Raw genomic sequence first — 72,089 nt, forward strand, 5'->3', positions numbered from 1 at the left:
ATATATGTAACTAATTATATATGTAACGAATTTTATATGTATCTAATTTTATATACATATAATTAGATATATATATATATAATTTCAGAAAGTGAACTAAAAATATGGGAAAGGCTTTCTTGAACTCATGGTAATGGGAATGAGGTTGTTCTTTAAGAACTGCAGCAGATATGATATAGAGAGATGATACTGATACTGATTATTATATGTGGAAATACTCTGAGTGTTTATTTCTTTTTAAATTTAATTAAACTATGCTTTCTTCATGGTAATTCCATGTAATTGACTATACATATACTTGAAAATGATGCCCTGTGTTTTCTGGCACCAACAGAAAATTATCAAGGGCTGAAGACTTAGCTAGGCCTAAATGCCCTAGGTTTATTTCTGAATCTCAGTAATGGTGTCTGCTCCTTAAGTAAGCATATTACATTGCTGACTCTTGCACAAAGCACAGATGGTCAGTGCAAAACAGGCACATTAAAAAATATTTGATTTCTTAGTTTCCTTTTCTTTCTCACTCTTGATGCATTTTTTTTCTTTTTCTGCCAGCGATACTATCAAATATTTTATTTAATTAATTCAATTTCATAGCATTTTCCCAGGTTACCCAGGTCATATATTTCAATCATATCTTCGAAAATACTAAACTAGTTTTATTCAATTCAACTCGCCATTTATAGTAACAAGAAGACATTTTAATAATAGCTGTGGTTATAAAAAATAAAATGTATTTTTGTGCTCAAGAAATTTATGACTCATTGGGAGAGAATAACTGTGAAAAACTATTTTTAGTCAAATAATATTTTGTTAAGAGTATAGAAAATAAGCATCCAATCATTTACACTTCTCAGCAATTTTATGGTCTTTTATAATCTTAACATTCTTCTGAGGACCACATTTTTCCACCATTTGACAACAATAAGAAATCAACCAGATGGACAGGAAATAGCAAGTACATTTTTCAAATACATTCATGCTGAAGATAGGCTGGAAAATATGAAGATCTAGTAAAGTTATTAGTCCATGGCAAACTAGGACATCTTATGTTAGCTAAAGGACAAGTTGTTGCACCTTGCTTCCTCTACCACTAATTCACTAAGTGGAATAGCATTTGGCATGCCTCTTTGTATTTTAGAGAGAATATATACCATGCTAGGGAAAACTTCTCCAATCCATTATCAGGGGATTTGAAAGGTTGTCAATTTCAGGTAATGAACTGCTTGGCTGGTTAATCCGAGGTTGAAAAAGAGCGTATTGAAAAGATCAGAGATAAAGTCCAGGGAAGAAGCATTTGAATGAACCTATGGAAGTAGCATTAAGTGTAAAAATTTATGTGTCTGAAATTAATCCCACCAAAGAGCATCCAAACAGGACAGGCTCAACAACCAGGTAGATGGGATGACATCCTCTGATTATCAGTGAGTCTCTCCCCTCAACAATCTTATTACATACACAAGAGAAAGATTCATAAATGGAATGACCATGGTGGCAGAGATGGAGGTCACACATGGGGTAAACAACACAGTGGATTTAGTATAGATACTGCTGAATGCCACACATCCTAGTAGCAGAGACTTACACTTAGCCCTTAGATGGCAGAAATCTCTCAGGCCAGTCACTTAGTTGCAAGTCGATTATACTGAGAGTCTTCTATTTCTGTGCATTGTTGCTTTTATCAGATTTAGATGGTAATAATATCTATCTCGAATAGTTGTCATAAGAATTAAATGAATTAACAATTGAAGAAATACTTAGAACAGTGCCTGGCACATAATAAGCACTTTGTAAGTTATTAACAATTAAAGAGGGGATGGAGATAAAATGTCCAAAGATTAGGCAAGGATGGCCTCAGATACGAGGCAAAATTGCTACCCACTCCCCCCCCGCCAAAAAAAAATTTACAATCTATTTGAGATAACACAAAAGGCACAGGAAAAGTTGATTAGTGACTGCTTTGTGTAGGTTCAAATTCTAGGTCTACCACTTACTGTTTGGCCTTTGCCTAGACACTTCTCTAAATATCATCTTCCTCTCTGTAAATGTGGCAATGGCTCCCTTGCTTTTTTTGTTATAAGAATTAGAGATTATTTGCTGAGTGCGGTGGCTCACACCTGTAATCCCAGCACTTTGAGAGGCCAAGGCAGATGGATCACAAGGTCAGGAGATTGAGACAATCTTAGCCAACACGGTGAAACCCTGTCTCTACTAAAAATACAAAAATTAGCTGGGTGTGGTGGCGCATGCATGTAATCCCAGCTACTCGGTAGGCTGAGGCAGGAGAATTGCTTGAACCCAGGAGTCAGAGGTTGCAGTGAGCCGAGATCATGCCACTGCACTCCAGCCTGGCAACACCAGCCTGGTGACAAAGCAAGACTCCATCTTAAAAAAAAAAAAAAAAAAAAAAAGATTTAGAGATTATTTATATAGTCACCTACTATAAACCCAACTATTAAGCATTTCATAAATGATAATTATCAGTATTATTTCAATTGTTTGAAACAGGACATGCATACTTGAAATATCAGGAGAACTAGGTAATATGTGACACATTATATAATACAAATAAGAAATAAAATTTTTCATAGCCATATGTATTTTCTTATTTATACCAGCTTCAACTCCCAAACCTTTACCATCTGCATGCCATCAGAACTAATTTTATTTTGCCTCTGCTTACATAATGAATTTTAGATAATAATGTTACATATGAGACTGCAGATCACCCAATGTGATGAACAACTGTCTGCTAAGAATAATAATAGAATACCTTAAGTGAACAAAATGAAGATAGTGATGAAAACAAAATCTGAGCAATTTAGTAATCACAATCAAAGCAAGGATTTGAAAAACAGTTTTTATTACCATTATAAGTAAATAGATGATAGATATTAAAGAGCTAAAGAAATAGATGTAGATAGATGGATAGATAGATAGATAGATAGGTAGATACATAAAGACGGGTAGCTACATTTCTCTCTTCTCAAGCTGTGTATAAAGTGGAGAAAGGAAAGAAACAATAAACACAGAATCTTATGAATCCCAGTTCTAATGGTCCATTCCCTCAAGTCAGTAGAAAAGGAGGAAAACACTTCTGACATTTTCCATAAGCTACTGATGAGTATCCTGCATCCATCTTCCTCCTATGCAAGAGCAGTTGATTCACCTGAATATCTCCTAACGAGCCTCTAGCTTTGGGCAACAATATTCTCAATAACTATTGACTTATTCTTTTCTTATGTACCATTGCTTCAAATATTCCATTAAATTTCTCTCCAAAGTAAGACCCCCCTTTTTTCTCAGAAGTCTAAGGCAACGTATTATTTTATTGTAAAAAATATTTTTACAATAAGGTTTTTACACAAGGTTTTCTGTCCTTGTGAGAGTTTGCTGAGAATGGTTTCCAGCTTCATCCATGTCCCTGCAAAGGACATGAACTCATCCCTTTTTATGGCTGCATAGTATTCCATGGTGTATATGTGCCACATTTTCTTTATCCAGTCTATCATTGATGGACATTTGGGTTGGTTCCAAGTCTTTGCTATTGTGAATAGTGCTGCAGTAAACATATGTGTGCATGTGTCTTTATCATAGAATAATTTATAATCCTTTGGCTATATATCCAGTAATGGGATTGCTGGGTCAAATGGGATTTCCAGTTCTAGATCCTTGAGGAATCACCGCACTGTCTTCCACCATGGTTGAACTAATCTATACTCCCACCAACAGTGTAAAAGCGTTCCTATTTTTCCACAACTCTCCAGCATCTGTTGTTTCCTGACTTTTTCATGATCACCCTTCTAAATGGTGTGAGATGGTATCTCATTGTGGTTTTGATTTGCATTTCTCTCATGACCAGTGATGAGCTTTTTTTCATATGGTTGTTGGCTGCATAAATGTCTTCTTTTGAGAAGTGCCTGTTCATATCGTTTGCCCATTTTTGAAGGAGTTGTTTGCTTTTTTCTTGTAAATTTAAGTTCTTTGTAGATTCTTGATATTAGCCCTTTATCAGATGGATATATTGCAAAAATTTTCTCCCATTCTGTAGGTATTATTCACTCTGATGATAGTTTCTTTTGCCGTGCAGAAGCTCTTTAGTTTAAGTAGATCCCATTTGTCAATTTTGGCTTTTGTTGCCATTTCTTTGGGGTTTTAGACATGAAGTCTTTGCCCATCCTTATGTCCTCAATGGTATTGCCCAGGTTTTCTTCTAGGATTTTTATGGTCCTAGGTGTTACGTTTAAGTCTTTGATCCATCTTGAGTTGATTTTTGTATAACGTGTAAGGAAGGGGAAGAGTTTCAGTTTTCTGCACATGGCTAGCCAGTTTTCCCAACACCATTTATTAAATAGGGAATCTTTCCCCACGGCTTGTGTGTGTCAGGTTTGTCAAAGATCAGATGGTGGTAGATTTGTGGTGTTATTTATGAGGCCTCCATTCTGTTCCATTGTATAATATATATGTTTTATTACCAGTACCTTGTGGTTTTGATTACTGTAGCTTTGTAGTAAAGTTTGAAGTCAGATAATGTGATACCTCCAGCTTTGCTCTTGCCCAGGATTGTCTTGGCTATGTGGGTTCTTTTTTGGTTCCACATGAAGTTTAAAGTAGTTTTTGCTAATTCTGTGAAGAAAGTCAATGGTAGCTTGATGGGGATAGCATTGAATCTATAAATTACTATGGGCAGTAAGGCTATTTTCACAATATTGATTCTTCCTATCCATGAACATGGAATGTTTTTCCATTTGTTTGTGTCTTCGCTTATTTCCTTGAGCAGTGATTTGTAGTTCTTCTTGAAGAGGTCCTTCACATCCCTTGTAAGTTGTATTCCTAGGTACTTTATTCTCTTTGTAGCAATTGTGAATGGGAGTTCACTCATGATTTGCCTCTCTGTTTGTCTGTTATTGGTGTATAGGAATGTTTGTGATTTTGCACATTGATTTTGTATCCTGAGACTTTGCTGAAGTTGCTTATCAGCTTAAGGAGATTTTGGGCTGAGACGGTGGGTTTTTCTAAATATACAATCATGTCATCTGCAAACAGAGACAAATTGACTTTCTCTCTTCCTACTTGAATACCATTTATTGCTTTCTCTTGCCTGATTGCCCTTGCCAGAACTTCCAATACTATGTTGAATAGGAGTGGTGAGAGAAGGCATCCTTGTCTTGTGCTGGTTTTCAAAGGGAATGCTTCCAGTTTTTGCCCATTCAGTATGATGTTGGCTGGGATTTTTCATTTGAGGAGGCAGTCTGTCTGTTATTGGAGCTCAAATCCCATGCTGGGAGAACTACTGCTCTCTTCAGAGCTGTCAGACAGGGATGTTTAAGTCTGGAGAAGCTGTCGGCTGCCTTTTGTTCAGATATGCCCTGCCCCCAGAGGTGGAATCTACAGAGGCAGTAGACCTTGCTGAGCTGCGGTGGGCTCCACCCAGTTCGAGCTACCCTGCTGCTTTGTTCAAACTGTGAGCATAGAACCACCTACTCAAGCCTCAGCAATGGCAGACAGCCCTCCCCCAGCCAAGCTCCCACGTCCCAGGTCAATCTCAGACTGCTGCACTAGCAGCAAGCAAGTCTCTGTGGGTGTGGGAACTGCTGAGTCATGCATGGGAGGGGACCTCCAGGTCTGCTGGTTGTGAAGACCATGGGAAAAGCACAGGATTTGGGCAGGAGTGTACTACTCCTCCAAGTACAGTCACTCACAGCTTCTCTTGGCTAGGAAAGAGAAATCCCCTGACCCCTTGTGAGGGTGAGGCAACGCCCCACCCTGCTTTGGCTTGCCCTCCGTGGGCTGCAACCACTATCCAACCAGTCCCAATGAGATGAACCATGTACCTCAGTTGGAAATGCAGAAATCACCCATCTTCTGTGTTGATCTCACTGGGAGCTGTAGACAGGAGCTGCTCCTATTCAGCCATCTTGGAAGCATCCTTATAGAGCATTTTTCTCAGTATGTTTGAGACTTTTATTGCGGGTGGATTATGTGAGGTCAGGAGTTTGAGACCAGCCTGGCCAACATGGTGAAACCCTGTCTCTACGAAAAATACAAAAAAATTTAACCAGGTGTGGTGGCACATGCCTGTAATCTCAGCTACTTGGGAGGCTGAGGCAGGAGAATCACTTGAGCCCAGGAGGTGGAAGTTGCAGTGAGCCAAGATCATGCTATTGCACTCCAGCTTGGGTGACAAGAGCGAAATTCCGCCTCAAAAAAAAAAAATGTTTTTAAGTGCTGTTGGAATATATGCCTTCTATTTTCAACCTTCTTGCTGGTATAAATGTTATTTTCTACCATGGAGGCAGCTTCATGTTCAGTTGTTGCTCAGACATGAGCAGAGACTCTACATATGCATTACAATATGTTAAAAAATTAAAGTTGAAATATTTCACACAATAAAGTTAAGTTAATGAGATTTTGTCAGTAAATGCATTTGGTAAAGAGTATTAAAAGATTCACTCAAGTACAAAAAATTTACTTGAGAATCAATCTTCATGCTTAGTTGACCTTTAGGTAAAATACAACTTTTTTGCCAATCATAATTTTGGAGAGTAAAATGCTGTTCTTAACTACATGCATAGTCATTCTTCAGAGAACAATGTTAACAATGTTAAGTGCATCTGCTTTCTCTATATTATTCAGCTCCCCCTTCCATCACATCAATCTGTTATTATGTAGACAAGGAGAAAGAATGGATAATAGATGAGGTTTATTATCTTATAGCAGTTGTCAACCTGACAGGGCTTTTAAAAAAAATCACCTGCGTAAAGTTTTGTTTTGGAGAAATGACATTTTCCTCTTAGAGAATCAACACTTCTTAGCAAATTGAGAGAAGATGCAGATTGCAAAGAATACAACAAAGGCAACTAATCATGTCTAAAGGAAAACAGAAGCACCATGCCTAGACACCTTTTCGTTCTGGGATACTGATGATTTTATTCTACCATTTGCTTTAAATATTAGAGAACCTGGCTCATGTGACATTAGGTGATATTGCAAATCAAATGTAGAATGAAAACAAATTCCAGATGCCAAAAGATCTTTCTCTTAAACCTCCTGCATTGCTTATACAACTTATCTAAAAGATTTTATTTTCATATTAGTGAGAAAAAATGAGAGAAAATGGTTGATTTACTAACATGCTTAGTTCCTTCTGCTGTCTCAGATGAGATTGTAATAATTCATCTCCCCCAGATGGAAAGCAGAAGAGAGTCTTCTCTTTCATTTCCCCAAATACGCATTCAGCTTTTCATTCAGTTTAGATCTAAGGGTGCCAAAAGACATTCCTTACTAAACCTCCACCAACATCAGAGCTTCTACCTTTGTGCACTACATGAGCATATGCTTAAAAGGAGAGTATGACATGATTAAACACATCAACAAAAGAACATGCAGGCACAGTGTTACCTTTCCCTGTTTCTACAGCTTGGAAGCTCTTTGTGGGGTCAGGGGGAAGCCACAGAATTCCACTAAAGAAGTTATTAAGGAAGTATCAAATTTCATTCCTATCATCAGTGAATTCATTCAAAAAAGACTAAGAAATACACCGGTGAGTAAAAAGGATGGTGGAGGAAACTCAAATCATAGAATTTTTCCCCCAATGCCTAACAAAATGAGTATAAAGCAACAAATCATAAAAGGGGGAAATTCCTCATGGTAACTATAAATGAAAGGATACAACTTCACTTCAAAAAGGCAAATAAAGGTTCTGGTACATTAGCTCAGTCTTCACACAATGCCCAGCACACACACATACACACACACACACACAACCACCTCTAGAATTGGTAATAGGAACGAAAGATAAATGACTGAATGACACAATCATGAAAATTATCATGATTACATTTGAATTTGGAGAGAGTGTACTAAGGTAATGAGTAGGTACTCTGGAGAAAAGTAAAACATCATTTATTGAAAACAGAAGCTTTTACATATCACATAGCATTTCATCTGAAGCAAGAAACGTGTCAAATTTTGACATTTTCCAGTGTTTTCTAGAGAAATGTGGTAAGGATTAAAAGCCCAATGTTCTTCTCATAGAAATAGGTATCTTAAATCTTGGTATAGGACATTCACCAGAATCTTAAAAGAAACAACAGAAGACTCAACTGAGATTCTTCCACACTCTCACACTACAAAGATAGGGTAAAATACCCCTTTAACTGTAGCTCAGAAGACAGACAAACAACCTAGAGAAGTTGGAAATTACTTGTTATAAAGAGAACTTTACCTACAAGATAGACTAAGTGAAAGGCTGGCCATCTTTAATATGAACAAACGAAAAATACAGCCCAGCAATATGCTATCTGTCATAAAGATTATAGCTCATTAAAAGGAAAAAGGAATGAGAAATAAAGAAAAAAAGAAATACAGTAAACAAAAACAAATGAAAAGATCTCATTTTGGAAAAAAACATAACAGAATGGTCAGAAGAAAACGGAAATACAAGAAAACTAGATCACAAATTCAAAAATGTTTGACTAGAACAATGAGATTAAGCAGTATTGACTAAAAAGGGACAGCCATGGAAATAAAGAATCAAAAAAGCCCCAAGAGAAAACCACATTAAAGTCTCATAACAGACAAACACAGATGAAAATCTTATCGCTGGCCCAAAAGAAGGACTGTGCTAATCAAAGTAAATATGAGAGAGAAAGACAAAGTCCAAAGCAATCAGCACTTATAGCTTTTATCTGATTGAGCAAGTGGTTCTCTGTACTAAATAAGGTGAGGAATCCTGAGCACCTTTAAAAATCTAAAATATGCTTGGGTTTCAAAAGATGCTTGTATGTCAATTTCCAAAATAAAAAGCTCTGTTACCCCTTTTTACTTATCTCATTGCACCCTCACAATCATCACATGAGGTTGGAAGGTCTACTTTTTTTTCCTGTTTAACAGATAACTGAACTGAGGTGCAGCAAGGCTGACCTTCCCAAGAACCAGTGTTGAGGAAGTTGAGGTGAAAGATAATAAGAGATGTTCTTGACTTGGATCCTCACACTGCCTCTTTTTGTTTTGGTAAATAGACTGGAGGTGGCCAGTTAAGTATGAGATCAGCAGTATGGGAAACAGCAATTGTGAAACCTTGAAGGCAAGATTAGGATATGGTTATTTATCTATCATTTTCAAAATGACTGATATGAAACATCTTTCTCCAAGATCACAAGCAACTTCATATATTTTATTTCAAATGACATCTCCAGAGAATAACAGAAAATAACTCAAACTGGATGAAAAGCAGCAGCAGGTTCCTATAGCGACCAATTACAAATAAACAGGCTCATTAAAGCTGTAAATGCTTATAAAGTACATCAGAGCAGGAACAGCCAACAGTGAAGCACAGGTGTACACCGTTATTACCAATATTTAGCACAATTTAAATTTGGAACATAATTTAAAGTAATTTGTGGGAAAATGCAGGCATATAGGGATCTCTCAAACAAATAATGATGGAAGAAACTGCAGTGCAAAGTGGAAATGTCTACTTTGTGTGCAGTGTTTCTCCAATTTGCCTGTTTGTTTTTCTCTCTCTCCTTGTTTCTCTCTTCCCATTAGAAAATCTATCTAGTGATTTATCTGATTCGTTGATGTGCTCTACACTGGCTTTCCTCTTTTGAAATTTACTCCATATCTGTTCATATATTTTCCTTATTTACATGTAATTACATTTTTTCCTTGCTTCTGGATTTTTCGGAGTATGTTTCCTTAACATGACTAAAGATATTTACCAACTTTTGTTTTGTTTTGTTTTGTTTTGATTTTTTTTTTTTTTTTTTTTTTGAGACAAAGTCTCGCTCCATCACCCAGGCTGGAGTGCAGTGGTGTGATCTCGGCTCACTGCAAGCTCCACCTCCCAGGTTCACGCCATTCTCCTGCCTCAGCCTCCCCAGTAGCTGGGAATACAGGCACCCCACCCGCCACCGCACCCAGCTAATTTTTTGTATTTTTTAGTAGAGAGGGGGTTTCACCGTGTTAGCCAGGATGGTCCCAACACATTTTTTAAAGGGTGAATGCTTTTAATGAAATGAATTCTGTAAAGAGAGGAAAGTAAGCAGAATCATTTTTTAGAGTGGTAGGGCAAAAAAAAATTATGGTTATAAAGAAATGCCTGGAATTATAATTTCTATTTTTGCATTCTAATTCCAGAAAACTGAATTTAGTATATTTTAATTCCTACAACACCCAGAATACAAAATAAAACCTGCAATACACATTGATGCATTTTATATTGGGACTAAAATGCAATGTAACAAACAGAATTAATTCTAGTGGCTTCAAAGTCAGTAGTAAGTAACTTCATAAATAAGAATGATTTTTAGGAAGAAAAGCTAATTTATTCCCAAATTGAATTCACAAACTGAATTTACTGATTTTGATTTTAAGTTTGCATTAGAGGAAAAAAGTTATCTTAGAATAAATTATTTGAAAATAATTTCTTTTGCTTGCCCAAAACCTAGGTAAATTTAGCTTTTAAATTGTTGAAAACTGAAAATGTATGTAGTCTGCATGTGTGATCTTGGTCAGAATATTAACACATCAGGCTATAGTTTCTTCATCTTTACTGTACATACAGAATAGATCAAACAGGTGTTCTTAACTTGGGAACAGCAAATCTAGGCTTTAGCCTCAAAAGATCTTTGAATGCCGCAGAATTTTATGTAAAATTATACGTAGGTTTTGGGGTGCATTTTTCTGGGGAAATAATAAATGTCATCAGATTCTATGCAAAGCAAACTATATGCTTATTTGCCTCTCTAATATTCTACTAATGTCATGATCGTCTGTTAATGGTGTATAAATGTTACCATGGTAAGAACTACCTAAGCGGGTTGTTGAAAATATGGATAATTAGAACACATCAAAAAGGTTTCTGGTTCAGGAAATCTGGGACAGAGCCTATGTGAGAAGCACTGCTGTATGCTACAGGACCCATCATAATTGTAGATTTCAGCTGTCAATAGCTTTTGAAAATGATAAGATAGGCTATTCTATTATAGCCTGTGATTAGCATAATCAGTTTCTTCTTAGAAGAGGGACATTTTTCTGCATTGCTTTTACTTCTACAGAAGTTTATATATAGAGAAACTCCAAAAACAATGCTGTCACTATGGAATGAAAGCCATTACTTTTAAATTTCTTTTTTGTGTGTGATGGGGTTTTGCTCTTGTTGCCCAGGCTGGAGTGCAATGGCGCGATCTCGGATCACTGCAACCTCCGCCTCCCGGGTTCAAGTGATTCTCCTGCCTCAGCCTCCCGAGTAGCTGGGTTTGCAGGCACCCACCACCGCGCCCAGCTAATTTTGTATTTTTAGTCCAGATGGAGTTTCTCCATGTTGATGAGGCTGGTCTCTACTTTCAAACCTCAGGTGACCCACCCACCTCGGCCTCCCAAAGTGCTGGGATTACAGGCGTGAGCCACCGCGCCCAGCCACTTTTAAATTTCTTTATTTCATTGCTTATCACTTGTACAAACTCATCTCCTCAGTGATGGGTCATGGAGAATTTTCAGAGGGCCATGAGACAACACTGGTTATATTTCTAATGATTGCAGATAAGAAATAGAAATATCTACTATCCCGTTGAGGCCATTAGCGAAAAGCTTTTTTAAAAAAATGACTGCAAACACAATAGAAAATTCATCTAGTTTACTCTGAAACCACTGCCAGGCTGAAAAATGAGGAATTTCACAAACTATAAAGGTCCTCATAAAGTCTTTTATATTAAATTACAGAGAATTAAGACATTTTCTTAAAAAAAAAAAAATAAGTGAAATGCTGGCCCTCTAACCATGAGCCTAGAAACTAATGCTGTATCAAATAAAAACAAATCTAGACTTAGTAAGGGGAGACATTATCCAAAAGGATTATTGCAAAGCTGAAAGGGATTATTGCGATAGAAAGAAAGTTAACCATAAGACCAGCGTCTCAGGGGTTAGTCAAAAAGAGATTTGCTTGTGTAGCAAGGAGTAAATGAGGCTGGAAAGAATGGCCTGTGGAAAACTGCTAATATGATAGGATAGTAGATTACAAGATGTTCACCTTGAGGTACGACTGTTTTCGGGTGGGATTCTTATGAAAGGGCTATATGCTGGCACAGGTAGACGGTGAGCCCAAGTTCAAGGACTTGAGGGAAGAAGAAAAACTTAACCAAAGTTGACTTAACAAGCATTTTGTTGCAATTGATAATTGGGTAAGGCATTTCATCTAATTATGAGCAAATTATGGGAATTTGGAGGGTCTGTGGTTCTCCTTGTCATAGGCAAACAAGGGTCATCAATGAGTAATATCTAAGTTATATGGGGCAGAGTGATTCTTAGCAAGATAATTTCCTGGAAGAAAAAAAGGGCAGGGGGGATTCCTAACCTTCACCATTTTCCATGCTCACAGGGCTCTGATAAAATTTAACATTGTCAGCTGGGTGCAGTGGCTCACCGTGGGCAAAATGGTGAAAAACCACACCTCTACAAAACATAACAAAAATTAGCCAAGTGTGGTGATATGTGCCTGTAGTCCCAACTACTCAAGAGACTGAGGCAGGAGGATTGCTTGAGCCTGGAAGGTAGAGGTTGCAGTAAATCGAGCTAGCACCACTGCAGTCCAGCCTGGGCAACATAAGGCCTGTCAAAAAAAAAAAAAAAAAAAAATTAACATTGTCACATTTTCCAATGTCACTGTAAAATATCACATGCATCTTGTATTTCTACCTCATTGTATGTCCATAGATAGAAACTAATTTCTCCTTGATCTAGAGATCCCATTCTCTTGGGGGTGGGTTTGAAGTGGGGCCCAGATATGAGAGATAAGTGCACAGTATAAAGAGAGCTTACCTCACCTGAGAGGATTCAGAGAAGAGAGACACCACGCAAAGGAGTCATACAGAGCTGTGCATTGCCTCATCACTCAATGATGAAACGCTGTTTGGCCATAGCTACTCAATATTGAGAAGGCTTCAGCCAGAAGGCATGGTAGAAATTCTGGCAGCCAAATATATTTATTGGTTTTATTTTTTAAAGGCAAGTGAAGTGAAGTGAAGCAGTGGGAGTGGAGAAGGAACAAAGGAATCTGTAACTGGTTGTGATCAATTAGTTGCAAACATCACTGCCTCATACCAGCCTGGCAGCCAATTTTAGAATTATAGACTCTTATATATGCACTATTAGTTGAATTCAAATAAAGGATTTTTTTCTTTGTAAAATAAATGTATATTGCTGATTGTGTTCTAACCACTATACTGTTTGCTGAGTTGCCAGGCATAAAAGCATCATTCATATCTAATTTCAAATCTTCAGGAGTAATAACTCTTTTGATATGATCAAAGTTTATAAATGACCTAATGCTTTTAAACTAAATTTAGCATTCTTGGAAAACAGATTTTTAAATATTTCCATTTAATAAACCATCTAAATTCCATAACCATCTTAAGTATGTCTCTATACCTTCCCTTACTCTTTTTGCTCATTTCTTCATCATTTAAAACATAAATTACAGAAACTCGGAGTAGTTGGACCATTTTCACAAGATATAAACAATATGCCTATGTTCTCATCTAGCTGTTTCTCTTAATTTCTCCAAGGGAAATCTGATAAGCTGAAAACTAGAGATCTACATTTGCCCACTGGTGAAAATGGAGTTTCTATTAGACTACATAGAGTCATGAGATTTTATGGGATAAGCATAGGAAAGAAGAATTTGAGCAAGCTTTGGCAAGATAGGAACAGATAGAACACAGCTCTTTCTATACCAAGAATAAGTGGACCTTTGCCTCAGGCCCAGTATACTTAGAGTGTTCTGTGATTCCTAGGATTGAAGAAAAATGGATGGTAGTTCCAACAGTTGATGCTAAAAAGTATGATACATAAACAATAGTATTTACTTACATGGGTGCCATATGGGACTGATAAAATTTTAATGATCACTTTCTATTTATATAGACACATATTTTTGAAAGTATGCCCTTAGTCCTTACATTTAAGCTGTAGTTTCACGATGTTTTTTAATTCAAAGTGCTTCTGCTGCCCATGTAAACCTAATTGTACTTTAGAAAAATATTGATGAAAGGGGAGAAATACCTAGATTGTAATGTAATCTACCCAGGGCACTCAACCCTAGAGTTCAACAAAGCATCACACTATAATAAGAGGGTATTATAGATTTTACCTGTATCACAAAATGTTAGAGGTATCTTCAGCTGGGGTGATGAGACATTATAGGTAGATCTTAAATCTGATTATTCCAGCTAAGGAAGCCTTGAAATTAATGCTTATTAATAATGATCCATGGACTTTGGAAGTATTTTATCTCTACAATATACATAAAACATAGTCTGAACTATATCCCAAATGTCAAAATTAAAAAAAAATATTAATCATATCATCCTAAGAAGAATACATTAGTGGACAATCATATATACACATTCATCTCAAACAAGAAGACAGAGCAGGTCAAACGCACAGGCTTTGGCAACAGCCTGTGTAAGTTTGCTTCCAAATTTACCACTAACCTTGGGCAAGCTACCTTGGGTGAGCTACTCTCTACCTCATTTTGTCAGTTGTACTGTGGATATTAAGATAGTACTAACCTTTCATTGTTTGTTCTAACAATAAAATGAGCTAATTAAGGGTCATAAAGCTCTTAGAAAAATCCCTGACATTTTAAATATGTTAGCTATTATTAGGGAACATGACTTTAATAGACACTCACTTTTCTATGTGCTCTAAATCAATCAATTTCATTATTACATAGTCTTATTTGTAAAGATGAGTGCTAACTTACTGCAATACAGGCACTCTGCTAAGGATCACACACAAACATATAAATATCTATACATAAAAGCTCACCTTTTCTAAGGCTTTATATGTACTATTATAATACACATACTATTAAAAATCAAACAGGAAACTGAGGCTCAGATCTGCAAAGTGACTTCTCTAAGATTATAGACCTTTGAAATAATGGGGAAAAAAATCCAGATTGGAATAGGAATATTTGAGGATTCCTCCACAAGTGGTATACTATAGACCCCCATAATCAAAGGGGAATATGTCCCAAGAATTCCAGTGGATACCTGAAACCATGGATAATACCAAACCCTATATATACTATGTTTATATATATATATAGCTATATATATATATATATACGTGTTTATATATATCTATATATATAAACACGTGTATATATATAGCTATATATAATACATACATATATGTTACTTTTGCAGAGTGCTTTAGATTTCAGTTGTCTTATGACATTTGCTTAATTAGCATGGAGCCAGGTTTTCTTTTGATGGAAACGCCTATTTTTTCCTCAGGGAGTACCTAAAGGAAAAGGAGATTTTATCTGTAGCTATGTTTGAATGTGTAGGGTCTGCCTATGGTCACTAGGTTGCCCAGGGATGTAGCTGCCTATAGGTTGCTACATGCACATGTATAGATCTGGTTTGAAATATTAAACTCCAATACATTTCTCTTTCTCTGTCCTAAAGATAAATTTGTTCTGCTTCTCAAAACTATTTTGGCATTCCAAAATGGAGCTGCTGAGACTCTAATAACCCAATTAATCTTATATAATACAATCATCTTCTCAAAGTAGAGATTCTTAAGAGCATTTGGGGAATTGGAGGTTTGAGAAACAGTTTCAGGGACTAGGGCTAAATAAAATTTCATGTTCTTACAACAGAAGCCATAGAGAACTCTCAAATGTAGGCCTTGTTACTCATCTTTGCCCCATCTACCTAGAATTCTGCTTTCCTCCGAGTGTTTTTAACCTCGGGTTTCCCATTGTTTTTCTTTGATCTACTTAAAAGAGCCACAGTTTATCAAACAAGTCTGAACCCTTTCGAAAGCTTTTATTATGACAACAATATACCTTTAAATTTGGAGAAACATGTTGTATAAAATAGTCATTGCTGCCCTGATAACAAAAATGTTAAAGAAAAAATATGCATATTAATATGGCAAATAATATAAAACCACAACTATGGAATTAGATTGCTTATATGTTATAGCTTTAAAAGAGAAAACTCTAAAATAAATTTCAATCATTATCCAAGAAAATATTAAAGGCTATCTTTTAAGAATATGTCAGTAATTATTTAATAGATACCTTAGGCCTGGCGCAGTGGCTCACGCTTGTAATCCCAGCACTTTGGGAGGCCGAGGCAGCGGATCACGAGGTCAGGAGATCGAGACCACAGTGAAACCCCCTCTCTACTAAAAATACAAAAAATTAGCCGGGCGTGGTGGTGGGCGCCTGTAGTCCCAGCTACTAGGAGAGGCTGAGGCAGGAGAATGGCGTGAACCCAGGAGGCAGAGCTTGCAGTGAGCCGAGATTACGCCACTGCACTCCAGCCTGGGTGACAGAGCGAGACTCCGTCTCAAAAAAAAAAAAAAAAAAAAAAAAAATAGATACCTTAAATGTATTTAATACTCTGCTAAAAGAGTCAGTGTATTTTTTTAAAAATGAAACATAGTTTCTAATGTAAAGTACTTGAATGTTTAATTGTGAAGGATGACTTGCTCACACTTTAAACATGAGAATAAGAGCAAATATTGACAAATGTGTAACCATATCTAATAAGGGCAAGAAAAATAATCTGGGTTTTCTATTTCCATTATTTAAAAGGACAGTAATCTCAGAGAACTTACTTTTCAGCTCTGAGCCTCAGTTTCCTGTTTGATATTTAATAGTATGTGTATTATAATAGTACATATGTGTGTGTGTGTGTGTGTGTAAGAATTAGAAAAAAAATAATACTCTCACGATTCACTAATATGACTATGGTACGGTGGGAGTATAAATTAGTTCAACCATTGTAAAAGTCAGGCAAATCCTCAAGGGTCTAGAACCAGAAATATCTTTTGACCCAGTAATCTCATTACTGGGTATATGTCCAAAGGATTATAAATCATTCTACTGTAAAGACACATGCACACATATGTTTCTTGTAGCACTATTTACAACAGCAAAGACTTGGAACCAACCTAAATGCCCATCAATGATAGACTGGATGAAGAAAATGTGGCACATATACACCATGGAATACTATGCAGCCATAGAAAAAATGAGATCATGTCATTCGCAGGGACAGGGATGAAGCTGGAAGCCATCATTCTCATTAACCTAACACAGGAACAGCAAACCAAACACCACATATATATATATATTTTTTACATTCACACTTCTTTATTGATGCCATTAACAGTGTTTTGTCATCCAGCTGATGAAGCAGTGCCATGTCCCCAAAAGCATCACATCACAAGACTACCCAGAGCCTCATACAACCCCTCACCCCTGTGTTCCAGCAACTCCCTCTGCTCCCAGGTGGGGGGAGGCAAAGGATGACCAGAGGTGGACTCTGTGAGGATGTGCTAGTTTAGCGGAAGCCAAAGGATTACGTCCCTATCCATAAGAACCTCCTTGTGTGTAAAAGTCGTTTCCGTATTGGTGTCATCAGAGCCGTGGTGCGCTCCCGCTGCCCCCCTCCACCACTTTTATGGAGGTCAGAGGACCCTTCTTTGAGTCAGGATGCAGCTCAACCCAATCAGTCACACGCCTTTCATTGTATGCTGCCTGGCTGCTGAGACCTTACCAAGAATAGCCCTCACCTCCTTTCTGTCTTCTCCCCATGCTTATTTAAACAAATGTCTTCTTTCTAATATTGGGCAGACTGGGGAGGGGAGAGCACCCTCTTCCCATCTCTCACCCCTCTCCCAATTATATTTCCCAGTCTGAAACTCATTTCTCTCCCTCTCTCTTTCTCCCCCTTCTTCTCTTTCTCCTTCCTTCCTCAGTTTCTCTCCAGGATTTCATTTTGTTTCAACAATGGATAGTTGTCTAAATGGAGAATACCTTATTCCTTAGAGTATGACAAGAGATTTTTATAAAGTCCCACCTCTGTTTAGGACTCATTGTGTTCCAGATTAAAATCAAAATCTACCCAGCCTTTCAAGACTGAGCTGTGTGTCAGCCTCCAGCCTCATCTCTTTTGCTCTGTGGCTCACCACATCCCAGCCACCAGGGGCTTCTTTCATTCATAATAATAGCTGTCATCAGCCAAGCACACCTAATCCTCACAATGACCCTATGAGGCCAGAGCAGTTATCCCTGCTTCACACGTGAGGCGACTGAGGCACAGAGAGTAAGTGACACATGACTAGTAAGGGGCTGGTGTAGGATTTAAATCCAGGCTGTCCAGCTCCAGACCACTGCATGGAGCTGCCTGTCTCCAACATGTCAAGCATACCAAGCTCTTCCCTACCTCAGGGCTTTGGGACTTGCTGTACCTCTGTCTGTTAGACTCCTCTCCCAACCCCTCCACTGGATAACATCTGTTCGTCTTTTATTTTTTATTTTTTAAATTTTATTACTATTATACTTTCAGTTTTAGGGTACATGTGCACAACGTGCAGGTTTGTTACATATGTATACATGTGCCATGTTGGTGTGCTGCACCCATTAACTCGTCATTTAGCATTAGGTATATCTCCTAATGCTGTCCCTCCCCCCTCCCCCCACCCCACAACAGTCCCCGGAGTGTGATGTTCCACTTCCTGTGTCCATGTGTTCTCATTGTTCAATTCCCACCTATGAGTGAAAACATGCAACACCACATATTCTTCCTCATTAGTGGGAGTTGAACAATGAGAACACATGGACACAGGGAGGGTAACAACACACTGGGGCCTGTCAGGGGGTAGGGACCAAGGGGAGGGAGAGCATTAGGACAAATATATAATGCACGCGGGGCTTAAAACCTAGATGATGGGTTGACAGGTGCAGCAAACCGCCATGGCACATTTATACCTATGTAACAAACCTGCACATTCTGCACATGTATCCCAGAACTTAAAGTAAAAATAAATAAATACATAAATATCTAAAATGACTACAATTAATTAGTGATTTCAGCAAATTTGCTGGTTATCATCTTATAATACAAAAATTGGTTGTGATTTTATATATGAGCATATATACGCTTTTATATATGAGAATTTTAAACAGAATTTTGAAAATTAAATGTAATTTCAAAAAATTTGGCAGTGACCTCAAAAATATTAAATGCTGAAAACAAATCTCATGGATAATAGGCAAGATCTCTACATAGAAAGCAACAGGCATTATTGAGAGATATTAGGAAGAACAAAATAAGTGGATAAGTATTCTATGTTCATGACTTGGAAGATAAATTATAGATTTCAACTTTTCCTTATCTACGGTTCCATGCAACACCCATCAAAATCTTAGATTTATTTTGGATATAAATTAATAAGTAGAGTATAATATTTACAGAAAATTATTTGTAAAAAGTCAAGATTCTCTTAAGAAAATATGAATTTACTTGCTCTATTAGAAATCAAGTATTATCATAAAACTACTATAATAAATAAAGGATAGCATTGGTGCAAGGAAGAACAAATAGAACAATGGAATAGAAATTAGTCCAGAAAAAGAAATACATATTTAGGGATAACTAATTTAAGAACAAAAATAAGACTGAAGTGTATAGAATGGTGCTGGACCAAGTGAAAAATCCCTAAGGATAAACACTGAAGCTTGACATAAACCATAAACAGAGTCAATTGCAGTTATATTATTAATGCAATGTCCAAGGCAAGATTATAAAGCTACTGGAAGATATTATTTATAGAATATCCTCATGATTTTATGTAGAGAAAGATGTGTTAAAAAAAAAGACACAAAAAATATTAACCATAGAGGAAATAATGATAAATCGGACAATACTAAAATTGATCAATTCTATTTCTCAAAATACATTACGAACAGAGTGAAAAGGCAAGCCAAAGCCTGGACAAATATATTTATAATGCACAAGTGGTTGATATTTAGAAAATGTGAAGATCTCCTACACATCAATAAATAAAAAGAAACAAAACCTAAGAAAAATAAGCAAAAGCCTTAAAGAGGTAATATTTGTCTTATTATCCCTGGATATAAGCCATATTCAAATAGCCACAAAACTTATGAAAGACTCTCAAGTGCATTAGTCATTAGGGAAAGGAAAATTAAAGCCTGGGGTAGTTAAAATAAAATATGACTGTCAATATCAAGTGTAATGAGAATGTGGAGCAATGGAAAATCTCATAAGCTGCTAGAAGTAATTTAAATTAGTCTATAAAACCATTTGAGAAAATAGTTTGAAATTATCTACTGAAGTTGAAAATAAAGCTACCATATAATTTAGTATTTCCACCTAGAGATATATACAATAAAGGAAAATATGCAGTTTTACAGCAAGATACATGTATAAGAATGTTCACAGCACTATTACTGGTAATAACCAGAAACTGGGGAGAAACCACACACATGCAAAAAAACCTATCATCTCTTAGTAGTAAAAGGAATAATTGTGGAATATTTATATTTTATAAAATGCTGTATGGAATGCAAAGATACTTATAATATATAACTCATAAATGGTTGATATTCAGTTAGTAGGAAGATCTTCTACAACTACCTCAGGAATTTAACCTCAGAATTCTCATTATTTTTCTTTGGTCTCCTTAAAAGCATTCAAATACCATACACCATTGAAATACTATACAGCATTGAGAATAAATGAATTATAACAATAATATAATGAATCTTACAAACACAATACTGAGTAAAAACTGGACACGTATATTATATAAATTGGTTTATATGAATTTCAAGACAAGTGAAAATAAACTTATTGCTGTGGACTAAATTGTGTTACTCCAAAAGTCATCTGTTAAAGCCCTAATCTTCAATGTGATGGTACTTAAAGATGAGGCATTTGGAGATAATTGGGTTTAAATGCGATCATGGGATTGGGGCCCTCATTATGGGATTGGGGCTCTTATAAGAAGAGACACTAGAGTGCTCTCTGGGACCACAGACCCAGGAAAGACCATGTGAGAACATAAAAAGAAGTTGGACATCTGCACCCCAAGGACGGGGCCCTCACCAGCTACTGACTTTGTTAGCATCTTCATCTTGGACTTCAGATCTCCAGAGTTGTGAGCAAATAAATGCCAGGTGTTTCAGCCACCCAGTCTATGGTTAATTGTTATGGCAGCCTGAGTATTTAAGGATGCATGAACATGTGGTAAAGCATAATAAGGAAGCAAATATCATAAAAGTCAGGGTAGTGATTAGATTTGAGAGCAAGAGAGGCAGTAGTAACTGAGAAAGCTGTGATGAAGGCTTTTGAGATTATTTCAGAGTTCACATCTTGAACTAGGCAGAAATTACCTTGATTTTTCGTGATGATAATTCATTGCACTTTTCTTTTTGCATGCATATTTTTAAATGCTAACAAAAGGAAGAAAATAGTAATGTCAATTATTCCTGGATGTTAACAGAGACCAGGTTATGATCTGCTAAATGTGGTTTCATCTTTTATCCTTTAATATTCACATTTTTAAGGAAAATCTGTCATATAGGTCCTGCTCAGGTTTAGCCAAACTTCACTGCCATCATTGAACAAAGAATACTTAGCATGACTTAGATCTCACTGATCCAGTGAGAATTCAGACAACTGTCATTTGTCTCTGATGGAATTAGATTGATAGGCTGGAGACAGATCAATGGAACTGCTTAAATGCCTGCTTAAGTTATTTACGCATTATTCCACAAGACAGTTTTCTATTTTTCTGTGTTTCTCAGGTCCCAGATCCCCTGCATTAAATATGTCTGGGATGTTCACCAGAAATCTAAGCTCTTAATCAACTTAATTAGAATTTGTGAAGACAAGGACCCACACAAATATATATTTTTTAAATCGTCATATCTAATTCTTATCTACACAAGATTTTGGCTCAACTGCAGTTAGTAATGTGGTAACATGGAAGTTTTTTTTTAATTAAGGAGTGACATGATTGTAGTTATAAGCCACATTGAAGACCCTGATATGTAGACAATTATTTGTGTCTATATTTTATTTACAATAAAGCCAAAGGCAACAAAGTTACACAGAACATTAATCAGCAAGTTCGGTTCCACTGGGAAGCAATGCTAAATAGTTTGCCTGCAAATTATTTGCAATTCAATATTCAAAATACAGATACCTGTGCTTCAGCTACCTTCCCTCCCAAACTAAGGAGCCTTGGTTGAGAACCCTTGCTCCATTCGTGATATGCTTCACAGTTAGATGGCAGATAACCAGTTATTCTTGTTATCTGCCAATTGACTGAAAAATAGGGCCATATGAGAAAGGGTGGCACAATTATCATTTGGAAAGGGTTAAAATATAACTAGGCATATAGAAAAAAGTAAATCTAAAAAAAAATGAAATACTAAAATATTTATCAATTTTTAACTTTTATTTTGTAAACATCATTATGGACTTATGACTTTGAATATATTTTTCTGCTTGATTATTCCAGTGGCTTTGCTGTCACTGGGTTCAGCCTACTCACTCTGATGTGTACTTTAAGCCCCCAGATTTGGAACTCATTAAGAGAGAAGGGCAGGGAAATACAAAGGAGGAATAGCTCCTTGTTTCCAGAAAGTGAGTGTAATTTCAAAACATGACATGATCACACTGAAATAACAATAAGGCCAAATACAAAAACTACTATTGGCCATCTTGTGATCTATTAAGCATCAAAATAAGAAAAATATTGGTATTCAGTTGCAATGGTTCTTAAGTAGGGACCATTTTGGCACCCAGGAGACATTGGCAATGTCTGAGGACATTTTTGATTGTCACAATGAGGGGGAATGCTACTGGTACCTAATGAGTAGAGGCCAGGGACACTGTTAAACATCCAACAATGCACAGTATAGCCCTCACCAAAAAAAAAGAATTTACCATCTAAAATGTCAACAGTGCCAAGGTTGGGAGACCCAATGAACTGAAACAAATTCAGACTATAAAGATACTCCATAAGGATGAAAACTATATAAATGCAAAGAGCAGAAGGTTGCATGCAAAAGAGGAAGTTTAATGCATTTTTTAAACTGATTTTCATATGTGAGTGGACTGGTATATCTGAGTGTGCTGTTTTCAGGGTTTTGTTGATTTTTGTTAACAATATGCATGACAATCAATATTTAGTGTTTGTTAACTGTGTGATAGAGAGGAAAAATCATTAGTAAGCCAACCTGAACCAGAAAACCAAGAACTCTATTATACACTGGAGAGTGGTCAGCAGAGATAATTACAAGAACTATCAGGTAGAAACAGGGTTTAGTGGTGGATTCCAAGATAGTAGTTTAACCAAATTTCCACAAAAGAGAGTTAAGTGTACAGACTAGTCTACTTTGGGAGGGAAATCTTTGTATGACTCTACTAATTTATGATGAAATAAAAAACCATCTGAGATGTCTGTAGCCATGACTTGATGGATAAGAGAGTAAAATAGGGAAGGCACAAGAAAAAAAATGACATCCAAAAGTCTCATGAAATAGCTTATGATCTTTTATTCAAAGGAGAAAGCCAGACCAATCAGTGCAGACTTCATGGCTTGAGAGCATATTATTATTTGGGGATCTGTTCAGGTTATTTTATGCAAGGGAATGAATATAAATGCTAATTTTGTAAATCCACAAATCCAGGGTGTCAATATCTTTGTAATGGTTTAAGTGTTGGTGTAATAAGATTTGTGGTCATTTATTCTGTGTATATTTGATCTATTTTAAGGAGTGTAAGCATTTAAAAGATCTTTTATATCAGATTCCTATTTTTATTAAAATTCAGAACTTGCCTATATTCTAATTAACTTTTGGATGGTTAGTGAATTGGATTTCTAAATGTTTATTTTTATTCATTAAAAATGTAAGTTGTACCTAGAGATATAGGAAAATTTCCTAATGATTTGTAAGTTTAATAAATTGAATGTTAAAGCAAAAGTAATCAGTGTTTCTCTCCAAACACAATAACCCCTGGAACTTTATTAGCAAGAAGTGGCAATAGAGCATAGTCCAGGTGTTGGTAAACCATGGCCCACATGGCCCATAGGTCAAATTCTGTCTGCTGCCTGTATTTTCATAGCCCACAAACTAAGAATAATTATTACATTTTTAAATGGTTGAAAAAAAAACTAAAAATAGAATTTTGTGACATGAAAATTATGACAATCAAATCTCAGTGTCCATAGTATGCTATTCAGTGTGCTGTTGGAATATAGTCAGCCTCATTCATTTGTGTATTATCTCTGGCTGTTTTCATGCTATAATGGCAGAGACCGTGTGTTGACAAAGTCTACCATATTTACTATCTGGCCCTTTACAGAAAGTTTACTAGTCCCTGAGGTAGCAGTTACAAGCTTGGGCTCTGAACAAGACAGATTGCTTCAATGCCAGGTTTGCCGCTAGTAGCCATGAGATGGGCACACTTGTTAAACTCTGAGGATTCCAGTGTTTCCATTTGTAAAATGAGACAATTTTAGTGACCACCTTATAGTCTGGCTACAAAGAGCAAGTTTGTTAATATGTGCAGAGCACCTAAAAGGGTGGCTAGAAGTAGGAAGCCCTTAATGTAGGTTCTTACTAGCACTAACTAGTATGAGGCTCACTTATTGATATTTCTAGAGTGTTTCTGGAAGGAGTGCATATGCTATCAACTTGGAAATGTGTAATTTTTAAAGTTGCACAGTTATTTCAAGTTATAAATTAAAATTTGTATACCTTCTAAATGTCAGAGCCCTGATACAAAGCCAGTTGGATTTCCCTTGAATTTGTCCCAGTTCAAAAGGTTGGTAGCAGAAGAAAGAATCAGTGAATACTGGAATCACGTGGACTTTGGAATTACGCAGGCTTCAGCTGAATTATAACTCTTCCTCTAGCAATGTGTCTTTAAAAATAATCAATGCACCTTTATGGATGTAATTTTTCTCATCTACATAATTAATAAATGTATACCATTGGACTACATATCTGTTTTGGTACCAGTACCATGCTGTTTTGGTTACTGTAAGCTTGTAATATAGTTTGAAGTCAGGTAGTGTGATGCCTCTTTTTGTTTGTTCTTTGTTCTTTTTGCTTGTTCTTTGTTCTTTTTGCTTAGGGTTGTCTTGGCTATATGGGTTCTTTTTTGATTCCATATGAAATTTAAAGTAGTTTTTCCTAATTCTGTGAAGAAAGTCAATGATGGCTTGATGGGCAGAGCAATAAATCTATAAATAACTTTGGACGGTATGGCCATTTTCATGATACTGATTCTTCATATCCATGAGCATGGAATGTTTTTCCATTTCTTTGTGTCCTCTCTTATTTCCTTGAGCAGTTGTTTGTAGTTCTCCTTGAAGAGGTCCTTCACACCCCTTGTAAGTTGGATTCCCAGGTATTTTATTCTCTTTGTAGCAATTGTGAATGGAAGTTTACTCATGATTTGGCTCTCCGTTTGTCTATTATTGGTGTATAGGAATGCCTGTGATTTTTGCACATTGATTTTTTATCCTGAGACTTTCTTAAGTTGCTTATCAGTTTAAGGAGATTTTTGGGCTGATGCAAATACAGATGCTTGGACCTACTGAATCTCAAAGGATGAGACCCAGACATTTGTAATTTTAAAGAAAGCTAAACAGGTAATACTGATGTACATGCAGGCTGGGATGAAAATCACAAAATTAAAATGCTTATGTGAGATCTAAATGAAATGAGTGTCAAAATCCCAGAAGGGGACCTGCATCAACCAACCTGCCCCTATCCAATACTTTCTAATATCTCAAACATCACTCATTTAGGAAATTAGAGATAATAGAAAAGTTGAACCTGGACTGCTTATCTTTATTCTAGGACTCCTTCACAGAGGAAGGATCATTTCTGTGCCCTAACAATAGGTAGCAAACAGACCTTGTGCCCCTCAACTTCTGGGGGAAAAAGAAATGCCTCTATCCAACAGTCAGAATTTTTTGAACCCTCAAAATTGAAGAACAAGACTGCTCTTAGAATCTTACCAAATAATGCTATTAACTGATAGAATTAAAAGTTCAAATATTTAAAGCATATTTTCTTTAAAGGTCATATTTTTATCAAAAATAGACCTTTTCCCCTTGCACTCTTGCAAGCTTATTAACACTTAAAATCACTACAGCACCTGTAAGGCAGTGGTTACATATGGCCAGCTCTACTCTCTGTGGTTCAACATCAATACAAAGTCTCATTAACCTTGTCACTTTCTAGTCCTTGAGCACAATGGGATATGTCAGGCAACTGCCACTGTCTGTGTGCTGTAATGCATAAACTTAATGGGCTTGGAGAACAAGACTTCCAGCAGTGCCACGAGCTATTCAGAGGTACTTTCCAGCTAGCAAATATGTTATTCTGAACCATCCAGCTATTATTGGAAAGTATAGAGCCTTTAATTTTGGTTTAATGATGTTTTTATGGAGATTTCAATAAAACTCAGATATCATTTCAAAAGTCCAAGAAAAATTAAAAGGGATCTCCTTCACACACAGTCCTAGTGACATTAAATAATGCCATATGTTGGTTTCCTTACCTTCTTCTCAGCTGCTACCTAAACGGTTTTGAAAGATAGCTTCACCTTGTGGATTCAATTGTGCAGAGTCTAAGGAGAGTTTCCAAAAGGAACTTAATTCTCTTAAAATTATTGTAAGAAAAAGAAAACATGTGTAACTGGATGTAATTGGTAGAGATGTCTAAAAGTTTCTTCTGACAATAGAAGACGTAAACTAGGATACTGGACAAAGTACCCTTATACCTAAGAGCTATATAATTACTGGTTTGGTTTGGATCTGTGTTTGCCAAACTCTGTCAAATTGTAATCACCTGTGTTGGAGGAGGGGCCTGGTGGAAGGTGATTGGATCATAGAGGTGGATTTCCCCCTTACTATTCTCCTAATAGTGAGTGAGTTCTCATGAGATCTGGTTGTTTAAAAGTGTATAGCACCTCCCCACTCTCTTTCTTCCTCCTGCTCTGGCCATTAAGACATGCCTGCTTCCTCTTTGCCTTCCACCATGAAAGTTTCCTGAGGCCTCCCCAGAAGCCTGCTTCCTGTACAGCCTGTGGAACTGTAAGCCAATTAAACCTCTTTTCTTTATAAATTACCCAGGCTCAGGTACATTTTTTATACCAGAGTGAGAATAGACTAATACAACCACTACAACTGTCCCCATCACACCCCACAAATATAAATCTCATTGATAGAGTATGTGGCACTTAACAGACGATTGGTAGAAGAGCAAGAACAGCCTTGCAGAAATGATGCAATTAAATCATATTAGGAAACCAGTCTTGTAGTTAAAATAATTTTCATAAAAGAAAGATAAGTAGGCTAAATCTACAGTATGAGAAAAGGTGTCTATTTTATGTTATTTTTTCTCCTAATACTACCACTATCCTTTAGAAAAAGAGAGCTCATTTCTGGAAAACACCGTAACACATTTTGCTACATGGAATCAGACTGGATGTAGTCTCAAAGAGCTGGTCCAGGGAAGATCAAAGTCAGGGTCAGTCCTAGGCTGATAATCACTATTGCATATTCTATTATTGACATGTTAGTGCAGAAATTTAAAAGCTTACACAGCATCAAAAATGATTTTCTTTATTTACTAAATTATAAAATTGGAAATGATTTCAGTGGTCATCTAACTGGGATCTTGTCGCCACCACCCACAAACACACACTGGCTTTATACCTTTCTACTTTGTTTCTGTCTGTGGGTGTATTAGTCAGGGTTCTCTAGAAGGAAGAACTAATAGGATGGATGGATAGATAGATAGATAGATAGATAGATAGATAGATAGATAGATAGATGAGTTTATTAACTCAAACCATCACAAAGTCCCACAATAGGCCATCTGCAAGCTGAGGAGCAAGGAGAGCCAGTCGGAGTCCCAAAACTGAAGAACTTGGAGTCCAATGTTCGAGGGAAGGAAGAAGGAAGACAGTCTAATATTTTCATGTTTTTCTGCCTGTTTTATATTTCTAGTTGAGCTGGCAGCTGATTAGATGGTGCTCAACCAGGTTAAGGGTAGGTCTGTCTTTCCGAGCCCACTGACTCAAATGTTACGTCCTTTGGCAACATCCTTACAGACACACCCAGGATCAATATTTCGCATCCTTCAATCCAATCATGTTGACAAGCAGTATGAACCATGACAGGTACTTTGAAGGAAATAATTTACTTTAAAGAGATTTCTGGACATTTCTCTCTTTCTGAATCTTACCATATCCAATCAGCTACTAATCCAATCTCTTTTTCAATTCTTCTTTCTAACTGTGATCTCTCCTCTACAATACTTTTTAGTCAGTGTTAAAACAGTAAGTCTTCTTAAAACAGTACTTTGATCCTTGAGCTGGATGGAAAATCTCTGTCTGCTCCTTTGCAATCATCTTTATCTTTTCTGCACAATTCCCTGTGCCCTGCAAAGTTAACCTCTGCAGATACCATCCACTAGTTATGATGTTCTTTAGCTTCTTTCAGTTTGCAGTGAGAGTCAGCAACAGGAGATCAGGAATCAATAGGACAGAGAGGTGACCATATCTTTTATCCTGGCCACCACCAAGGGCTGGCTGTGGTTTTGTAGTTGTATTTCTCAAAGGACAGGAAGGATGGGGATCTCTGCTATCTTCAGCTTTAAGTTCTGGCAATGATTTTCCCTCTTTCTTCTCCAGGTCTAATGTTGCTGGCATCTGTGGGTTTTTCCCTTAATCCTGTCCACATTTTTGTAAATAATCTCTTCTTTCAATTCTTTTCAATTATGTGTCCCTTCAATTGGTTCCTAATAAACTTCTGACTGATACAATAATGTTACTTCCCAACTAGGTACTTTGAAGTGTCTTCTTATGAGTTACATTTTCCCATGCCTGGTCCTCATTAAATATAGTCCTAATCTATCTGTCTTGATTAATTTCTATTGCTCAGTTACATGAACCCTTTTCTCTAGCCAGACTACATCACTCACTCTGTCTGCCACATATCCCGTGTATTCCCATAACCAGACTTGACATGGGGGACTCAATTTGGCTGGACTGACCAGCCCCTTTTCTCTGAGATCTGCACTCTGTGTTCCTCATTAAACTATTAGCAGTTATGTTTCTGCCATATGACCTTCCTCTTGATCCATAAAATATTAGACCAGGAATGCCTACAAGATCCAAATTGGGCCAATCATATTCCTGTTCTCACAGACTTGGAATTTTAATGGAGTTGTTAGGACTAGATTCTGTTGGTAGTGGGAAAACATGAATAGCATTGGGATGAAAGAAGGCCCACAATCAAATCATCCATCCGGTGCCCCACTCTTTTTGAGGTTTGATTTAAAAACACTTCCTAGATTTTTTAGAGATGCTAGAATAGCTTCTTTAATAAGTTTGATTATGCTAATCAAGTTTTATTTATTTAACCAAAAAGCAAAAGAACCGTCCCTAACATACAAGGCAGTCAACATCTCTTTGCCTTGGAAAAACACCATGCCTCAGTCCATATATTTAAAGCAATGGTCCGCAAAGTAGGTTGTGAGCCACAGAGGATGCACAAGACGTGTGTGGAAAAAAAAATACTGAAATATTTATTTTGTATCAAAATGATTTAAAAATAAAGCTATATTCATATTTAATATTCAGTTTAACATTGGTGCCCTCACTCAGTTGGCAGGTCAGCAGGTGAAGTACCCTCTATTTACATGGGACTCTAGGAGCAGAGTGGGAGCTTTATACAATGAAGAGGTTGACAGTGGTATTCTCCTTTGTTTATTTGCTTTTAGAAAAAGTTAAAATATAATAGTCTATGTGTGCCTTGTTAGATTGGTTTAAATGCTAAGCTAAAGGCTAGAGTTTTTATAAAACATGACAAGAGAAGGGACATGACCATGCCTTATTTTGTAACATCCAGAATTTCACTTTTTATCTCAGGCAAATTACTTAAAAGAATTGTCAAGCTAAAAGATAAGGTAAGCATTTTTATTTTAAAAAGATAAGTGTTCCAAATATACTGAATGTTTGGTGATAAAAAGTTGCTGTTAGTAGTATACTATCTAGCAGATATTTTGTTAAAAATTCAACCTCTACTGTTTTTTCAAGATAAAAATGATATTTAAAAAAATTAAAAGTAACTTTATCTTGAAAGAAACTTCTTTGAAATTGTGTATTTGTTAAAGTCTGTCAGTATGAGATTGTATTGCCAAGATAAGTTATTTACACGAATGTTAAATATAAAAATAGAAATTTCTAATCAGTTTTAAATTATCCAAATAAAGAGTATTATTAGGTGTTGAGCCGTTTCCTTAAAATATAAAAATGCAACACCTTATAAATCATTCAAGAACAATCTATCAACATCGGTTAGGTTAGAAAATTAATAGCTAATTTCAATTAAACACTTCTCATAATAGGAACAGAAAAATATGCATCAAAATGATCAAATATGGCCAGTTGTGAACTTCTCCAGTTGGGTCAATATACCTTTCCAAACTATGACAGCCATCCCTTTAAAATAAAACATTAAAATATACTGAACTTGGAACCAGAACTTTAGAATGTTATTCAAAAACAAATAATTAAAATTCATTTTTCAGTACAATGAAGCATTTCTAATAATATTTAGTTAGAGCAAAGAGTTTTGAGGTATAACTAATAAAATTAAATAATTTAATGTGTTATTTATTTTCATCATATATTTAATTTATTCTTATATGTTTTATCATATAGAAATATATTATTTCAGTGGTGCATGTATCTGATATATAAATGAATTAAATAACTGTATATCTTAATTTATACATTTCATATATTATTTTATATTATTCATATACATTATTTTATATTATTCATTGTATTAATATTTTATATTACTTTACAGTGGCAATTTATATTTTGTCATTTCACATAATTTTTTAAAAAATTTATATCTTAAAAAGTCATATATTAATAATGTATGTTTGATAATAATGTGTTCATGACATATAATCATAGTGTATAAATAGACATATATTACTTATTATATAAAGGAATCATATATATACTTATTTACAATTGCAGGTGTTCACTTTTTTTTAACTATTAGGAAAATTGGAACAGAGTATTTCAGAAATGTCAGCATTAGTGATGCACAGTTAGAAATAAACAAGAGTGGCTCTGAGTTGGCAATCAGTTTATGTGCACTTGGGAATTTATTTTCTCTACTCTTATATACATTTTAAATTTCCAAAGAAAACTCCTTAAAGAAGGACATTTTTGTAATTAAAGCCATAATAAGTCAAACTTGTAAATGGAGGATAATCAAAGATTTTTCATTAAGGGAATAAATTTGAGGGATCATTAACATGATGATCCAAGTCAAGTCTGTCTTCCCCCATGAAGGCCTCTTCCGAACCCAAACCTCTGGGTTTTTTCTTTCACTGAATTCCTCTTAAAGCTCTTTGTATAATTACTTTTAAGAGTAATTCTACACTTATGTATTTTCATATTTCCTTATTTTTCGTAAGCATTTATGTTATCACTTCAACTATTTTGCCAGTTCCTGGAGACAACCATTGTGTTTCATAGTTATGTAATATACCTTAGACCTTCTGTTCTTTCTTCATTCTCACTTGGCCTACACATATCCTGCTTAAATCCAACTACCCACCCATACAGGGGAGCATGGTTGGAAAGAAAGGCTTACTCAACTGGTTGATCTCACTTTGAATTCAAGGTCACTTATCTCAAATAAACTACAGTGTATTATCCTGATCCTTTCATTCTACTTTCCCTGATGACAATTTTTTCTTGGTAGCTGGATATGATGTATTGGTTAAAAGTAACTGACATTAATTGTCCTTTAGTAACATGGTGGTTAAGGTGAGGGAGGTGGGGAAATGTTTTATCTATAGTCTTGTGAGTAAGTCTCAGTCTTTCAGTGAGCCTCTGCCTCTGGATTATGAACTTCACAAGTGCTTCTCAGTGTTTTCTCCCCTTACGTGGGACAGGAGAACTGGAGTGGGCTGAAGTTGGGTATTTCCCTTCTTCCAGGTCAGTTAGGCTTTGATAAATTCCCAGCAGGTTTTTTCAAATAATTAACTATCAAGTACTTTCTCTGAGGAAAGATCTTGTGTATCAGTCCACTTTCACACTGCTATAAAGAACTACCTGAGACTGGGTGATTTATAAAGAAAAGAGGTTTAATTGAGCCACAGTTCCACATGGCTGGGAAGGCTTCAGGAAACTTAAAATCATGGCAGAAGGTGAAGGGGAAGCAAGGCAAGTCTTACATGGTGACAGGAGAGAGAGAGAGAGATAGTGCAGGGGAAACTGTCACTTTTAAACCATCAGATTTCATGAGAACTCCCTCTATCATGAGGCAGAGAACTATCATGAGAACAGCATGGGTAAATCTCCCCCATGACTCAATCACCTCCCACCAGGTCCCTCCCTCAACACATGGGATTAACATTTGAGATGAGATTTGGGTGTGGACACAGAGCCAAACTATATCATTTCCCCAAATGCTTAACTCATTCCAGCATTATCTCAAAAGTGAAAGTCCAAAGTTTTATCTGAGACAAGGCAAGTTCCTTCTGCCTATGAGCCTGCAAAATAAAAAAAAAGACCACTTAAATACTTCCAAAATACAATAGGGGTACAAGTATTGGATAAATGTTCCCTTTCCAAATAAGAGAACTCGGCCAAAATAAAGGGACCATAAGCCCCATGAAAGTCCAAAACCTGGCAGGGCACTCATTAAATCTTAAAGCTCCAAAATAATCTCCTTTGACTCCATGTCTCACATCCAGGCCAGCTGATGCAAGGGGTAGGCTCCCAAGTCCTTGAGTAGCTCTGCCTCTGAGGCTCTGCAGGGTACAGCCCCCGCAGCTGCTTTCACAGGTTGGTATTGAGTGCCTGCCACTTTTCCAAGCACAAAGTTCAAGCTGTTGGTGGATCTACCATTCTGGGGTCTGGAGGATGGTGTCTGCCTTCTCACAGCTCCACTAGGCAGTGCCCCAGTGGGTAATCTATGTTGAGGCTCCAACCCCACATTCCCCCTCTGCTTTGCCCTAGTAGAATTTTTCCATGAGAGCTCCACCTTTGCAGCAGACTTCTACCTGGACATTCAGGTGTTTCCATACATCCTCTGAAATCTAGGCAGAGGTTCCCGACCTCATGTGATCCACCAGGCTCAGCCTCTCAAAGTGCTGGGATCACTGGCATAAGCCACCACGCCAGTCCAAATCTGCTTCTTTTACAGCCTTCCCCACTCAGTATAGGGCAACTCCATTCTTCTGCTTGATAAGACCAGAAATCTTAATATTTATCTTCCTTTCACGCTGCATTTTTAAGTTTACTCTCCACACAGCAACTAGTCATTCTGCTAAAAACTGTCAGATTATGTTACACTCATGACCAAAATCCTTCTGTGGTACTCCAACTTTTGTAATTATAAAATGGATTTTAATTGTAAATGTCTATCAGAAAACCAAATAATTTGAAGGGTTTTCTTTCTACCATTTCCATTATTACTAGACAAAACATTCTATGCTGGTTCCCTGAAAGCACCACTAACAACTGTTGATATGGCAAGGCTGAGATCATTACTTGCTGCAGTAAGGAAGAACATTGTCTTGAGAGAATTAGTGGAATCTCAGACGGACAAGACAACACTGAGAACTTTATGAGGCTTTTGGGGTTATAGTTTAAGGTATCTTTCAATGCACGGGTTTACTTATAATGGTAAGAATCATAAGGCAACAGTGTAGGATTGGTGATAGAGCTAGACTCAGATTTTGAGAAGAGGGTTTCAGGGAGAATCTTAGCACATAAATAATTGTTTAATGTTTTCTGTATATGCAACATTTATTTTGCGGGGCAATTGTTTCTGGAAATTAGTCATGAAGATGAAAATAGTAACAAGTGAAGAGATGCCATATTAAGATAGCCAATTGCAAAGTCATGCAAATGATGACAACAATCTGTGTGAGTATAGATCTTTTCAGTTCTCAGTAGACACCTTTCCCTTCCCAGCAGCTATCCATGCCCACCATCTGAAGTCAGAAAATTAGAGACTCTTCCTATGAATGCATAGAACAGATCAAATACGGAGAATCGGGTTGATTCACATATTATCAGGCCCGTTTGGTCATCAAAAGTATTTAAATATCTAAATGCAATGATTAACACTGTTTATTGACTAAATTAAATCAACTATCACTGTATTTATGTGTCAGAGAAATATATAATCAAAATAGTAATTTAATTGGGCATCAATAGCTTTAATATCAAGAATGCAACATCTGCTTATGACTTGCATTGTCACCACCCTGGCCCAAGCCACCGTGATCTCTTATAATGCTTATCACAATGGCCTCACATTGTCTACTTGCTTACACCATTGCCCACTCTTCTGTCTATCCTCCACAGAGCAGCTAATGTAATCCTTTTAAAAACTGTCAAATTATGTTACCCCATGACCAAAATCTCTCCCTGGTTTTCCTGCTTTCTCAAAGTAAAAGTCAAGTTCTCTACCATGGCCTACAAAGCCCTCTTCAATCTGACTACTCATTAGCTCTCTGATTTCATCTTCTATTGCTCTCATGCCTTCTTCTACTCCAGGCATACTGGTCTCCTTGCTGTTTCTGGTCCCTGTCAGTCCTGCTTGCTCCAGCCTCAGAGCCTTCTCATGGGCTGTGTCCTCTTCCTGGAATGCAATACCCCATGCACCCACACATACACATGCCTTAACCTCTTTCTCTATTTTATTTTTTCCCAGAGCATTTAGCACCATTTAATATAATATATACCTACGTATTTATCTGGCTTACTGTCTATCCTCCTCCATTACTAAAATATAGGATCTATGAAGACAGAAATCATTTTATTTCTGAATTGAAAATTACTTTTACATATAATTAATGACTTATAAAATCAGACCATTCAACAAATGATACTTTAAGCCTTATACATATATTGTCAAAAAATGCTACATAAATATTATAAAAAATGAATGAATCATTCCTTTTGTATGTTTTTATGGTCCTGTTCACGCCTCTCTTGTAATGCTCAGTGCGTTCATTAAAGTAGTTGTATTCATATTTATCTTTTTGTTATAAGATATCTCTGATAAGGACATACTTTATTCACATTTTTATAGTCAGATCCTATCATTGAACTTCATATTTAATAAGTAAGATGTATTGGAATTGGACCTCTCTTTCATGATTTGTTTATTTCTACATTTGAGGGAGAAAATAGGCATTAAAAAGTAAATGTTAAAGCCTCCCCCCAATCTGCAATATAGGAAAGCCAAATGAAGTCAAGCTTATGGTGCTATGCTGATTACACACTCCACTGAGTGAAGAAATTGTTTCTGTTCTTTCTCGCCATGTGTCCCTGTGGCTATTATTGACAACTCCCCCATCTCACTACTTCTCTGTGGTTGGGCCTTTCTGACTTGACTTTATTTCTCATATCAAAAGATAAATTAAAAAGATAAAGAAAATGACAGACACACAGGAACAAGAGAAGAAAGTAGAAGAGGAATGAAGTAAAGAAAGAGAGAGAAAGGGAGGGGAGTCCAGGGTAGAGCAGGGAGAAGGATAGTGTGGGTCTGGGGACATTTGCACAGACATCTACATCGTACAACCATGATGCCGCAAGGAATCCAGGGTCAGAAATAAGGGCTAGAAGGTGATTGTCTTAGCTCATTTTTGTATTGCTATTAACACAATATCATAGACTAACTTATAAAGAAAATTAAATTATTTCTCACAGTTTTGGAGGCTGGGAAGCCCATTATCAAGGTGCTGGCATCTGGGCCTTTATGTCACATTATCCCATGACAGAAGGTGGAAGGGCAAGAGAGCAAGAGAGAGCAAGAGGTCAAGCTCAGAGCCTCAAGCCCACCCTTTTATAATTGATATTAACCCATTCATGAGGATGGAGTCCTCATGATCTAACACTTCCCGTTAGGGCCCACCTCTCAACACTGTTGCATTGGGAATTCAGTTTCCAACACATGCTTCTTAGGGGACACATTCAAAACATAGCAGTGGTCAACATTTAAACTGAGGTGCCAGGAAGCCATCAGAGGAATGCCATAGGGAAGAGGTCAAGAGAGATTAAATAACACCTTCTACGTTTCACAACACCTTAAATACTGAGAGGCCTAAATTTTGGCATATGTTTCTTGAAGCTTAAGTGACTGAATGGAAATGGTTTGAATAAGATAGTCACTTTGGTGTCTTTTTTCTCTTTTCGGAATGTAAATTATCTGTGTTTTGAAAGACGCTTTTAAATTTCTGTTTTTCTAAAAGGTAAGCTAAAGTTTAATTTTGTTTCTTTGATTGTTGCTTTGTTTGGGAAGGGGTCCAAGGGATACCAAAAGCTTGTTTTAAGTAAGATTATTTTATTCACTAGTGTTATATTTGCCTTATGTTAATGTATGAAACATTTTCACATTAAACATTTAATCAGTGACCCTGAAATGAAGGAAAACTTCAATCTAAATGTCAGTAAAAAGAAATGCCAGTTTTTCGGTGAAAATTTTGCTTATAAATGTTAAATGTGAAAATGATATTCTTTGGTTGTTAAAAATATCTCATCCTCTTTCACCTTTATTATTACTAGAATCTATAACAGTTCAAAGACTTTTCAGTCATTCAAGTTAGTCAAATTCAGACAAAGAAATCTTATGAATATTGGTCATTAAAATTTCACCATTTTACCAATACTAAAGTAATTTTAGAACTAGTATTATGACATTTAACAAAACATCCAGGTGTAACCTCTGGGTTCTTTATCATGTGTTCTTTTAATTTTTTAATATTGATTTAATAACTCTCAGGATTGTTAATTTTGTACTACAAGAAATGAATTTGGAATGGTAGCAGAAAATCAGATTTTTAAGTCTCTTAAATTAGTAGGAATTGAACATTTTTTTAAAAGAATCTTAATCATAAAACGCTGAGGTGTGAAAAAACTAGCTTTTCTTATGTGACTATAAGCTACTTTTGAATTAGAATGTATTACAATTAATTAATTCAAAGTTTTTCGTTTTTCTTATAAAAAAAGACAATGTATACTATTTCTTTCCAAATCCCTTCCTCTGTGCCTGCTAAAATATGAAGGGCAAAAAGTGTTATGTGAATTGTGATTATTTGAAATTAATAGCTCCATTAGTTTCCATTAGGCATCTGGAAATATTTAGAACTACAAATTATTTTTCAAATATATTGAAGAGTTTTATTATAGTAATAAAGAATCTAAAAGCATCAAAAAACCTTTAAACAGGCCTTGATTATAATAAGAGCTAACACTAAGTGTTTGTAAGTAGCAGACAATAGCCTACATATTTTGCATGTACTATCTTTTTAAAAAATCTGCTGTGTCAGGATTTGAATTCAAGCTTGTCTGACTCCAACAGCTAAGCTTTCAACTATACTGTAGTTGAAAACAATAGTACATAGTACTATTTGTTCAAAATGTTTCCTGCTCCACCTACAGGACCCCTTGCTATGGAGAACGATACCTTCCCACCTCATTGACTTCAGTTTGTCATGAGACTGGCTTTGGCAAATGGACTATAAGAATTGACATGCATCATTTCCAAACAGTTTTTCAATCCATCACATCGTTCTCCACCTTCTTATTTCTCCTTTCCCTTGAGCCTAGCAGTGTCTCCAATGGGGCTGTTCCTGCGACCTAGGTCTCAGGTGATGGTGACACTGAGCCATACTCCTGAGAGTATGAACATGTAACATAAGTGAGAACTCATGGTTCCTCGTTATATGCCAATGAGATCTGGGGTCATTTTTGGTTACAGCACAAATGAGTCTACCCTGACTGACACCCACACTATTCTCTTTGTGCCTCTATTTGCTTATTCCTCCCTCTATGTAGATAAATTTATTTGAAATATAAATTTTTTCTTTATTGTCAATAAACTAGAACAAATCAAAATTTTCTTCACTGCAAAACATTTTGAATACATCATAAAATCCTTGATAAGCTCTGTAAATATACAACATAATTAAATTATGAAAGCATGAGAATTATAAAATGCCACTCTGGTTGGATCCTGCACAAAATGCATATCAAGTAGAAGAGCAAATACTTTTCAGAGATTATTTTCCATTATCCACTGTTAATAACACCTCTCTTGGTACTGGCTAAACCATATAAACTCTGTCTGCAAGCACATTTTAAAACAGATTCTGTTGACAGGTGCAGCTCTGAAGACTACTTCATCTTCAGTGAAATTACACTGTTCTCCCACTCACATTCCTTCTTTTAAAATGGTACTTACACCCACTGTTGCCGGATGCTTTTATTATACAGTGATTCAGCTAGTTTTTAATCTCTTGGCCTTTTCAGTAGGATGGTAGAATCACAGGAATTAGAGATGAAAATTATCAATTGCTTTTTTCATTTACATTGTTAAAAGTCAGCAACTTCCCAATAACATAGTTGAATAAGAAAGGACAGACCAAAATCCTCTGCCACAGATAATGAACTACCTACAGACCTGAGGGTGGGGGGTGTGCTTTCTTTAGAAGAATTACCTGGTAAATATCACTATATCTTTTATATTTTAAATTTACTCTCTTTTGGCTCAGCATGTATCCATTGATTTTATTTTGGTTAAATATGTTGAAAAAAAGATAAACATCCATGAATTTTTCATTTGCAACCATTTATGTGTATAAGAAGTAACTTATTGATCTCCTAACTGAACAGTCATTGCTCACTCTCTATCAGACATGTCCTGCTATTTACCACTGTCCAGGATCTGACCTCATGTCAGACTTGAGAAACTTTGCAGACAAGGGCACTGTTTCTGTGGTTAGAGAAGTCATATATCAAACGCCTGTATACAGACTAAATGGAAAGTTCAGGCACAATGTAAATAGACTTTAAATTATCACCACAGCCTCTTCTTTTGGGCCAGACCTAGCAAAAGCAGTTTATCACCTCCTTTGCTATGGCTTAGGCCCCAAAATCGATTTCTTTGGGAGATGTTTTAATAAAATTGAGACAAACAACAGTATGGCCTTGATAATACAGGTAAATTTAGAAAGTATGTACCTTCTTTATATAAGCAGATTTGGGCAATTTTCAATGGTTATTTCATGGTTAAGGGTAGTAAATGTAATTCTAGAGAATTGCAATTGAAGGAAAATTAATTAGTTATTGAAAAGTAGGTCAAGACTTACTACTGATCACATGCCTCTTATTTTAAATGGAGTAATGCAAAGTAGCTTATAGAGACTTACATGTGAATTTTCCCTTTATTGTGCTATTTATTTTACTTGGAGTTTTAAAATATCTATCTTGACCAGTACTTTTCAATAGAACTTGCTGTAATGATGGAAATGCTCCAATTCTGGGCAGTCCAATATATAGCCACTAGCCACATGTGCCTAACAAACACTTGAAATCTGGCTAGTGCAAATGTGAAAATGATTTTTAAATTTTCTGTAGATCCTGTGTAGATGTAGATGTGTAGATTATATGTAGACACATCTACATGTAGCTGGTGGTTAGCACACTGGACCATCAGGTCTAGACCACACATTACCTAAATTCTTAGAATCACAGAACTTTACTGTTGAAAGCATTTTGCAGAGTTTCCAATCTAAGCTCTCTCTTCTGTTACTCAACCATTGGAGAGGTATTTGATGTTATGTTTGGAAAGGGTCTGCTGACAACCATAGGTGCTTTCTCTACCTAATCACTGCAGGCAAGGCCAGAATCCAATACCTTCTGGGTTTCATTCTTGCTAACCACAAAACTGTATTTGTGAACCACAAAACAACTCAAGTTTTTGTCATTATCCTGTTTAAAACCTTTTGTAGGCAAATGGTACCATTTAATAGTGAATAATAAACATCTGTCAGAATGCTACAAATCATTTGACATAATGTTGATTAGCCTTAGAATTCACACAGGCATCAATACAAAAAAAAATAGGTTGGGTATGAGTGTGTATCATAGGGAAAAATGAAAGCAGAAAAACATTACTTCCACGGAAACATTAGAAATGCTTTCTTTGGCACTTGAACCCATGACTTATTTTTGTCCCTTCAGTCCTGAGCACAGCGAATTCTCATTGGTAGATGATTGATAAATGTGATACGAACTTACAGAACTTAAGTGATTGCATTAAGAAAGCTGAATGGTATCTTAATGACTGGCATCTTGCCCACAAGAGATTGGTCAGTGAGCTTATTATTTCACTGGTTTTTGTCTATTTAGGTGGGACCACCTGGCTAACTTAAAAATATCCAGGTCCAGCTATAGGAGGAGTGGGGGGCAAGTCACCCTTAGCTTTTAAAAGCTTCCCAGGTGATCCTAATAAGCAGTAGAGTTGAGAAACACTGATTTATTTAGTAAATTATGGTAAAGTTCAGATGTAATTCAGAGTCAAGATTAGGCTTGACTCTAATCAATTTAAAACCTTAGAATATATCAAACAAGAGTAGCTGAACTAATGAAAACACATTACTAAAAACAGAAAGATAAAACAGTCAAGCAAAAGGCAAAGATAAAATTAGTCAATTCTATTCTCAATGGTCTTCACATGTCTATAGACACGCATGAGAGACTAAGAAACCCCGTGTGACAGAATCCAGTTTTAATGACATGGATTATAATAAATCCTGAGAGAGAAATCACTTTTCTGAACGAAACAAGGAGTTTAGTCCAAAGAACTGGATTTCACAATGGAACTTTGGCAGAAGGGAAGGAAAGGTGTGTATATATATATATGTAGTTGATATTTGAATAATAGTGAAACTTATCAAAATTGTTGCCATTTCTATAATGTCTACAGTGAGGCACGCACTATTCCAAGTTCTGTGAAGCTATTTTCATTCTCATTCCATAGAGAACTTCTAAGTTGTTTTAGTGTCAGGATAGAAAAAGATTGATCTAGACAGGCGTGAGAATCAGCAGGAATCTGTACCATGAAGAGGCCACTCTGGAGATGGTAATGGAGTTTAGAGTCCTTTGAGATTTCTTCCCCCATTACCTGCTTATCAAAATCCTTTTTATCCATGGAGGCAAATTTTGGAAATCAAAAAATAATTCTCAAATATATTAAGAAAAATTTAGTTAAAAATCAATTTGAAAACAGAGGCCACAGTTTCCAAATAGAAGAATGAATATCTGAGTAAAAAAAGTGGTTGATAATGAGTGCAACACACTAATGTAGCCATGATCCTTTATTTGTAAAACAAAGAGAGTTTAGAAAATATCTACTTACCACTTATACAATTTAAGTAAGAACTATATGCTGTATCTATTCGTTACATAGTTGAGTTTCTCACTTGATTTCTTTTCCAAAAAGAAAGAAATTTCCAATAAATTAGAGAGATGTGTTTAAAAGCCTCCTACCCTAAACTAGGTATTTACTACTTTGAGATTATATTTGTCATAGAAAATATTTTTGGCAGAAAATTATATTTGTTCATTTAAAGTCAAACAAAGTAAGTATATTTTCAAAACCTAGTCTTGAATACATACACATATATATGCATAAAATAAATGTTTGCTGATTGATTTATATAACAAATGAGGAAGGCATTATACAGAAGTTGAAATTTGGGGTGGCTTAGTAGTGCAGGAATGTATGAGACAAATATGGGGAACTGGATGTATACGTGTTTTTGTGAGTTTGGATTGAAAAACGAGTTTTTAGCTTTGTTAGTGAGAAATCACACAGATGAGATAGTATCATTTCTCCAGATCTATTTTGAACAAAGCAAACCCAGGACAAAATCTTACAGAATAATTACACTCTCTACTGATACATTTCATGAAGACTACAGTCAGTAGAAACATTGAAGGAAATTTATTAGATATAGATGTGAGAATTCTGAAAGTAAAAACAAAGGTTAAAAGATGAGTGCTTATTATTTACAATCATTACTCTTTTCCTTTTGTATAAAATAGAACATTCCTTGTTAAATATAGTCAATCAGCTTCCTTTCTGTTGGACTGTGCACCAGTTCTAATGCTGCATAACAAATAGTAGTTTCATTCGTTTATGGAGAGAAGGAAATTTGGGGAACAATTTTGAGAATTGTGGAGTGAATTACTCCATCCCCCAGATTTAGAAAACAAATTTGATGGCACAAATTTAAGTAAATATATATAACTTTAATTTTGGAGCTTCATTATTAATGCTCTATAATGTAAGATTCTGATTTCGTGTATTTTCAGATAAAAACAAAAAAAAAGTAAATGGGAACAACAGTTGAATTCTCTATATATGCAAAAATAGATTAGAAATTGCAGGGGTTTATTTAAAGGCTTGCATGATGTTTTCATTTTTGGAGAATTAAAATAATGCAAGATAAATCTCTTTTATGTTTGATGAACAATATTATTGCTCTATTTGCATTTTGGATTATAGATGGAAAAGAAAACTATGTATTTGCCTAAGACTTTCCAAAGAGTAAATGAAGAGCCAAGAATAAAATGTCTTTTATTCATGATTCCAAATCTCTTTCTTCCTCTGCTTGACAAGATGACAAGCCTCCTTCTAGACCAATTATGTAACTCTCATCAATTCAAATAAGCAATAGTCTAAGAATGCATATACACTACAAATTTAAAATGCATTATTCCAAAACTTGTATTTTTCATTTTTTGGAAATAACTTATTGATAAAAATTCACAGAAAAGATTGCAACATATTAGACTTTTCTGAATAACCAAATGATTCCAGATGTATAAACACAGCCTTGATTAAAGAGCACACCCTGAAATTCAAACTTTCATTGCTTTTAAATAATCTTTCTGGCAATAAACATTATGCAAATATAGGCAATAAGGAAAAGCCACTTCTGAAAACTGCTGTGTGCATTTAAGTAAAGAGCTATTGAATGCAGAAATGTGCTTTCCTGATTCTACTAAATGATTTCTTTCTAGAAACTACAGTCAGGATGCTGATACACTTAAGAACATTGATTACAATTCAAAGCAAACTGAGATAGCAAGTGAAATTTTATACAGATTTTACAGATCATAATTTAATGATTCACAGACGCTTTAAAACATATTTTTGGACTTGCCTCACTTTTTCTAAAAGTTCCTAATTCTAGAGAATGAGCTCCTTCTTCCTGTTTCCTTGTGTACTAAATCGCTATTCAGGCTTTTCTTTATTCATCAAAGATAAAAAGATGGACTCCCCAACGGGGAAGCTGCTCTGAAAATTGAAGCCCATGGGAAGAATTTCCTATATGAACTTTAAAAAAATTGAATTGCCTCCACTGAAGAAATTATGATGTGTATGTGCTCCCCAGTTTTGCAATCTTGGTTCAAAGAGCTATGTTTGGCTTTTGAGTAATCATTCTAGTAAGAAAAATCTGCATCTGAAAAATACATTCCATTTCTTCTTTTCTAGGCTAGAAAAACTTCACTGCCCTCCACCCCCACAAAATGCAATGATTCATTGACTATGTCCCCACAGTGGAAGTCAGGTTCCTTTGGTGCCCAGGCAGGTAAAGAAGGTAAGAGAAGCAGAAAGGTATAATCCTTCAGAGGTGGTGGTTACTGTGGTAATCTGCCTAAAACCATTCATATTTGGAAAATAAAATAATAATGGTCAACCAGTATGTGATCTATTAAAAAGCTTAATTTAAAATTGTAGATAAAATAGATACAAATAAAGTTCCAATTTTTTTTTCAAATTCCAGTGTATCATCTCCATCTCCCCACCATGTGAGCACCCCACTTGGCAAAACTCTGCTCCAGACTTCCTCTGTAGGCTAAACACGTTTCTTATGACTTCTTCCTCTGAGGAAGATATTCTGTCTTTGGAGTCACTACAGCAAAGGGATACATGAGACTTATACAAGCAATTTTAGGTATAGTCCCCAGATAACAAAATTTGAAAATCAATGTTTTACTTTAGGCCACTGACCCAAGCAATGATTTTTCTTTTTATTGCCCTCAAATTCAAGGATTTTTGAGCACTACAGCCTCTGTTAGACACTGTGATCATATAACCCAAAACCACCTCGTTTTTTTCCACTCATTTTCTCTCACTTCCTTCTCTTTATTTCCTTTATTCCTTGCATCTTTTTTAGTAAGAAGAGAAAGTCATATTTACTAAATTTTCATTTTTCTATATGGTATTTGATGATGGAAAAGTAAACATATACTGATCCTTATGTTTAATATAATATAAACACAAATAGATTTAGGGGTTTTTTGTCTTGTTTATAAAATATAGATTTTGTATTCTTTAATTTCTTAAAGTTTTTGTCTTATTTTCCAATATATTAAAACATTTGAATACTAAGAAAATATTCCAGGAACTTGTTCTTTTTCTATTTTAAAAAAAGTTTTCTGTCAACTCTATTAAGCCATATTTTATACACAATAAAGTGCATGCATTTTAAGCATACATATTGATTGCTTTTGACACTGGATACATCACAATCAAGAAACAGAACATGTCCCTTGAGCCCTTTTGCAGTAAGTATCCCTATGTTGCAACCCTGGCTCCAGTAAACAATGATCTTCTTTCTGTCACTAAAGATTACATGTTATACAATTTCATACAATTGAATTTCATTACTGTATACTCATTTGTGTCAGGCTTCTTTCTCTCAGCAAAACATTTTTATGCATGTTGACATATATGCATGTTGCGTGTATCAGAAGTTTATTCTTTTTATTTATAAATAATATTCTATTATATGCACCACAATATATTTATCCATTGCATGTACAACAGTTTGCTTATATATTCACTTCTTGATAGATATTTGCCCTGTTTCTATTTTGGAACTAATATGAATAAAACATTTAATCCATCCACCTGTTGGTTTCCAGTTCTGGGCTGAAACACATGTGCAAACACATATTGTCATTTCTATTTGATAAATACTTAGGAGTAGAATGGATGGATCACATGGCAAGCATACATCACCAATTGTTTTCCATCCTGGCTGTACCGTGCTACCTTCCACCAGCAACATGAGAGTCACAGTTGTGCCGTATACTCTCCAATACTTGCTGTTGTCAGTCTTTTTAGTTGCAACTATTCTATTAGCTGTGTACTGGTATCCTATAATAGCTATATTTTATAGTCCCTAATAAACAATGATATTGAGTACCAATTATGTATATAACAACATATACATTATTTCACCTAGAAAGTTAGTGATATGGTTTGGCTCAGTGTCCCCACCCAAATCTCATCTCGAATTGTAATCCCCACATGTCGGGAGAGAGGCTTGGTGGGAGGTAACTGAATCATGGGGGTGTACTATCCCCTTGCTGTGCTCGTGATAGTGAGTGAGTTATCACAAGATCTGATTGTTTGAAAGTGTCTGGCACTTCTCCCTTTACTCTCTCTCTTTCCTGATCCGCCATGGTAAAGACATGCTTGCTTCTCCTTCTTCTGCCTTGATTGTAAGTTTCCTGAGGCTTCCCAGTCATGCAGAACTATGAGTCAATTAAATCTCTTTTCTTTATAAATTACCCAGTCTCAGATAGTTCTTTATAGCAGTATAAGAGTGGACTAACACAGTTAGAAAGTGTAATCTTAAACTAGTAACTTACAGATATCAGTGCCAAAAAGACTTCAACTTTTTACCATTTTTTCATGACAAAATTTAATACAGAATATATTAATCCTTTTGTATGATTTAGAAATTTATCCATTTTGATAATTTGTCTTTCCAATAATTTTTAAATTTTCTCGAATTTGCCAAAATTATTGACACAGTTACTCATAATATTTTCTTAGAGTCCTATTAATACCTGCAAGATCTGGAGTAATGCTCTTTCTTTTCTTTTTGATACTAATAATTTGTATTTTCACTCTTTTGTTTTTTACCAGTCTACCCAGAAATTTATTGATTTTAAGCTTTTAAAAAATTATTTGGCATAACTGACTTCATTATTTACTTGTTTTCTATTTCATTAATTTCTGCACTCACCTTATTGTTTCTTTTTTGTTGTTTTGTCTGTTTGTTTAATCTTGTTTCTTTATTCCAGTAACTTTGAATTTGATTTTTCTTTTCTTTGTCTCATTTCTTTAGATGTCAATATAGAAGTGACATCTAGAATATAGAATTTCTTTTTCTCTAATATAAACATTTAAAGCCTTAAATGTCCCTCTAAGCATTGTTTTAGCTACATCTTACAAATTTGACATTCTATGTTTTTCTTTTATTCAATTCAAAATACTTCATACTACCTTTGTGTATCTCCCTTGACTTGTGATTATTTAGAAGTATACAGATTAATGTTCAAGTATTTGGAAATTTTCTAGATACCTTTCTGCTGTTAATTTAAAATTAAATTTTATCACATATAGAATATAATTCTATTATGTGCAGAACATAATTTTTACAGCTTCAGTCTTTTAACTATCTTAAAACATGTTTTACAGAACAGTACAGGGTCCATCTTGGTGGGTGGACCATCTGCAATTGAGAAGAATGTATATTCTTCTGTTGCTGAATAGAAAATTCCACAAATATTAATTAACTTACATCGATCAAACCTTCTTTACTTTTATTGATTTTTAGCATTGACTTGTTCTACCAACTACTGAGGGAGAATTGTTGAATCTCCACATATAACTGTATTTTTTAATGGTGTTTTCAGTACAGTCACCTTTTGCTTCATGCATTTTGAAGTTCTATTATTAAGGGCATACACAATTAGGGATACATAGATACATGCTGAAATATATATGAATTTTATATTTATTATTTAACCTATATGTGCCTTGATATTTGAAATATATTTCTTGTGGCCAGCATATAATTGGGTCTTGCTATGTTATCCAGCATGATAATCTCTTCCTTTTAATTGCAGTCTTTATTCCATTTTCTTTCATCTAATTTATAGATATTGTTGAGATTAAAGCTATTACTTTGTTATTTGTTTTGTATTTATACCTCTGCTATTTTTCCTCTTTCCCTCTCTTTTTGACATCTTGATAGCTTTTTATATTCCATTTTATTTTCTCTGATTCACTATAACAATCACTTTGTTTCATTTTTGGCTTTTGTTCTAGGGTTTTAGGATTTGTCCATCTTTAACTTGTCACATTGACTTCAAATAATGTTATACCACTTCACATGTAATATTTTAAAACTTACATATAATTACATCTCCTATTCTTTGTGCTTTTGTTTTTATACATGTTATACATGTTACAAACTTCACAATACACTTTCTATTATTTTTGTTTTAAAGAGTCATTTATCTTTTATAAAGACTAAAAATTAAAAAATGACTCAATGTTATTTTTAGTAACACATTTACCAATCACAACACTATTACTTTCAGTAAATCCAAGTTTCCATCTGGTACCATAGTCCTTACACCTGAAGAGTTCTATTTATTGCTTTCTGAAGTAAAAGTCTGCTAGTGACAAATTCTGCATTTGTTTCTTTTAAAAATCTTCCTTTGGTCTTTATGTTTGAAGTACATTTTTGCAGAGTATGGAACTCTAGATTGATTTTTTTTTTCTTTTAACGGTTTGAAGATGTTATTTAAAAAAAAAATTCTTTAGTTTTAGGGCTACAGGTGGTTTTTGGTTACATGGATGAGTTCTTTAGGGTAAATTCTGTGATTTTAATGCACCCGTCAAACACACAGTGTATGCTGTATCCAATATGTTGTCTTTTATCCCTCACCCTCCCCAATTCTCCCACTGAGTCCCCAAAGTCCATTATATTGCTCTGTATGGTTTTGCATCCTAAGGTAGCTACTGATTGTAAAGAGAACATACAGTATTTGGATTTCCGTTCCTGAATTACTTCACTTAGAATAATGGCTTCCAGTTCCATCCAAGTTTCTGCCAAATACATTATTTTGTTCCTTTTTATGGCTGAATAGTATTCCATGGTGTAAACACACCACATTTTCTTTATCCACCCATTGGTCAATGGGCACTTAGGTTGGTTCTGTACCCTTGCAATTGCAAATTGTGTTGCTATAAACATGCATGTGCATGTGTCTTTTTTATATAATGACTTCTTTTCCTTTGGGTTGATACCCAGTAATGGAATTCCTAGATGAAATGGTAGATTTACTTTTAGTCCTTTGAGGAATCTCCATACTGCTTTCCATAGTGATTGTATTAACTTACATTCCCACCAGCAGTGTGAAAATGTTCCCTATTTACCATGTCCATACCAATATCTATTGTTTATTGACTCTTTAGTTATGGCCATTCTTGCAGGAGTAAGGTGGTATCTCATTATGGTTTTAATTTGCATTTCCCTGATAATTAGTGAGGTTGAGCATTTTTTCATATGTTTGTTGGCTGTTTGTATATTTTGAGAAATGTCTATTCATGCCCTTTGCCCACTTTTTGATAGGATTGTTTTTTTTTCTTGCTGGTTTGTTTGAGTCCCTTGTAGATGCTGGATACTACTCCTTTGTCAGATGTCAGATGCACAGCTTGTGAATATTGTCTCCCACTCTGTGGTTGTCTGTTTACTCTGCTGACTATTTGCTGTGCAGAAGCTTTTTAGTTTAGTTAGATCCTACTTATTTATTTTTGTTTTTCTTGCATTTGCTTTTGGGGTCTTAGTCATGAAGTCTTTCCCTAAGCCAATGTCCAGAAGAGTTTTTCCAATGTTATCTTCTAGGATGTTTACGGTTTCAGGTCTCAGATTTAAGTCTTTGATCCATCTTGAGTTTATTTTTTCATAAGATGAGAGATGAGGATAGAGTTTCATCCTCCCACATGTGGTTGCCAACTATCCCTGCACCATTTGTTGAATAGTGTGTCCTTTCTCACTTATATTTTTGTATGCTTTGTTGAAGATCAGTTGGCTGTAAGTATTTGGCTTTATTTCTGGGTTCTCTACCCTGTTCCATTGGTCTATATGCCTATTTTTATACTGGTACCATGCTGTTTGGGTACCTATAACCTGGTAGTATAATTTAAAGTTCAGTAACGTGATGCTTCAATATTTGTTCTTTTTGGTTAGTATTTCTTTGGCTATATGTAGTCTCTTTCTGGTCCCATATGAATTTTAGGATTTTTTTTTCTAGTTTTGTGAAGAATGATGGTAGTATTTTGATGGGAATTGCATTGAATCTGCAGATTGCTTTGGCCAGTATGATTATTTTCACAATATTGATTCTTCCCATCCATGAGCATGGGATGTGTTTCTCTTTTGTGTCATCTGTGATTTCTTTTAGCAGTGTTCCATGGTTTTCCAAAGATGTTATTTAATTATTTTCTGTCATAGGTTATCTTTTTCCTCTCTAAATAATTTGCATTTTATATTCTGACTTGTGTAAGAGATTTTCATTCATTACTACTATTTAATAATTTGATTATGATGTGCTTATAGCTTTTTTTGTTTTTGCTTTTGAGAATTGGTGGGGTTGTTTGTTTGTTTGGTGTTTAGCTCAACTGAAATTCATTGAGCTTCTACAAAGTGAGTATATGTTGTATTTACCAATTTTTGAATAATTTAGGCTAGAATTTCTTTAACCTTTTTCTGGTCCCTCCTTTTCTTTCCAGGACTCCGGTGATACATACATTGGACTGTTTCATATAATCACAAGTAATTGAGACATTGAGGCAGCACAAAAAGTTAAGGAGACACTGTTCATATTTTCTTAGTCTTTTCTGTCCCCATAAGAAAGTCAGTTTAGAAAAATTTGAGATCCATGTCTTCAAGTTTATCTATTTTATCTTCTACAGTGTCTTGCCTAGTGTATCTTTAACTTCATATAGTGCCTGAGTTAAATAAAACTCTAGATGTTCTATTTGGTCCTTTTATGTATCTTTAATTCCTCTCATCCTTATTATTTTCATGTTTTTCTTTAAACAGTCAAGCATATTTATCATAGTTGTTTACAAAGTCCTGTTTATTAATTCTATTATTGTTATCATCTTGGGATCTGTTTCTATTCACTAAGTTTTCTCCCTTTTATGGGTCACGTTTTTCCATGTTCTCACATAGTAATTCCTTAAGGCTTGTTTTAAGCTCTGCTAACAAGTCTAGAGTAGCTATTATTCTAAGGCTAGTTTAGACATATGTTAATGATCCATATTTAGATATTTACTATGGCAGCACCTCACTTCCAAGTTGTTATTTATTGCAGCATAACAAATTATCCCAGAACATAGAAGCCTAAAAATGCAGAGATATTTATTATCTGACAATGTCTGTGGGACAGGAACCTGGGCACAAATTTCCCTGGCTCTCTGTTTCTCCTAAGGCTGTAATCCAACTGTCATCAGAGGTCTAGCCATTTCAAAGATTGAAGGTGGGAGGATCCTCTTTCCAGATGACTTTATGGCTTTATTCTTCTTCAGCTGCTCTATATAGTATATTTGGAATACCTTTTCTTAAATACAAATGATATCCCTATATAAACAAGTAATAAAATAAGGCTTAGAAGTGGAAATGAAACTAAATTAATGACATATAATTACCCTCCCAAAGTGATTTTTATAGCATTTCTTAATATAACTAGGTATTGTTAAAATATACTTTTTATTTACAAAAAAACTTTTAGGAGTATGCATTCTATTTTAAAACAAATTATGTGTCCATCCCACTATAATTTATTTAAAATTCTTATTAACAAAAAAGTTTAGGGCTCCAAATTATTACTGTTGTCTATCTTGGTACACTTTAAAATCCTAACGATGTCTTCTGCAGGGATTTGTCCCCATGTGTCACTTTATGGTAACAGTATTTTCAAAGGTTACAATGAAAAGTTCATCAGATTAATAATAGCTGATGCTGTACTCTGCTAAAGTTCCCAATATTATCTTTTTACTGTCATACATTTATCACATGGTTATCTATAATGTTTGAGACATTTGAAGCTAATTAAGCAAAAAGCAAAATTTCTCTTTGCATTTATTTGTTACTTGCTGTTGTGTCTAAGAGAACACTCACAGCCCTCTTTCCTCTGCTCCCTGTTGAGGCTGCAAGAAGAACACAGGCCTGCTTGTTCTGAGTTTCTGTGAAATGAGCAGACATTGCAGACACTCACCTGGTTATTCTAATTTCTACACTGCTGATGGCACAGAGCAAATATTCCTCCTAGGTACAGGTTTGGTGTATAGACAAATTCAGCCTTAATACCTATGCAGGAAGAGGATAGTGACCACAGAGAAACCCTGACAGAAGAATGAAAATTGCACGTTCACTCTTTCATCCCCTGACCCTCACTCAGGCTAAGCCTAGGCAAAAAGTTCTAAAAAGTACAAAGGTAATCAGACCCACCAAGCTGTACTCATGAAGGCCTCACAATATATATTTCACATAGTTTTACTAGAAAGATCTGATATTAGGTACTTATAGTCATTTTAACATTGTTTTGTGTTCCTTTTAAATAATGGGTAAAGGAAAGGAAGATAAGTACTAGGGATAAAATTATACTGTACATGCTTCTCAAATGATATTTGTATTCGACAAATGGTACCTGTGCTGGACGTTGTCAATAGCCCAATATAACCACTTTTTTTGTTGTTGTTCATATGGCTCCTTCTCCCTGCTGCCTCTGTGTTTTCTGACCGGTGTTATATGCAGGTGGGAGTTTTCTAAAATGTAGCTTTTTGGTGAGAAAGCTAATTTTCAGATTGGATCTAAGCTGAAAATAGTTCCCCAATTGCCCTGAAGTTATCACTGTCAGGTTATTTCTAATGTAGTATTTTTCAGCATGCTCCTGGGCTAGCACTCCTGAAGGCTTAACTGCATAATCTGTTTTTACTCATTGTCTAGAAGGCCAATGGAGTCTGTTGGTATAATCTTCACAAAAAGTCAGAGTATCCAATTAGTAAAGGTGAAAAGGTTAGCAAAGTTTTCTCACCGATTAAAAATAAGTACTATGTTCGGAAACTTGTTTTTATTAATAAATTATTACTCAGTTATTAATAAAGATAATACCTTTAGTAAATTAGTTGAGTTCAACCAGTAAAGCTATAATGCTAAATAGAACCTGTGCATCTGTGTTCTCATTGTGACTTGCAAATGGAAATGTTTGCATATTTTACATATTTCAACCTTTTAGTATTCCAAAATGGAATATTAAAAAAAATCTGCTGCACAGAATTGGGCAACTGTGTTTAACAGTGAGTAGCTAATCCTGCCTACTCTGAGAGTTATTGAATTCTCTGCTCAATGCGGAGGGAGCACACAGCTGCTTCTGTTGTTTCTCTTTCCACAGCACAGCAATGAATTTAAACATGACGGTGGCATTTGAATACTAAAGCATATCCATTCCTCTCCTGACTAAAATTGAAGCACTAGCAAATATGTAATGCTGCCTGACTTAATCAATTTTAATTTAATTAACATATCATTATTCAAACTGGAAATTATTTGTTTTCAAAGACAGAGTCGAATCATCCTTTATAAATCATTTTTAAATAAAATTTGGACTAACAATTTCTATTTCTACATGGAAACCTGGGATAGTAGAACTTAAATAAGCTTTTTGGTTTAGATAATTTGAAAAACAAACATCAACAAAATATTGTTGCCCAATGAATACTGCTAAACTTCCAAATTTATCTGGAAGTTTTAAGAATATATCAATAGCCCAAATGAAAAATAAAATTACCTTTGGAAATATCATAATGGAAGTCTAAAGAGGCTAATTTCCCCATGAAAAATTTCTTACTAATCTTGTTATTTCAGTCATAATGCTAGCAAGAAAAAAATAGAATAAAAGTTTATAAAAATTCATTTTTGCATCATTTTGGTAAATAAAATAATGAAAAATTAATATTTATTTTTCTCAAAGTAAGTATTAGTAGGTGACATTAAAATATATTATAAACTGTTTCTTTTTAATAGAATAGGAGATCTCTATATTGTGCTGGTATAGTGACACTCATATAATAATTTAATCTGCTTCCAAATGTATTCAGATATTTGCTGGTAGTTCTCTATGCGACATAATGGGCAATTTTAATGATTTTTTTTTAACCTGAGTTAACCAGTGTTTTTGTTTGGGGCTCTACTATAAGAATCCTTGTGTTCAAAAATGAAGAAGCCATCAAAAAGTAATGCCTAACTAATTTATGCTAGCTCATACATGCTAGTAATGCCTAACTAATTTATGCTAGCTCATACATGCTAGAATAAACATCTACAAATGATCCTGGACTGCCTTGTTCCTATCATCCTCTGTTTATAGTTTCCATCTTGCAGAACTTTGTGATTCGACATAGTTGGGCTTTTTCAATATATGAATCTAGGCTTTCTCAGCTATTTACCACATTCATGAATAATTAATCTGCATTATTATTTCTAGCAGAGTACCTTGAGTCTGGCTAGTTTATTTAATTATCATTATTTTTATTTGTGTCCTGCCTTGTTCCTAAAAGAAAATAAAATGGTTTGTAAAGATGCATATGATACAGCAAGTTAAACTAGATTTTTAAAAGAGAATGTTGGGAAAAGGAGGCAGTGGGAAGTAAAAGAAAGAAAGCAATATGGAGCCAGGAGTTTAGCTTGAAAAATTAATTTCTCAAAACAGTTTAACTTGGTAAAATGACTCCCAAATGTGGTTCTAAGTTTGTTAAATACCTACAAATGTGAGAAAACAACTACAGAGGGAGTTGGGCTGTTAATTGACTGAGTATTTATCCCAAAAGAGACCATATAGCATGTAATTTGGAAGAATTTGAGACATGTTTTATAGAAAAGTTTAAATCATTCTTCTACAACTTAACACAAACTAGAAGACTATGCTCTCTCAGTTAAGTTTCTTGCATTTCTAGGTTAGTAATATGTTCATTTTCAACCCTGTCATGTTATTTTCTTAATAAATCTAGAAAATGCATACTATTAAACCAGAGTTAAGTACTTAACAAATAACTGATTGTAACATATTTGAAGTTTCTAAGAGTATAGAGGCATCAATTATTGTCAGTGTCTCCAGTGAGGTATCATTTACAATGCTGTATTGGTACTGTGTCTTAGTCATCTCAGGCTTCCGTAATAAAATACTATGCAGGCTAAAAGTCTGAGTTTAGGGTGCTAGTATGGTCAGGTTTTGGTAAAGAGGGCTCACTTCCTGGCTGGCAGATAGCTTCCTTCTCACTGTATCTTCACATGGGGGAGAAAGACAGAGGAGGGTGGAGGGGGAGCATGAGCATGCAAGCTGTTTTGAGTCTCTTCTCATAAGGGCACTAATTCTCATTATAATGGCCTAACTCTTGTGACCTCATTAAGCCTAATTTTCTTCCCAAGACCTCATCTCCAGATGTCAAGACACTGGGGCTTAGGGCTTCTTATGAAATTTTGCGAAGGGTTGAGGGGAATAATTCTGTCCATGGCATACCCTCATATCCTTAGCAAAAAGATACAAAAATTGATGCATTTATTTATTGTTAATGAAAACAAGGAAGGAGACTAAAAACTGACAAAGAAAGATGAAAAGAAGTTCAATATTGGGACCCTGCAGCACACAAACATAATCACCTGGGAGCCTGACTGCTGTGTGTATGGCCAGGTGAAGGCTGCCAAGGGACTACTCAAGTCAGTCCGTATACAAAAAAGACAGCTCCAATCACACTAGTCAAAGCCCATCGTGCCTTTAAGACATCTCAGGAGCATGCTGTGACCCATTTTATAAAATACAGCATTAGTTCCAGCAGTATCAGAATGAATGTTTGGCTAGTCTCCAGATTCTCAAAGAAGACATTAAGGAATTTTAACACTGCCATTTTAGGAAGTCTGTTCTGTGTCTTGAATAAACTAGGAAAATCTTTTTGGGAAGCAGTCAGGAAATCTTGTGAGTCACACTGCACTATCATTTCATATAAATTTTCTATTTTTTTTTTCCATGATATTTGTGGAATATCGAGTATGGTTTTTATATAACATCTACTTGAAAAGAGAAATATCCTAGGTACAGCACATTCAGATAATGAAAGTTAAGTTCAAGAGTCATTTCATATAGTGGGAAATTCACTTAGTTAGGAATCTAGATTCCAAATTCCAGTCCCTCTTTTGCCACTAAATAGTTGTGTGACAATGGCCAGTCACTTAACCTGAAAAGCATACATTTCTCCATCTTTTCAATGGAGCTATAATAACTCTTCTCTTTTCTTCTCTACCTTTTAATATGAATACTCAATAGGAAAATGTGAGTAAAAATCTAATAAAACCAGGAGGTTGTAAATAGGTGCAAGGTATGGGTTTCTTTCTTCCTTTTTATTATTACTCTACCTTGAAGTGCCCTGATGACTCTAAAACCAGGAGAGATTTGGGGAAAATATAGGTACAAGTCAGAAACAGAATGTAGATATATCAAAGACAAGCTGAGTGTGATTTAAATGGTTGTGGATGACTTTAGTTCCTTTCTGTTTTAGGGGTCACTAGAACATGCTTTCACTCCTAGGGATTCTAGCTCTTTCAGAAGGGGACACACCATGACGATTTCTGGTGTTCTTCCTTTTTACAAATAAGAAAACACTTCTATAGCAGATGCCCTGATATCTTGAAATCAGCACCCTTAAAACTAAAAGTTTGCCTGTCTCTAGCTCTCTCTTCCTCCAATGACTATAGTTGTAGCCATCAGAGCATGAGCACATCCACTACTTCTTATCCCAAAGCCACTGACCAAATATAGTTTATGATTTAGAATTGTTTAGGCTTATAAAAAGATATATATGGCATAAATTGTCTAATGCATTCACATTCTAGCCCTCTCCTCTCAAGGAGTGGATATAGCATCTCATGGCCTAATATATTAATATTTTGGCAGCAAAGCAAAAAAATGCCCACATGTGTGATGAATAAACACTAGAAATAGCCTCACATCAGTTCAGGTTAGTGTTTGCACTCAAATAAGTTCAAGTCAGGACAGGTTTTGCAGACAAAGGTATTTAAAAGGTTTTAGTGTTTAGCTGTTTGGACTTTAGAACTGCAGGTAAGAGATTATATAGATCTGCAGAAGGTAAGACTCAGGCTCACTTTTTACACTCAGCAACAAATCCAGAAATCTTGCCAACTTTTCCAAGGTGGAAAATCATATCACCACTGGGGTTTCATACCCACTTCTCAAGTCTGTGCTTGATGTTAATTTTTCACAGATTGGTCATTAATTTATTTAATTTAGAAAGGCCCTTAGAGATCACTTGTGGAAATATCTTTATTTTCCTAATAATAAACTGAGGCTCTGAGAATTTAGGTGAAGCTGTGTGTACGAAGAGTCAAAGCATAAACTTTGGAGTCAATCAGCTAGACCTGTCTTCAAATTCTGCCTCTCCTTCTTGCTGGTAATATAAACCTGAGCAAGTTATTTCATTTTCTTATCCTTAATGTCCTCATCTGTAACACAGAGTTATAATACCTTCTTCACAGGCTTGCCCATTCACTACTAAATGCTTACTGAGTACCTATGTAGTGACAGGCACTATTCTAAGCACTGGGGATACATCAGGGTTGTTTTGAGGTTTAAGTGTGATAGTGTATTTGAAGAACTTAGTAACATGGCTGGCACCTTAGATTTCAGTAATTGCTAGTATTATTATCTAGTGGAAGAGTTATGAGAAAATTATTAGCTCTATGGGACAACAACCTATGTATTCTTTAAGAAAAAATGAGGAGAAGTGGACATAAAAGAACACAATCTATTTTGTCCAAGCCAATATGCCCCAGAAATAATGTTGGATTTGCAAAGCTTCTAGTGATCCTCTGGTTCGTGTTCGGGAGTTGTCTAGATTTATATTGACATAAAATATCCCAATCGTGAAAAATGTCCCAGCTAAAGGGTTGGAATCTCAAGAGAATAAGTTACAGGCTACCCATGTTCTTTGCATTGTTGGGATCATCCTTTAGACACATAAATAATCCTTAGTCTTTTATCTCGCAGTTACATGAACTAAAATGTTATTAGCTAAATGGGAACATAACTATTTCTAGTAATGACCAGTATTCCACTACTTTCATAACTGCAAAGATGTAATAACATTTTCTTGAGAAACATAATGCAAATATTTGTAGCTAATGAAATAAAAGTTTAATTGTCAGAATAGCATTTCCAGCGTCAATAAATTGTCAGCAACTTACATGTTTTTTCAGTTTCAGTGTTATGTTGATTGAATCAGCAAGATAATATTACTGTTCTATTTGAAATTAAATGTCTCTTCATTACATTTTTTGCCTTTACTGGATTTTTAAATATCTTAACCATTTATTATATAGAACAGTGCTATTTTAGTTTTAAGTTTATGAAAAAAAGGTATAATAAACCAAAAGTATTTCTTTCTCCAGAAAGCATAGTGAATACATGTTTTTTTCCCCACTGGAACTTTTCTGTAATTGAATGCTGGTTGTGAAATTTTTAAAGCATGTAGGAGAAAACTGTCAGTCATCATAGTAGAAATGTTCCCTGCTTTGACTCAAATTATAAAAATAAATGGAATAAAAGGAAAGCATTTTATTGTAATATAAAATAATGATAGATCGGTAAGAGGAGTAGGAACAAGATGGTCAAATAGAACCCTCCAGCTATTGTCCCTACCGTAGGAACACCAAATTGAACAACTATCAATTCAAGAAAGCACTTTCATAAGAATAAAAAAAAAAATCAGATGAGCAATCACAGTACCTGGTTTTAACATAATAAAGACAGAAGAACTGAACAGGGTAGAAAGGGCAGTCTTGCTGTATTATGCCATTCTTGCATTGTTATGAAAAATACCTGAGACTGGGTAATTTATAACAAGAGGTTTAATTAGCTCATGCTTCTGCAGGCTTTACAGAAAGCATGGTGATGGTATCTGCTTGGCTTTTAGGGAGGCCTCAGGAAGCTTACAATTGTGGCAGAAGTCAAAAGAGGAGCAGGCACATTACAAGGCAAAAGCAGGAGCAAGTGAGAGAGAGTCGGGGGGAGGTGCCACATACCTTTAAATAATCAGATCTCATGAGAACTCACTATCGCAAAGACAGCACCAAGCTATGAGAGATCTGCCTCCATGATCCAAACACCTCCCACCAGACCCCACCTCCAGCATTGGGTATTATAATTCAACATGAGATTTGGGCAGAGACAAATATCCAAACTACACCACTTGCATTACCTACATCATGTCTCCCCCAGTCCCAGGAAGTGCAGTGAAAAGAGAATCCCTGTGTTTGGAAGAGAGAGAGTGGAGTGAGTGTGTTCCTTTGCATTGGAACTCAGTCTCACCTTGTCACAGGGGGACACAACACAAGGCAGAATTTTGTCAGTATCATCCAAGGGAGCATTTGGACCAGTCCTAGGCCAGAGGGGAGTCCTTCACTCCAGCAGGAGGAACCCAAGTACTGGCCTGCTTCACTACTAGCTGACTGAAGAGGAATACGTTTGAATGGCAGTCAAGCTACAGTGACTGCAGTCCTTGGGCAGGCCCTGGAGCTACTCTGCTCTCAGAGACAATGGGCTAAGGGTACTACCCAGGGTGACAACAGCTGCAGCAACCATAAGGGTGCCTGTGTCATCCCTTCCCAAACTTCAGGCGGTACAGCATGGAAGAGACTCCTTCTGCCTGGGGAAACGAGAGAGACGCGTACAGATGATTTTGTCTTGCAACTTGGATATCAGCTCAGCCACAGTAAAATAAAGCCCCAAGCTGATTCAGTTATAAATAGAGACAACAAAAAGTCAAAAAGCAAGAGAAATGGAGAAAAAGGGTAAAGTTTTGGGTGCTTTTTTTACATAACTTGTTTTTTATGTTTTTCTTTGCATTGTGATCAGAGTTAAGTTGTCATCAGTTTAAAATAACTTATTATTAGTATTATTAGAAAGCCTCATGATAACCACAAGGCAGAAAGCTATAATAGATACACACACAAAAATAAAAGGTAAGAACTTAAAACATATTAACTAAGAAATTCAGTTTTACACAAAAAAAGGACAGAAAGAAAGGTGAGAGGACTAACAAAAGCCAGAAGACAAATAACAAAATGGTAGTAGTAAGTCTTTACATATTATTAATAAATTGAATTTCAATAGACTAAAATCTTCAATCAAGACACAGAGTAGCTGAATAAATAAATAAATAAACAAGACCCAACTATATGCTGTCTACAAGAAACTCACTTCATCTATAAAGACACACATAGACTAAAAGGAAGAGATGGAAAAATATATTTCATGTAAATTAAAACCAAAAAAGAGTAGGAATAGCTATATTTATATCAGATAAAATAGATTTCAGGACTAAAAACAGAGAAAGATTGTCATGAAATGACAATGATAAAAGTGTTAATAAAGCAAGAGGCTATAACAATTGTAAATATATTTGCGTCCAATGCTGGAGTACCCAGACATATAAGGCAAATATTACTAGAACTAAAGAGAGAGATAGACCTCAATACAATAATAGTTAGGGACTGATATGTTTTGGCTGTGTCCCCACCCAAATTTCATCTTGAATTATAGTTCCCATAATCCCCACATGTCATGGGAGGGACACAGTAGGAGGTAATTAAATCATGAGGGTGGTATCCCCCATGCTATTCTCATGATAGTGAGTACTTTCTCACAAGATCTGATGGTTTTATAAGGTGCTTCCCCTTTGTGTGGTTCTCATTCTTCTCTCTCCTGCCACCAGGTGAAGAAGAACATGTTTGCTTCCCTTCTACCATGATTGTAAATTTCCTGAGGCCTCCCCAACCATGCTAAACTGTGAGTTAATTAAACCTTTTTCCTTTATAAATTACCCAGTCTTGGGTATGTGTTTATTAGCAGCATGGGAACGGACTAACACAGGGACTTCACACCCCACTTTCAGTGTTGAACATATTATCTAGACAGAAAATCAACAACGAAATATAAAATTTAATCTGCACTATTGATAAAATGGACCTAACAAACATTTACAGGACATTTCATCCAACAGTTGCAGAATATAGTTTTTTCTCAGCACATAGAACATGCTCAAGGATAGACAATATGTTAGCCCAGCAAACAAGCCTCAAAAAACTAAAAAATATTTGCAATCATATCAAGTATCTTTTCTGACCATAATGGAATAAAACTAGAAGTCAGTAATAAGAGGATCCTTGGAAAGTATACAAATACATGGAAATTAAACAAAATGCTCCTGAATGGCCTCTGGGTTGGTGAAGAATTAAAGAAAAAGGCTAAAAAATTTATGAAGCAAAAGAAAATACAGTATATCAAAACCTATGGGATACAGCAAAAGCAATACTAAGAGGAACGTTTATAGCAATAGATGTCTATATCAAAAAAGTAAAAGAGGAAAGACTTCAAATAAACAAACTAAAAATGCATCTTAAAGAACTAGAAAAGCAAAAGCAAATCAAACTCAAAGTTAGTAGGAGAAAAGAAATAATAAATATCAAAGCTGGGATAAATGAAATTGAAACAAAAAATACAGAAGATCAACAAAATAAAAAGTTGGTTTTGTGGAAAGACAAACAAAATCCACAAACTTGTAGGCAAATTAACTTAAAAAAGACCGAGAAAAAATCCAAATACATAAAACTAGAAATGAAAACTGAGACATTACAACTGACACTGCAGAAATTCAAAGGATCATTAGAGACTATTATAAGCAACTATATGCCAATAAATTGGAAAACCTAGAAAAAATGGATAAATTCCTAGACACATACAACTTAGCAAGATTGAACCATAGAAGAGATACAACACCTGAATGGACCAATAACAAGAAATTAGATAGAAGCAGTAATAAAAAGATATCCCATGAAAGACAAGCCAAAAACATTACGGCTTCAGTGCTGAATTCTACTAAACATTTAAAGAAGAACTAATACCAGTTCTACTCAAACTATTCAAAAATATCATGGAGGAGGAAAAACTTCCAGGCTCATTATACAAGGCCAGCATTACCCTGATACCTAAGCCAAAGACACAACCATAAACAAAAACTACAGGCCAATATCTATGATAAACTTTGATGCAAAAATTCTTAACAAAATACTAGCAAACTGAGTTCAATAACACATTAAAAATATCGGCTGGGTGCATTGGCTCATGCCTGTAATTCCAGCACTTTGGGAGGCCCAGGTGGGCAGATCACGAGGTCAGGAGATTGAGACAATCCTGGCTAACATGGTGAAACTCTGTCTTTGCTAAAAATGCAAAAAGTAGTCAGGTGTGGTGGTGTGCACCTGAAGTTCCAGCTACTCAGGAGGCTGAGGCAGAAGAATTGCTTGAACCCAGGAGGTGGAGTTTGCAGTGAGCCGAGATCATGCCACTGCACTCCAGCCTGGGCAACAGAGTGAGACTCCATCTCAAAAAAAAAAAAAAAAAATCATTCATCATGATCAAGTGGAATGCATCCCAGGGACACAGGGATGATTCAATATACACAAATCAACAAATATAATACATCACATCAGCAGAATTAAGTACAAAAATCATATGACCATTTTAATTGATGGTGAAAAAGTATTTAGCAAAATTGAACAACTCATGAGAAAAACTCTCAGGAAACTGGGTGTAGAAGGAACCTACCTCAATATGATAAAGGTCATATCCTACAAACTCATAGTATCAGAATAAATGGGGAAAAACTGAAAACATTTTCTCTAAGATCCAAAGCAAGCCAAGAATGTACATTTTCACCACTTTTATTCAATATACCTTGAAGTCCTAGTCAGAGCAATTAGATAAAAAAAAAAAAAAGGCAATCAGATTGGAAAGGATAAAGTCAAATTATACTTGTGTGCAGATGATATAATCTTATAATATAGACCCTTCCAAAAAACTATTAGAACTGTACTTCAGTAAAGATGCAAGATACAAAATCAACACACCAAAAATTAAGAATATTTTAATCTGTCAAGAGTAAACAATCTGAAAAATAAACCCAAAATGTAACTCCATTTAATAGCTATAAATAAAATAAAATGCCTAGAAATAAACTTAACCAAAGAAGTGAAAGATTTCTACGATGAAAACTATAAAACATCGATGAAAGAAATTGAAAAGGCCACAAAAAATTGGAAAGATATCACATGTTCATGGATTAGAAGATCAATATGGTTAAAATGTCTATGCTACCCAAAGCAATCGACAGATTCAATGTAATCCTTATCAAAATAACAATGACTTTCTTCACAGAAATAGAAAAATAGGATATCATATAAATCCTAACATTTATATGAAAACACAAAAGACATTGAATGGTGAAACCATTTCTGAGCAAGAAGAAAGCTGAAGACATCATATTACCTGACTTCAAATTATACTACAAAGCTAAAGTAACCAAAACGGCGTGGTGCTGGCATAAAAACAGACATAGACCAATGAAACCGAATAGATAACCCAGAAATAAACTCATGTATTTACAGTCAACTCATTTTTTAAAAAGGTGCCAAGGACATACATTGGTGAAAGAACAGTCTCTTCAATAAATGGTGCTAGAAAAACTGGATGGTCATATGCAGAAGAATGAAATTAAACTCTTATCTCTCACCATATACAAAACCCCAATCAAAATTGAATAAAGATTTAAATGTAAGTCCTGAACTATGAAACCACTCGAAGATAGCATTGAGGAAATGCTCCAGAACATTGGTCTGGGAAAATATTTGAGTAAGACCTCAAAGCAGACAACCAAAGCAAAAATGAACAATGAAATTATATTAAACAAAAGAGCTTTTACACATCAAAACCAAACAATAAACAATGAAGAGACAACCCACCAAATGGGAAAAATATTGAAAAATACCCCCCTGACAAGGGATTAATTACCAAAATATAGAAGGAGATCAAATAACTTAATAGGAAAAAACGCAAATTATCCAATTTTTGAATCAACAAAAAATACGAATAGACATTTTTCAAAAGACATACAAGTGACCAACATGTTTATGAAAATATCCTCAACATCACAAATTATCAGAGAAATATAAATCAAAACCACAATGAGATATTATCCCATCCCAGTTAAAACGGCTTTTATCAAAAAGATAAGCAATTCGGTACATGAATGAAGGAACAAAAAACCAAATACTGCATATTCTCACTTATTAGTGGGAGCTAAATATTGGATACACATGGACATAAAGATGGCAACAATAGACAATGGGGAATACTAGAGAGGGGGACATGAGTTGAAAAACTAACTATTGGGTACTATGCTCAGTACCTGGGTGACAGGATCAATCATACTCCAAATCTCAGCATCACACGGTATATCCATGTAACAAACTTGCACACGTACCTCCCGAATCTAAAATAAAAGTGAAAATTATTTTTTAAAAAAACAGACAGTAATAGATTATGGGGAAGACGTGGGAAAAGGCAAATCCTCCTACACTATTGGAGGGATTGTGAATTAGTACAGCCACTACAAAAAAACAGTATGGAAGTTCCTCAAAAAACTCAAAATTGAACTACCATATGATCCAACAATTCCACTATTGGGTGTATATCTAAAAGAGTGGAAACTAGTATATCAAATAGATATCTGTCCTCACTCTCCTGTTTATTACAGCAATGTTTATAATAGTCAAGATATGGAATGCACCTAAGAATCTATCAATGGAAGAATGAATAAAGAAAACATTATATATATAACATATTTCTTCATATACGTATATATGTGTGTGTTTGATATGACATATTTGATATATAATATATATGATATACAATATATGATATATAATTGATATTATATGCATATAAAATATTACTGAGAATATTGCCTAGGGAGACAACAGCCAGGTTGTATTACAGGATGAAATTATGTGTGCAGACAAAGCTGCCAAGACACATTTTTTTCTTAGAGACATTACCCTACAAATATGAAACAAGAGTGGGAGATAAGGGGACTCAGCTCTTAGGAGGTCAAAAAACAGAGGATTGCTATTGCCTGACCCCTCATCAGATAACCTCAAATCCTACAGTTGGATAAAGCTACATATCAGCTCTGGATACTGAAAGTGAAAAAGTTGTACAAGAAGTCCTGGTTAAAGCTAGAGAACGTCACACCTGCAGCATGATCACTCACTCACCACCTGTCCACCATTCAGAGCACAGACTTAATAGTGGTGTTTTAGGATGGAAGAGTCAAGAAGCACGGCTTGTATCAACAGCTCCTGGTACAGAAAAACATCTACTTTTCAATGGTCAGTGTCCAGACTGGGACACAGAACTTATGAACAGAACATATATATGTGATACATGGTATATGTGATATATGTGTGATATGTATGATGTATGTGATATATATGTGATATATCATATATCTCATATATTGGAATATAGATATTCCAATTAATTACCTTGATTTGATTATTACACATCATATGCTTGTTTCAAAATTTCACATGTACCCCATAAATATGTACAGCTGAGGCGGAGCTTGCAGTAAGCCGAGATTGCACCACTGCACTCCAGCCTGGGCGACAGAGCGAGACTCCGTCTCAAAAAAAAAAAAAAAAAAAAAAAAATTACAAATAAAAAATAAGATAAAATAAGGTGGCAAAGGAAAAAATAATAATATGTTTAACATTCTGAGTACAGAGAATGAAATATCTAAGTTGTAGGATTATGGCTTCTTAAAGTAAAATAGCATCCAATCAATTATTTTAACAATTTTTGGGGAAAATGACAAACTAGTCAATTAATGTTAAATAAATTATTCAAATTCCTACTGAGAAAATACATTATTATATGACTGATATATAATCACTAATCCATTTTTTAGATCTTGTTTTAGAGAAGCTTCAGTCTTTATATATTTTTAAGATAATGCTTTTGAGGCACAGGTATTTGACAGAAGAGAAGTGAATCACCTTTATTTTCAAAATACTCTAATAAAGCACCTGTTCTGAGTTTATTCTTGTTTCAGGATTGAGCAAATGACATGTTTCTTCAGAAAATTTTGCCAAAATTTTCAAAAATGGCAGAAATTATCACCCCAGGATTTAGAAATTTTGACAGCACATAGACCACAGGTTTTCAAGGATGAAAAGTTATAACATTAGTTTGCAAAGGGATTCTCAAGTAACAAGGAGTCCTCAGCAGGAAAAAAATAAAGCAGAAGTGAAAATGTTTTTCCTTGGTCTTGTCTTTGACACACAGCATTCTGTATTGTCTGTGACAAAGCATTAGGACTAGAAATTTCTGTATCCACGAGAAGCAGTAGCAAACTACTGCAATACCCACTCCTCTGGCCTGCTACATGAGGCTGCATCCAGAGTAGATTTTAATTACATTTACTAATTCCATGTTGCTTAACCTAATGTGAGTCTATACAAGGAGGTGTAATCTAAATCAAATGTAGTAAGTGATGACCTCAGAAACCCAAACAGATGTTATTTATCAAGGACTATATAAAATTTCTAAAAATAAGTGTTGATTAATATTAAGGAAAGTCTGCAAGTCTCTTTTATTGTGATTTCCCAATTTGAACATGTGTGCTACTTTTTATGATGTGAAAATGTCATAAAATAGTTTGAGAATAATAACTTCCTTTTGTTTCCGCTTTGCTAATGGTAGTGGTGGTAGTGGTGAGAGAAGGTAGATGGATGAAGAAACCTAGAGTTTTCATACTAAATGATGTTCTTTACTGGTTTAGATAAACTTCCCCAAATGAACTTTTAAATATTTATTACAAATTTAGAGGTTTTCTTTTTGATGACACAGAGTACTTTGAGTGTGAAAATTGAACTATCAGTATTACTCTCTGCCTTAGTTATTGTTATACTTAACAGAGTTGCATAAAGCTATATAAATAGCTCTTCAGTTACTCTTGAAAATCAAGTGGTTTGAACTAAGAATAGAGTCAACATTGTTATAATACATTCATATTCTGCAGCCTCTAAGAATACAATTTAAGATTTTATGAGATTTTGCCCCAATGTACAATGTCATCTTGTCGAAGATATCTACAAACTATGATGTAAATGTATCTTTTATTTTTCTTTTTCAATACATACTGCAATCTCAGACCAGCCACGCTCAGAAAACCACAACAAAGGAGAAATTGTTTACTCCTTAAGAAGAAATAATTTATAACATTAACAGGATACAGTAGGAAATAAGAGTGAACCATACTCATTAATATACAAACATCTTGAGGTGCATAACTGTCAGCAGTACCAGATTATAAATGACAGAAGCAAAATATTATTTTCTAAAGATTTGAAAGGAAAGTAGGGCTGAGAGAAGGAAGACAGAATCATCTTTCATGCCTGCTCGGTGATACTTATAGGCCAGAGGAAAAATAAACCAATCTGTCTCCAAGGATCAGAACCTTGCATGAAGACCTAATTAGAATCCAGGTGACAGCACTGAAGGTGAATAATGGATTAAAGAACAGAAATGTAACAGTCATTTTTACTGCGGTATTTTATTTTCCCTTGAGAAGTTACACCGATGGATTAAAAAGGACATTGCTCCACTTTTAATATAGTCTAATAGTCTGGTCTGGAAGTTATGATGTTATTTCAGGCAGTCACTTGCAAACTATTCATATCACTAGAAAGATAGGTGTAATCTAAAGTCTGGAAATTGTTAAAAAAACATAATTTGAACTTGAACATAAAATGTGTTAATGCACTACACTTAAAAAGATAAAAATGACTTTTTATGCGCTCACTACAAATAAAATGAAAAAGGTAAGTGTTAAGCACAGATTAAAAGTCATCTTGGAAGTTCAGTCTAACTCCTTTCTCTAGGTTCTTAAAATTAAATACTACTAGAAAATACTCAACTCAGTTTATGATGCTATTACTCCAGCATAGTTTAAAAGAGCTTCACTCCTTAAGCAAACCCAAGTATGAAACAGTCAAATGTTTACATTTCTGAGGGTATTTCTCCCATCCAAAAGTAGAAATACAGTCTGAGATGTTAACCAAAGATATGATTTAATGTAGTAATTAATTATAACAAGTCATAGACTTGTGACTACATGAAAGAAAAATATGGAATAAAGATTAAGAAGATTGTTCTAGATGATGTTGATAAATGAGAATTAAAATCTGTGTTAGGTGGCTACAGACTACAGATATAGTCTAGACTAAAAGTTCTCAACCTTTGCTGCACATTAAAAGTACCTGAGAAGCTTTAATATTGATGAGTAGGTCACACATTAGAGTATCTGAAGCTGGAAACCTGCTGTTAGTATTTATTAAAAAGCCTCCAGGCGGTGGTAATATGCATCTTGATTTGAGAACTACTGGGCTAGACCAAGAATCCCTCTTTAACTGAATTCTAGAGATGTATCTTTTTGTTTCTAACTGAACCAACAGTGTAAAAGCTATAGTTTATATGATTAGTCTTACATTTGAGGAAGAAATTATATAACATTTCTTCCAATCCTAACCGTTTTATCATCTTTATGTGATTAATAAGCCTGACACATTTAGAATTCTTTGCACAAATGGGTAACGAGCATATAAAGCATTTAAAAAACCTCCACCTCACAGGTAATCAATTACTTGTAAATTGAAACAAGTTGTTTTTCCACCTATAAAACTTCCAACATTATTACCGAAATTGTTATATGTAGTATTTTCCAGCGTTCAGGAAAATATCACTGAATTCAAAGAGCAGTCTAAAAAAATAACATGGGGGAGGAGGGCAAGATGGCTGATTAGATAAAGCCAGGTGGAACAGCTCCCTCCCAGGGACCAAGAGGACTGTTGTGCTCCTAACAGATCTTCAGAGGGAAGGCACTGAGAGTGGATGGAGGGAAAACACAGAAGCTGGGCTGAAGGAGGAGAAAGCTTGGAACCCTACACGGGGCTGCAGCACACTAGGACTCATTCCTGACCCCCAACAGCTCCAGGAGAAGGACTGGAGTTGAATAGTTAAGGAGCAGCTCACTGTCGCCCCCAGCCTCTGGAACCTCAGCAGGTGGAAACTCCTCGCTCATCAGGGACACTGGAGTTGGCCTGGAGAGCTGCTTAGAGAAGTGGTGGGTGCAGCAAGCCAGCAGATGTCGAGCCCAGAGGGTTTGATGCGGGAGCGTTAGTAGCAGAGCACAGCCAGGGTTGGTCTTTCCCCTAGGCTCCACTTGCTCTCATAGGAGACTTTAGCCCTAAGGGACCTGTCAGACCTGATTTCTGCCGGGCAGTCTTGCCCATCGGGCATGGATGGTCCAACCTGAGAACCCTTTGGTCTGCTCCCTCTCCTGGTGCTCCAGCCTGGCCACGCCTGCTTGCAGGGCAGCCGCAGGTGCCCTGGGGGTCCTCACCATAGCTTCTGCACTGGTGGACTGTGCCTGACTGGTGGAGAGCTCCAGCGGGGTGTCCCCTGTGGCCACGCACCAGCCGGCACCCTCCCTCTCCACACTGCAGCTTCCCCCTGCCTCACGGCAACTCCCCACTTCACACTGCTAGTACGTGTCTGCCAGGTGTCTGCCAGGTGAGTTTTGCTTCTGTTGCCCTGCCAGCACACAGGGGTTCAATCCACCTCTGATAGCCCCACTGACTCCATTATAGACCAAGCCTTGTCGGGTACAAAGCCAGCCAGACCCATCCCTGCCAGCAACCTGCTCTTGCACTAACACTATACAGAGAACAGCAGCAGATCAGCCTCCACCCTAAGTGACTACTCTTGCTTACAGGCCACGAGAAAGCACCCAGATCTGGACTCGCCAGCGCCCCTCCTTCGAGCCAACACCACCTCAAGTGCGACATTGCACACAGTCACAAGCATGCCCCCTCCTGCACCTCACGGCACCCACAACTGAGTTGCCTCCACCACTGAGGTGAATGCCCACAGGGAGGCAGGCATCCTGGTAGGATAGCATCCTGTTGCGCTGCTGCAACTTCTGCTGCTGGCACGTGTGAATGAGGACAGATCCTGCTGTCACTGCTTTATTAAATGCTTTGGCTGACACCATGCATCAGAGTGTAATGATCAGTGGTCCAGGAGCATCTGGGCCCCCTGCAGCACCGTTCCCCACAGCACAGTGGATTCCTAACCTCGAGGAGCCAGAGAAAAAAGTCGGGGTCCAATACAAGTCCTCCAGAATTAGAGCACGCAGTCCAGGAGTTCGGAGCTGAGGCTGGCTCTCTAAAATCTTCCAGAAACGAAGCCAGTTGGCTGAATTCATCTAATACCACAATCAAGCCCTCAATGTCATCAAGTAGGATTAAAAAAAAAAAAAAAAAAACCCAAAGGTCAGAAACTTCAAAGACTGAAGGTCAATAAGCTCACAAAGAAAAAATCAACACAATAACACTGACAAGCCAGAGTGCCTTCTTTCCTCCAAATGAGGCACAACAATTTAAGCAAAGTCTCATGTTCCAAAATTAATCTGAAAAAATCACTAGCATTCCTATATATTAACAGTCAAGCTGAGACCCAGATCAAGAATATAATCCCATTCAAAATGTCCACACACAAAAATAAAACAAATATACCTAGGAATATAGCTAACAAAGGAGGAGAAAACTCTCTACAAGAACTAGAAAACACTGCCCAAAGAAGTCAGAGATGACACAAACAAATGGAAAAACATTCCATGCTCATGGATAGAAAGAATCATTATCATTAAAATGGCCATACTGCTCAAAGCAATTTACAGATTCAATGCCACCCCTATTAAACTACCTCAATCTTTTTTTTCACGAAACTAGAAAAAAACTATTTTAAAATTCATACGGAACCAAAAAAATGAATGAATATCCAAGGTAATTCTAAGCAAAATGAAGAAAACTAGAGGCATCACACTACCTGACTTCAAACTATACTATAGGGGTACAGCAACCAAAACAGCATAGTACTGGTACAGAAACAGACACATAGACCAATGGAATAGAATAGAACACCCAGAAATAAGTCTGCATTCCTACAACTATGATCTTTGACAAACCTGACAAAAACAAGAAATGGGGAATGTATTCCCTATTCAATAAATGGTGCTGGGATAAACTGCCTAGCCATATGCAGGAGACTGAAACCAGACCCCTTCCTTACACCATATACAAAAATTAACTCAAGATGGGTTAAAGACTTACATGTAAAACCTAAAACTATAAAAATTCTGGTAGATAACCTAGGCAATATCATTCTGGACATAGGCATGGACAAACATTTCATGGTGAAGATGCCAAAAGCAATTGCAACAAAAGTTGACAAATGAGATCTAATTAAACTGAAGAGCTTCTGCACAGGAAAAGAAACTATCCAGAGAATAGATAGGCAACTTACAGACTGTGAAAGAATTTTTCCAAACTATGCAGCTGAAAAGTTCTAATATCCAGTATCTATAAGGAACTTAAACAAATTTACAAAAAAGAAAAACACCATTAAAAAGTAGCTAAAGGACATGAACAAACACTTTCAAAGGAAGACATACATGTGACCAACAATCATATGAGAAAAAGCTGAACATGACTGATCATCAGAGAAATACAAACTAAAACCACAATGAGATGCCATCTCACTCCAGTCAGAATGGCTATTATTAAAAAGGCAAAAAATAACAGATGCTGGTGAGATTGTGAAGAATAGGGAACACTTATACACTGTTGGTGGGAGTGTAAATTGCTTAATTCATTGTTGGAAGACAGTGTTACGATTCCTCAAGGACCTAAAAACAGAAATACCATTCAACCAGCAATGCCATTGAGAGGTGACAATATACCAGCAGCCCTGGCTCACTCTCGGTGCCTCCTCAGCCTCGGTGTCTGCTCTGGCCGTGCTGGAGGAGCCCTTCAGCCTGCAGCTGCACTGTGGGGGCCCCTCTCTGGGGCTGGCCGAGGCCGGAGCAGGCTCCCTCTGCTCGCAGGGAGGTGTGGAGGGAAAGGTGTGGGTGGGAGCCGGGGCTGCAAGGGCACTCCTGGTGCTGGGGCCAGTTTTGGGTGGGCGCAGGCTCTGTGGGCCCACACTCCAAGTGTCCAGCAGGCGCCTGCTGGGCTTGATCAGGGGAGAGCTCCCTCTGGGCTGTCAGAGTCCCCCTGCCAGTACCATTGAGAGGTGAAGCCAGCTGGGCTTCTGGGTCGGGTGGGGACTTGGAGAACTTTTGTGTCTAGCTAAAGAATTTTAAAGGCACCAAACAGCATTCTGTGTCTAGCTAAAGGTTTGTAAATGCACCAATCAGCGCTCTGTGTCTAGTAATCTGGTGGGGACTTGGAGAACTTTTGTGTCTAGCTAAAGGATTGTAAACGCACCAATCAGCACTCTGTGTCTAGCTAAAGGATTGTAAACACACCAATCAGCACTCTGTCAAAATGGACCAATCAGCAGGAGGCGTGTGGGGCCAGATAAGGGAATAAAAGCAGGCCACCCAAGCCAGCAGCAGCAACCTGCTGGTGTCCCCTTCTGCAGTGTGGAGACTTTGTTCTTTCACTCTTTACAATAAATCTTGCTGCTGCTCACTCTTTGGGTCCGCATTACTTTAATGAGCTGTAACACTCACAGCGAAGGTCTGCAGCTTCACGTCTGAGGCCAGCGAGACCACGAACCCATCGGGAGGAACAAACAACTCCAGACACGCCGCCTTTATGAGCTGTAACATTCACTGTGTGGGTCTGCAGCTTCACTCCTGAACCCAGCGAGACCACGAACCCACCAGAAGGAAGAAACTCCAGACACATCTGAACATTTGAAGGAACAAACTCCGGACACACCATTTTTAAGAACTGTAACACTCACCGCGAGGGTCCGCGGCTTCATTCTTGAAGTCAGCAAGACCAAGAACCCACCAATTCGGGACATACCATTACTGGGTAGATACCCAAAGGAATATAAATTGTTCTATTATAAAGACAGATGCAAATGTATGTTCTTTGCAGCACTACTCACAATAGCAAAGACATGGAATCGACCTAAATGCCCATCAGTGATACACAGAAAATGTGGTCCATATACATCATGGAATACTATGCAGCCATAAAAAACAATGAGATCATGTCCTTTGCAGGGACATGGATAGAGCTGGAGACAATTATCCTTAGCAAACTAACACAGGAACAGAAAAACAAATACCGTATGTTCTCACTTTTAAGTTAGAGCTAAATAAGAACACATGGACACAAAGAAGGGAACAACACACACTGGGGCCTATGGAGGATAGAGTGTGGGAGGAAGAAGAGGCTCAGGAATAATAACTATTGGGTACTAGGCTTAATACCTGGATGACAAAATAATCTGTACAACAAACCCCCATGACACGTTTACCTATAAAACAAATCTGCACATGTTCCGCTGAACTTAAAATAAAAATTAAATTTAAAAATTAGTGGAAGCATTATATAAGGCAGATGGGGGCAGGACTAGATTGCAGCTCCAACTTGGATGGACAGAGCAGTGTGCAGAGGC

Source organism: Symphalangus syndactylus, chromosome 4 (genome assembly GCF_028878055.3).
Source record: "Symphalangus syndactylus isolate Jambi chromosome 4, NHGRI_mSymSyn1-v2.1_pri, whole genome shotgun sequence".
NCBI classification, from domain to species: Eukaryota; Metazoa; Chordata; class Mammalia; order Primates; family Hylobatidae; genus Symphalangus; species Symphalangus syndactylus.